This window comes from Triticum aestivum, chromosome 7D, assembly GCF_018294505.1.
Source record: "Triticum aestivum cultivar Chinese Spring chromosome 7D, IWGSC CS RefSeq v2.1, whole genome shotgun sequence".
In the NCBI taxonomy this organism is placed as follows: domain Eukaryota; kingdom Viridiplantae; phylum Streptophyta; class Magnoliopsida; order Poales; family Poaceae; genus Triticum; species Triticum aestivum.
In genome coordinates this window covers 339,834,079-339,906,167 of record NC_057814.1, presented here as the reverse complement: position 1 = coordinate 339,906,167, position 72,089 = coordinate 339,834,079, and positions in this window count along the sequence as shown.

Genomic DNA, 72,089 nt, shown 5'->3' with positions numbered 1-72,089 from the left:
AAGCATATAGCTCTTTGTCATAGATGGGATAATTTAGTTGCGCTCCGGAAAGTTTCTCACTAAAATAAGCAATTGGGCGCTTCTCTTGTGTTAACACACCTCCTATGCCATTACCACTAGCATCGCAATGAATTTCGAAAGGTTTGTCAAAGTTGGGTAATGCAAGCATGGGAGCATGAGTAAGCAAATTCTTAAGCTCATTGAAAGTGATATCTTGGGATGTTCCCCAAACAAACAGTGCATTTTTTCTTACTCAAAGCATGCAAAGGTGAGGCAATGGTGCTAAAATCCTTCACAAATCTACGGTAGAAACCGGCTAAACCAAGAAAACTACGCACTTGTTGCAAATTGGTTGGTTGGGGCCAAGTTTTAATAGCATTGATCTTGGATTCATCAAGATGAACACCCTTAGAAGATACTATGAAACCCAAGAAAACAAGCTTATCAACACCAAATAGGCATTTTTCCATATTAGCATAAAGTTGCTCTTTTCGAAGAGTTTGTAGCACGGTGCGAAGGTGGGTGACATGTTCTTTGAGAGATTTGCTAAACACAAGGATATCATCAAAGTAGACAACAACGAATTCAGCAATGTAAGGGCGAAACACGTAATGCATAAGACGCATGAAAGTACCGGGTGCTTCCGATAAACCCATAGGCATGACTAACCACTCATATAGACCAAACTTTGTTTTGAAAGCGGTTTTCCATTCATCACCCTCTTGTATGCGGATTTGATAGTAACCACTTTTAAGATCAATTTTGGAAAAGATAGTGGCACCGCAAAGTTCATCAAGCATATCATCAAGGCGTGGAATGGGGTACCTATAACGAACGGTGATAGCATTGATAGGTCTAAAATCGGAACACATGCGAAAGCTACCGTCTCGTTTTGGCACAAGAATGACCGGTACGGCACAAGGACTCAAACTTTCACGCACATGACCATGGTCTATGAGATGCTTTACTTGCCTTTGTATTTCTTTGGTTTCTTCGGGGTTGACGCGGTAGGGAGCTTTGTTTGGAAGCGGCGCTCCGGGGATGAGATCGACTCGGTGCTCAATGCCTCGTAGTGGAGGTAGACCCGGAGGTAGCTCATCGGGGAAAACATCTTGGAATTCCTGCAATAAAGAAGATAACACCAAAGGTAGATCGTGAGAGTTGTTAGTTTTTGGTGCCTCGTCCTTGCACAATAGGGCATAGTGTAGGACACTTGATGGGTTCTCACACACTTCTCTCATCTCACGTTTGGTGGCAAATAGGACTAAGTTTTTCTTGTCGCTCATCGTGGAGGCACTCAATTTGGGCTTGTGGCGCTCGCTCTCTTTTTGGTGGTTCGCTCTCTCACTATTCTCTCCACGATGGGTGTTTTGCTTGTCGGCGAGCACTTGGCTTGGAGAAATAGGACGTAGCACAAACTCTTTCCCTTTCATCTTGAATCTATAGTGATTTGTACGCCCATTGTGAATGACACCTCGGTCAAATTGCCTTGGCCGTCCAAGAAGGAGGTGGCAAACGGTCATCGGAAGGACATCATACTCCAAAGTGTCTTCATAGGCGCCGATATTGAAAGAGACTTGTACTCTATGCTCGACTTGTATGGTGCCGGTGTCGCTTAGCCATTGAACCTTGTAGGGGTGCGGGTGCTTCATCTTGACCAATTGGAGTTGGAGCATAGTTCTTCACTTGCCAAGTTATGGCAACTCCCTCCATCGATGATGACCTTGATGGACCGTCCATTGGTGCCGGCCTTTGTGTGGAAGATATGGCATCTTTGATCTTCGTCTTGTTGATGTTGAAGAGTCAAGACCTTGGAGATAACAAGGGTGGGACTTGAATCTTCGTCACAAAAGATGTGATCATCTTCTTCTTCATTGTTCACTTGTCGGTGCATGGCCACTTGCTCAAGGGCTTCCATTTCTCCTTCACTCATTGAGTCATATGTTCAGTCGTCGTTGAGGATCATGGTGCGCTTGTTTGTGCACTCGAAGGACTTGTGGCCTCGGCCTCCGCATGTGAAACATTTGATGGAACTTGTCTTGATGGTCTCATCGGTTGGAGTAGATGATGATGAAGCTTTCTTGAAGTTGCTTGTAGTAGGAGGACGACTTGAGCTTGTCGAAGCTTTCTTGTAACTTGACTTGTCACCGTTGCTTGTAGATGGCTTGGTTGAGGTAGGAGGAGTCGTCGAAGCTTGATTGTTGGAGAGGCCATAGGACTTGGATGAGAACTTGGCATACTTGAAGTCGTCTTGTACTTGCCATTCCGCTTTGGTAGCTTGATGCACTAGCTCGATGAGGTTCGAGTGTGGTTGGAAGTCGGCAATCTTCTTGATAGGGTGATTGAGTCCATTCAAGAAACGTGCCATAGTTTGCTCATCATCTTCTTTGACATTGGCTCGTATCATGGCAATCTCCATTTCCTTGTAGTACTCTTCAACTCTCTTGGTTCCTTGCTTGAGTTGTTGGAGTTTCTTGAAGAGGTCACGGTTGTAGTAGTTTGGCACGAATCGTGCTCTCATGACATCCTTCATTTGTGCCCAATTGGTGATGGGTGGTTCACCTCTTGCCGCTCGGCGCTCAATGACTTGTTCCCACCAAATAAGGACGTAGTCTTGGAATTCGAGGGATGCCATTGCGATCTTCTTCTCTTCTTCGTAGTTGTGCAAGCGGAAGATTTTTTCAACCTTCAATGCCCATGATATGTACTCTTCGGGGTCATTGCTTCCGGTAAACTTGGGCATGGTGAACTTTAGCTTGCCATATCGTTGCTGATAGGGCGAGGTTGTCCCGATCTTTCGATGAGATGATAACTATCGATTTGGTGGAGTCGACTTTGATGATCCGACTACAAACGTTCACGACGTTGCGCCTTAGCAATCGCTAAACCAATCTCCTGAGGTTACTGACGATACCGGAAGCACGATCAGCCTGACCACGAAGGTCTATTCCTGCAAGCAATCGAAAAACGAGCAAGAATATGATAAAGCAATCTGAATATTGCGAATATATATAAAGTATTGATAATGCTGGGGATCCGTAAGCGGTCTTGGTCTGGTCGTTGGACACAAACGAAGTACACGAAGTTGCAATGGCTAACTTTTAACTAAACAAATCCCAAGGAAAAAGCTACTAGATGGATCTACTTATATAGGAGCAAGGGGTGGCGGCCAAGGAGGTGGGAGGACGTCCCAAGGCAGCCTAAAACCAACCCTAGGTCGTACAAGGCTCGTGGGCCCAAGTGGAGGTGATGCAACACCTTTGGACTTGTAGTTTGACTCGGATTCTGGTGCAACGTCAGATTGTTTCGACCATAACTCAATGCTCCGGACAAAGGTGAATCCAATTGGGTTGGAAAGAGCACGAAATCTAGTTTCCAACAAAAAAAGAATCACCCAATTCGGAGTCCGTATGAAAAAGTTGTTGACGTTTTGAGTCAGGTATGTCTGTGCAGTCCAAATCTGAATCCAGAACGTGAGAGACTTGGACTCTATCTTCTCTTGGCCCAAAAGTGACGTGAGAGGACTTTTTGAACAGAACCTAAACTTCTCCTTTTGCCTTATCTTCATATGTGGATTGTACAAATGTCCCATACACCTGCAATTAGACAAAACACAAAAGTGTGTGAAGTATTTTTGTTCTGGATAACATAAATAGATTATTGAATAGTTTGCACTAGAAATCACCTGACAAATATGCATGTATGCAATATTTTTGGTCGTATCCAAGGTAGTCATGTCCTCATCATCCTCCCCTTCTTGAAAACAAAGCCGTCCTCGGCGTTGCTTAATCTGAAATGTGGCTAACAAAAGAGACAAGGTGTACATGTTGTATATGTATATGTCATCCATTTTTACTTCCCGTGGATTTTGCACATATGACACATGTATACATGAGTAACTTTCATAGTTAATAAAATATAAAGCCAAAATATTATCACAAGAAGTAGAAGGCATGAAAGTATTGCAACTCAGTTTGCACATATAAGTGAAGCTCTTATTCATATGAAAAGATTGACAATATTCATCATTAAACCATCCCAACATTGATGAACCATCACCAAGATTAGAGGTCATATCAAAATGATTAAACATTGGCACAATTATTTTCAAACATATTTGATCCAAATCTGATTTATTCCCTGATTCACTTGATTCTTTTGCATCGATAGCTAATTCAATGGGCTCACTCAAAATTGTTTGATCACATGGCAAAGTCAAATCATCAACATAGTCCTCTAAGGTAGCTGGTGTGATCAAAGTAGTGGGTAGCTCACCGCATGGTGCACTTAAATTGACAAGACATTCATCATACTCATGTGGAAGTGGAAGATTAGTACCTTTGTCATTACCTCTTATGATCAACTCAGATGAGGTAGGCACTCTCGGTGATGATGTGTCACATGGTGGAGGTGATGTAGTCCTCACAACAACGGATGTGGTTGTCATAGTATGCTTAGTAGTTGAAGGGACAACCGTATCAACTCTTGGAATGTGCATCTCGCGCTTGTTCTCCTTGTGCGCAACACGTCGTTTTATTTCCTGTTCAGCTTTGCAAGCAAGATGAAACAAATGGTCCATAGGATAACACTCTTCATGTATTAGTATCTCCTGAATGTCACGATTTAATCCTCCCCAAAATCTATCCATAAAATCTTCTTCACTTTCTTCTAAAGAGGAATGCAGCAAGGTAGTTTGTAAAGTATCATAATATTTCGTTACGGTGTCACTACCTTGTTTTAAATGTTGCAACTTTGTAATCATGTCACGAGTATAATAAGCGGGAACGAATGTATGTCGCATGGCAAGTTTCAAATCATCCCAAGTAGTAGGTATATCATTAGGGTGTAACCGACAATATTCACTCCACCAAACTACAGCATAACCAGTGAAAGAACCAACCGCAACCTTAACTTTTTTACGTACATCAAAATTATTGGAAGCAAATATATTATTTAGGTCAAACTCCCATTCAATATATAAAGCATGTCTAAAACGGCCATTAAATGGTGGTATAGAAACATTAACCTGATCATGTGCATTTGGATGTTTGTGCACCTCTCGTGACGGTTGTGGTATTTGCATAGGTGATGGCACATCTCCCACGATCGACAAACCCCATGAATTGACTCTAGATCCTGTCATGATTAGTAGAAACAAGAAACAAAATTCAAGAATAATGTTCCTATGAACTACTAGGATGTGGTGGTAAAGCGCTCACAGTAAAGCAAATATCAATATCTTACAAGTTCTTACCAAGCACCAGGTGGTGACAGGCAACCAGCGGTGTCAAATAACTCCAAAGATTGAGTAAAGCGATTGCCAGGGGAACGTACGTATACACGGTGTAGAAATATGTGGAGCTGGGTTGGCTATATATGGTAGCAAAATATTAGCAATAATCAATTCAGAGATGCAATGTTGAATAAACGCTCAACGACGGTACTGTGCTGGTCCTAGGCTAGACCGGACTAGAGACGCGAGCCTAGAACACTAATGAGGTCACGGCGTAGCACAACTAGCATCAATGAAGGATACTAAGTAGCTCTGGACAGCAAGATATAAGTGAAGATCACAACGGCAGTAAAGATAATGATGAAAAACAACTGCCAAGCAGGATATACAACAACTCTCTCCAACTTTCCTCTTGAAAAGTTTGTGCCAATTTTCTGATAATTTTTTTCAAAGAATGCTACTAACTCAAGCTTTCCAATGCAAAAAGACTCACTCAATTCCGAGTTGATATGAGGAGTGAAAGAATTCTGAAACTGGCTTGAAAAACTGGAATAAGATGTGTCCGCGAACTTCGGAGGGCAAAAAGACCTATTTAGAAGACGATTTTGAGGTGTCAAATATTTAACTAGTCTCTGCAACTATTTAGATGCGGCTCGTCGCTAGCTTTCATTTGAGTACTCGCGGAGTCAAAACGGACTTCGTATGAGGAAGGTATGCCTGTTTTACTGAACAGTGCACAAAACAGATTCCAATCCGAATTCAACTACGAGATTGAGTCTAGATAGATCCGAATTTTGTTTTTTTTCTTCTCTCTTTTTTTTTCCTCACACTTTTTTTTCTTTCTCTTTTTTTTCTGACTTCTTTTTCTTTTTTTCTCTCTTTTTTTTCTCTGTCTTTTTTTTTCTCTCCCTCTTTCCAAGACAAACTAGATAAGATGCAGATTGGATCAAGCGAAGATGTGAACGACCTCAACTATGATTGTGACAATGAACTATGGGTAGCACATGGTGGAATTTGATGGATGGTGTGGTGGACAGCAGAAGGGATAACGATGCAGCGGCGACGTGACTAATGTGAACAGAACTCGAAACTCTAAACGAACTAGACCCTAAGACCAGCAACTCGACACGACGATGCAACCGATAATTCAATAATGCAAACAATGAATAGAAAATTGCAAAGGCTCAGACTGGCTTGGACAAAAGGATGAATAGATCTAACTTTTTTGTGGCTTTTTCTTGGACAATAGGTAAGAAAATAAATCTAATCTAGGGGAAACTGGAAATTCTCACCGAGCAACCTGAAAACTGATACCACTTGATAGGGCGAGGGTGTCCCAAGGAAGTTGCAATGGCTAACTTTTAACTAAACAAATCCCAAGGAAAAAGCTACTAGATGGATCTACTTATATAGGAGCAAGGGGTGGCGGCCAAGGAGGTGGGAGGACGTCCCAAGGCAGCCTAAAACCAACCCTAGGTCGTACAAGGCTCATGGGCCCAAGTGGAGGTGATGCAACACCTTTGGACTTGTAGTTTGACTCGGATTCTGGTGCAACGTCAGATTGTTTCGACCATAACTCAATGCTCCGGACGAATTTAAGGGTGAATCCAATTGGGTTGGAAAGAGCACGAAATCTAGTTTCCAACAAAAAAAGAATCACCCAATTCGGAGTCCGTATGAAAAAGTTGTTGGCGTTTTGAGTCAGGTATGTTTGTGCAGTCCGAATCTGAATCCAGAACGTGAGATACTTGGACTCTATCTTCTCTTGGCCCAAAAGTGACGTGAGAGGACTTTTTGAACAGAACCTAAACTTCTCCTTTTGCCTTATCTTCATATGTGGACTGTACAAATGTCCCATACACCTGCAATTAGACAAAACACAAAAGTGTGTGAAGTATTTTTGTTCTCGATAACATAAATAGATTATTGAATAGTTTGCACTAGAAATCACCTGACAAATATGCATGTATGCAATATTTTCGGTCGTATCCAAGGTAGTCATGTCCTCATCACTACCACAAATCGTCCAATGAAAGCAGGTAAAACTTCGTTCATTAGTCTCATGAAAGTACTAGGTGCATTAGTTAACCCAAAAGGCATGACGAACCACTCATATAAACCAAACTTAGTTTTAAATGCAGTTTTCCATTCATCTCCCAATTTCATACGAATTTGATGGTATCCACTACGCAAATCAACTTTGGAGAATATTGTAGAGCCACTCAATTCATCAAGCATATCATCTAGCCTAGGAATAGGATGACGATAACGAATAGTAATATTATTAATGCCTCTACAATCAACACACATACGCGACGTACCATCCTTTTTAGGCACGAGTATAATAGGAACAGCACAAGGACTAAGAGATTCGCGTATATAACCTTTGTCGAGCAGCTCCTGTACTTGACGCATAATCTCCTTCGTCTCCTCTGGATTGGTACGGTATGGTGCACGGTTGGGTAGCGATGCACCGGGAATTAAGTCAATTTGATGCTCAATCCCTCGAATAGGTGGTAATCCCGGTGGCACGTCTTGTGGGAAGACGTCAGCGAACTCCTGCAAAATGTTAGTGATAGCAGGGGGCAAAGAGGAAGGCACGTCCTCGAATGAAAATAATGCCTCTTTGCACACAAAAGCATAGCAAACAGATTTGCTGAAATCTAGTTCATCAATATCAGATTTTGTGGCAAGTAAACATGCACTTTTCAATTTAATTTCAGAAACAACACTAGATGGTTTATTATTAGGTTTCATTTGTTGCTCAAATTCCTTTGCCACAATCTGATTTTCACTCTTATTTTTCTCCCGTTTTGCTTTATTAGCTCTATTAATGTCATCTTTTAAAATGGAATCAGGAGTCATAGGAAGCAAAGTAATATTTTTATCCTTATGAACAAGAGTATACTGATTGTTTCTACCATGGTGTACATAATTTTTATCAAATTGCCATGGTCTACCTAGTAATAAGGAACATGCTTGCATGGGTACCACATCACAATCAACATAATCAGCATATGTAGAGATACTAAAATGCACACGAACAGTACGTGTTACCTTAACCTTGCCGCTGTTGTTGAACCATTGGATGTAGTAAGGATGTGGATGTGGTCTTGTGGTGAGAGATAGCTTCTCCACCATCTCCATGCTAGCCAAGTTGTTACAGCTCCCTCCATCTATGATGACGCGAACAGAACGTTCCTTCACAACTCCCTTTGTATGGAAAAAATTATGCCTCTGATTTTGCTCTGCCTGTGTGACCTGCACACTCAAAACACGTTGAGCAACTAAACATTCATACCTGTTAGCGTCTTCAGGAGCCATGTATTGCGTCTCATTTTCAGAATCATCTCCACCATGTTCTTCACGTGTAATAAGAGCCAAAGTCTCCTCATCATAGTCACTAGCGGACTCATACCCACCATCCTCAGTAGCAATCATGACACGCTGAGATTTGCATTCTCTCGCAAAATGTCCTCTTCCCTTACAACGACGACAAATAATATCACTTGTGTGCCCTGTCGATGCCATGGAAGAAGAAGAGCTCTGCGCAGGCCCGGCAGGTGTGCTCTTGGCAGAGAGTGGTGGTTGTGCCTGCTTTCTTGTATCACGGCTGGAGGTGGCACCTGATGGAGGTGATGGTGAAGTGGAAATAGAAGATGCACGCGGTGTCCATGATGAAGGTCGACCTGCAGAAAAGTTAGTTCGCGCCAATGGCTGTCGATCCTGCACTTCACGTTCAGCTTTACAAGCAAGATGGAATAAACGAGTGATATTATTATAATAATTATACTCTAGAATGGTCTGAATCTCTTTATTTAATCCACCCATAAAACGTGCAAGCATAGCTTCATTCTCCTCAACAATACCACATCTAATCATGCCAGTTTGTAATTCCTGATAATATTCTTCTACAGAATTTTTCCCTTGTCTTAAATGCTGCAATTTTTGAAGTAATTCACGTTGATAATATGGTGGAACCCAACGAGTACGCATAGCAGTTTTCAAAGCAGCCCAAGTAGCTGGAACAGGATATAATCTACAATCTTCAGACCACCAAACACATGCAAAGCTAGTGAAAGCACAAACAGCAGCAGGAACACGTCTCTCCTCAGGATATTGTAAACATGTAAATCGTTGTTCAGTTTCTAACTCCCAAGTAAGATATATATCAGGAACATATCTACCCTCAAATGGTGGAATATTCAATTTTAGTTTAGGGAGATGGTCATGATCTCGTACCTGAGGTGGTGGTGCCGGCCTACCGTTGCGAATATATACCTGAGGTCGACCTGCTGGTGGTGGTGCTGGTGGCTGCACGTAGTTCTGATTTTGATCAACCTCACCCTCATAATCGCCCGCATAATCGTCATCCTCCTCAGCCGCCGCAGGAGCAGGAGCCAAAGAAGCATCAACAGTAGGTGCAGCAGCACCCGAATTTTGACCAATCTCAATTGGAACGCGCTGTGCCCGTCCCACTTGATTTGGAAGGCGGCGTTGGAGATGTGGTTGTTGTTGTTGTAGAGGTGCGACATGTGCAGCCGGTGGTGGTTGGGGAAGACGCTTGAGTAATTCAGTAAACTTGTTATCCAGCTTTGTCTCAAACAACTTCTCCACGGCATCTATCTTCTCCATAGCCTCTTCAAATCTGTTTAGCACATCTCCCACCTGGCCACTCATCATTTGCTGAAATTTATCATGCAACTCCTTGTTCGTCATGTTCTCCCAATCAGTCTCATCGGCTTGTGAACCTGCCATGGTTAGCAGCAATAGAAACACAAAAGAATATGATCCTGCAGACTACTAGAAGTGGTGGTGATGGTGGTGTGTCACAAAACCTTCAAGCGAATCTCAAATTCTTACCAGTTCTTACCCAGCAGCAGGTGGTGATCGGCAACCGTTGTAGTCAAAAACTCTCAAAGCTTGGATATAGCGATTACAAGGGAGAGTCAAACGCACGATGTAGACTTATGTGGAGCTGGGAAGGCTTATAATATGGTAGCAAAATGGTAAGCAATAATCAATTCAGAGATGCAAAGTTGAATAAACGCTCAACGACGGTACTGTGCTGGTCCTAGGCTAGACCGTGCTAGAGACGCGAGCCTAGAACACTAACAAAATCACGGCGCTGCACGTAAACAAGGGAAAAGCACACTCTAGAATTTTTTTTGCTCTTTTTTTTCGCTCCTTTTTTTTGCGAAAAATCACTATAATGGCAAGTGTCTCAAAACTCTTCCCAGGTCAAACTGACAGGATAGGCACAAAATGTTTTGACTATTTTTTTTTGGAAATCAGGGCAGCGACGACGAAAAAGTGCGACAAAAAATCACTATGATGGCGAGTGTCTCAAAACACTACCCGGGGCCTAAAAATAGGATAGGGAAAAAATATTTTTGGTTGCCGAAATTTTGGCCTAAAAACTGCCCGGGGGTCTCCAGACTCTTTTTTTTTCCGAGACCTACTCAGGCAAGGAAACACGAAACGGAAAATATATGGATCTCTAAAACCAACCGAATATGAAAAGAACTCGGATTGGTGGTGGATATATGGCGGTAGGATATGGCAGCGGTGGTGGTATATGGTAGAGGTAGTGGTATATGGATACGGATCGGTGGTGGTATATGGATACGGATTGGTGGTGGTATATGGATACGGATTCAAAGCGGTGGCGGATAAGCAATGGTGGTAGATGGCAAGGCGATGATGATGGTGCAGCGGCGGCGTGACAACTTATGACCAGAACTCGAAACTCTAAAAGACTAGACTCTAAGACCAGCAACTTGACACGACGATGCAACCGCAAATTCAACAAAGCAAAAACCCTAAAAAGATTATGCAAAGGCTCAGATTGGTTCGGATATGATGAACTAACCCTAATTTTTTTTGTGGCTTTTTCGTGGACTGTAGGTATGAAGAACAGACTCGATCTAAACTACGAAAAACTGTAAAATCTCACCGAGCAACCTGGAAATCTGATACCACTTGATAGAGGCAAAGGTGTCCCGTCTTTCGATGAGATGATGGATATCGCTTTGGTGGAAGTCGACTTTGACGATCCGACTACGAACGTGCGAGGACGTCGCGCCTTAGCAATCGCTAAACCAACTCCGAGAGGTTATCGACCATGCCGGAGCACGATCAACCTGACCACGAGGGTCTGTTTCCTGCGAGCAAACGAAGAACAAGCAAGAAACTGAGATTGCAATCTGGATATTGCGAATATAAGATGAAAGCTTTATTGATCAAGGTGGAGTTCTGTGACGCCTTTGTCTGGTCGCTGAACACAAACGAAGTACGCGAAGTTGCAGCTATGGCGAACTTTTAATCTAAACAAAACCCAAAGTCTAAACGACGCCCTAAGGGCTGTATATATGGAGGAAGAGGGGGGAATTTCGTGGCCCTTGAGGAAGGGGTCCGAAACCAACCCTATCTCTTGTTTCCCCACACATACGGACTCTAAAAACAGCCTATACTTATGTATTTCGAAATTACATGGGCCTGGCCCAATAATAAGGTGACGCAGCACCTAGAATAGCCTCTGGACGAAAGTTATGAAGTAGCATCTTGTATATTTCGTCCAAGGCTTCATGCACGCATTATGGTGGCTTCAACATCTTGAAATCATCACTTGTAACTCCGTTCTTGTTCCCCATGCGCATGCCATCATCTCCATGCTTGTTCTTGCTCCAATGTTCATCCTTCTCAAAGCTAGGCCCTTCATTTGTAAGCAAAACAAATGTATCCAATTTAGGCATCATCGTATTCTCATGAACATTAGAATCATTACCAAGAAACGAAAGTACCTGGTAATTTAATTGGCGTGCGCGAGCTCTAGTAATTGGTCCAGTATGTATAGCAGCAGGGGCTGTGGGTGTAACAATGGTATTGATGTCCTCATCACACTGCGATGATGCAACTCACCATTGGCAATTGTCATTGACTTAGACCGTCGGGTTATCTGTCTAGCCAAGGTTTCATCCTCAGGCAACTCGCCCCGGGTCATATAAGCCAAATATGGCACTGTCCAATCTGGGATGACGTGAAGAGCCGCCACCAATTGTGCTTCCGGGTTTGGAACAGCCAAGTCTTCCTCTGTAGGCAACTTGACAGAAGGGTATGCAGAATATCTAAGAAAGTGTTAGGTGGCACCGGCTTACACTGAGACCCCAACCGGCTTAAAGCATCAGCCGCTTCATTCTTTCTGCGATCAATGTGCTCCACTTGGTAACCCTTGAAGTGTCCAGCAATGGCATCAACCTCACGGCGATAAGCCGCCATGAGAGGATCCTTGGAATCCCACTTGCCTGATACTTGTTGAGCCACGAAATCTGAGTCGCCAAAGCACCTTACCCGGCCTAAACTCATCTCCTTAGCCATTCGAAGACCATGGAGCAAGGCCTCGTACTCAGCTGCATTGTTAGTACAGGGAAACATCAACCGTAGCACATAACAAAAAATTTCACCTCAAGGGGAAGCTAAAACAACTCCAGCCCCCGAGCCCTCCAACTGCCTGGACCCATCAAAATGAATAGTCCAATATGTGTTGTCCGGCTTCTCTTCAGGCATCTGCAGCTCTGTCCAATCATTGATGAAGTCCACCAATGCTTGAGACTTGATAGCAGTGCGTGGCACATACTTTAAACCATGAGGCCCAAGTTCAATGGCCCACTTGGCGACTCGTCCTATGGCCTCTCTATTTTGAATGATATCTCCTAAAGGAGCAGAACTAACCACAGTGATGGGATGACCCTGAAAATATTGCTTAAGCTTCCGGCTTGCCATGAACACCCCATAAACGAGCTTCTGCCAGTGTGGATATCTTTGCTTGGACTCAATAAGCACCTCACTGACGTAGTAAACCGGCCGTTGAACCGGATATTCTTTGCCAGCCTCCTTGCGCTCTACGACGATGGCTACACTGACAGCACGTGTGTTAGAAGCCACATACAACAATAATGGCTCCTTATCAATAGCAGCAGCAAGGATCGGCGGCTCAGCGAGTTGTCTCTTCAAATCTTCAAAGGCAGCGTTAGCAGCATCACTCGAGACAAAGTCATCTATCTTCTTCATCATTTGATACAGTGGTATGGCCTTCTCACCTAACCGGCTTAAAGCAGCTATACGACCCGCCAAACGCTGAACATCATTGATACACGCCGGTTTAGCCAAAGAAGTGATTGCCTTGATCTTCTCTGGGTTAGCCTCAATGCCTCTGTTAGAAACCAGAAAACCCAAAAGCTTGCCTGCTGGTACTCCAAAAACACACTTGGCCGGGTTAAGCATCATCTTGTAAACCCGGAGGTTATCAAAGGTTTCCTTCAGATCATCTATCAAGGTTTCCTTCTCTCTGGACTTCACCACAATGTCGTCCACATAAGCATGAACATTGCGCCCAATCTGACTGTGAAGACAGTTCTGCTGTGACGCCTTGGTCTGGTCGTTGAACACAAACGAACTACGCAAAGTTGCAGCTATGGAGAACTTTTAATCTAAACAAAACCCCAAAGTCTAAACGGTGCCCTAAGGGCTGTATATATAGAGGAAGAGGGGGGAATTTCGTGGCCCTTGGGGAAGGGGTCCGAAACCAACCCTATCTCTTGTTTCCCCACACATACGGACTCTAAAAACAGCCTATACTTATGTATTTCGAAATTACATGGGCCTGGCCCAATAATAAGGTGACGCAGCACCTAGAATAGCCTCTCAACGAAGTTTATGAAGTGGCATCTTGTATATTTCGTCCAAGGCTTCATGCACTCATTATGGTGGCTTCAAAGTCCTGAAATCATCACTTGTTACTCCGTTCTTGTTCCCCTTGCGCATGCCATCAACTCCATGCTTTGTTCTTGCTCCAATGTTCATCCTTCTCCAAGCTAGGCCCTTCATTTGTAAGCAGAACAAATGTATCCAATTTAGGCAGCATCATATTCTCATGAACATTAGAATCATTACCAAGAAACGAAAGTACCTGGTAATTTAATTAGCGTGCGCGAGCTCTAGTAATCGGTCCAGTATGTATAGTAGCAGGGGTTGCGATGCCGAGCATCCTACGATCATCCCCATGGACCTACCATCGTCTCACCAAGAGCCAAGAGGACCCGTGACACGAGCACAAGCTAGAGCTCTCGAGAACGAGGTGACTTCCTTCCTTAGTGATATCACGTATGATCCACTCGAGACATGGCTACTACCTAAGTCCGATATGCTATGCATGATCAGGTGTAAAGAGGACCCTCCCGAAGATGCTCGTGAAGACGGACAAGCCGCCAAGTCCATGGATGAAGAGAACCAACGGAAACGGGCAAGTTCACCTTCCAGGCCCCGGACATCCGGCCAAGGCCCCGGACATCCGGCCCCTGGAGCGACAACACCAGCCGAAGCCCTGCCGCCCACGTCTACAGGCCCCGGACATCCGGCCCGAGCCCGGAAATCCGGCCAGAAGCCCGGAAATCCGGCGCCATGCACCAGAACCTACAGAAGCTATCGCAGCCAGCCCGGACATCCGGCTCCTCCTGAAGGCCCGGACATCCGGCCCGACACCCGAACATCCGGCTCCGCCTGTCTGCGTACAGCAAAGGGCCGAGGCCCATGTACCTCTTCGCCCCCCTAGACTATATATACTCCATCCCCTTCCTCTTTCTAGGGTTAGCATTGGTTTAGCTCATATGTGAGATAGAGCATTGCTCATCCATTACGGATCTACTCCACGAGAGAGACCGCGACCCCTCTACGGAGAAGATCACCTTGGATTCAAGACCCCCTCTTGGGCGGCCCCCCATCAAGACCTCCTCACGGAGAAGAACCGGTTACCTTTGTATCGTCCTTTGTTGGATTTGGATCTTGTATCTCACCTTTGTGTTCATCGATCTAGCGCATGTGTGATCTATTCTTGTTGGTTGAGTGATTTCTTTCATGTTCTCCTCGTGTTTCCCTCGTGTTTCCCCTCGTGTTCATCGCGTTCTTCGTAGGGATCCGCTCATTTCGTGAAAGATCAGCCATCTAGGGTTTCACCCTACATCATCTTGGTATCATGAGCCATGTTGATCACGATTTCGGAGCCCCCTCTCTTTGTTTTCTAGCTTGATTTTGTTGTTTTTTGTCCTAATCCGAAAATTGCCCCACAAAAATAGCCCCAGAATTTTTTGTGATTTGTTGGTGTGATGAAGTTTTGTTGGATTTGATCCGCGGATTTCGTGTGTTGCAGGTAGATCTAGCTTTCCCCCACCTTTTCCCCATTTTCCATCCACAAAATCTTCCGAATTTTGCCCCGGATTGGACCTCTCCACACGATGTTCTTCTAGTTCGTCCACGGATCCCGAGCCCGGACATCCGGCCCGACAGCCCGGACATCCAGCCCGCCCCGGACATCCGGCCATCAGCCCGGACATCCGGCCCTTGACAGCATCACTTCCATCCTCCACTCCGTTTTGCGCCTAACCCTCGCCAAATTTCGTCCCGGTGCCCACATACACTTCCGCATAGCACCACCACTTCCGCATAGCACCACCATAGCCCTTCCCGCTACCAACTCCGACAATTTTGACCCATTTTACTTTGAGACTTTGAGTTGTGGTTTCCGTGTCCTATTGTGTTTCGGCTATCTAGGTACGGTTCGGCATCAACATCACCACCGCTCATCTTCGCCAAGGACTACTACGAACGGCTACATCACAATTGTGGTATCAACCTCACCTTGGTATCACTTTGGTATCGTGATATCATCATACTCTCTTGCATTTGCATTGATAACCCCATGGCCTTACTTTTGAGTAGCTTACCCATCGAGACTAGCCTTTGAGTATTGCCGGCAACGTGACTTGTGCACATTAGTGTTCATACTTCCCATAGCATACATACCATCATCGTGTTGCATATCTTGGTATCATCTCTTGTGTCACAAAGTTGTTTGCGCATACACAATTGCTATCTTGGTTCGTGAAGCATTGCATGAGAAAAGAACTCAAACAACAAAGAGCCAAACAAGCTTTTAAGCAAAAGAAGAAAGATAAGCAAAGAGCTTATAAGCAAGAACCATAGCATCATACAAGATTAAGATTGTCATACTCTATCATCTTGGATCAAAAGCATAGAAACATCATACATATAGCATACTTGGGATAGAAGTCGTTGCATTTTTGCTTAGTAGGTTGTGCACAAGTTCGTATCCGCCTATTGTGCAATCGTGCTAGCGTCTCTCTAGTGTTGTGCAACAAGAGCATCTTGGTGGATTCCACATTTTGGCTCATCCTTGGTTGCCCAACCCCACTTATCTATTTGCGTGTGTGTTTCCGTGTACCATATCTTGCTATTGGTCTACTTGTTGCATTTACAAGTCGCGAATCTTTTCCAACATTATTGAGTCTCACTTACAATTGCATCAAATTTTTGTGCCACCATCCTAACCAAGCTCCACCATAAGCTTTTACTTGTGTAGGTGTGAGAACCGACAAGAATTGGTACCAATTGTGCTATTTCCTTGCTACACATTGGAGTGATCTTTGATCCATTTTCAACATCGTTCAAGGTACATTTGGTATTGGTTCTTCTCTTTCTCCCACTCACATATCTTTGTTTGGAATGATGGATAGGCCAAGTACTTCTACCAACCCACTCTTCTTGGAGCAAGATGACGACATGTCATCCTACATCACCAAGACTCAACTATTTGGTGCACATCGGGCTTTGCATCAAGAACAACTTGCTTTGGGCGACCGCATCGACAATCTCGCCACCGATCTACGACAATCCAAGCAACGTACAAGAGACTACTTAGACACATCCATGAGTTCTCTCAAAGAAGATATCCGAACCATGATGGTCTGCTCTTCTACCACTTCGTCCTCGTCAAGACGGAGCCGCTCAAGTCGACACTCCGACGACACTATCTCCGGTTCAAGTACACCGACATCGAACACTCTTCGTCGTGCCGCGCGTCAAGACCGTCAAGCTAACCACAATCCTCTACATGACACCGACTCTCAAGAGCATCGACATCATCAAAACCAAGCTGCTTTCGCACAAGCACAAGAACGGCAACGCCAACAACAACAAGAACAAGAGGAGCGAGCGCGACAACATCAAGATGCACAAGACGCCGAGGCGCAACGTCAAGAACAACAACTACGTGAAGCTCAAGCACTTGAGGCGCAACGTGCCCTTCAAGATTCAAGTCGTGCCGTAGCCAATCGAGGCCGACAAGCTCGACTACATCAAGAAGCACTTCGCGACGAAGCTCAAGAAAGGATTTACAAAGCACGTGTGCATCGACAAGCTCCTCGGCAAGATTGACAAGTTCCTCGTCAAGATCGACAAGCTCCTCCTCAAGCGAGACAAGAACGTCAAGTCCATCGAGAGCAAGAAGACAATGGACCCCATCCTCGCCAAGAGCAACATGAGGTCGACAACCCTCCTCGCCAAGAGCAACATGAGATTGCCAATCCTCACCGACATGGGCGTCATCATCCCCGACCCCAACACAATGAAGAGCAACGATATGGCAAGCTAAAGTTCACCATGCCCAAGTTTACCGGAAGCAATGACCCCGAAGAGTACATATCATGGGCATTGAAGTTTGACAAAATCTTCCGCTTGCACAACTACGAAGAGAAGAAGATCGCAATGGCATCCCTTGAATTCCAAGACTACGTCCTCATTTGGTGGGAACAAGTCATTGAGCACCGAGCGGTGATAGAGGCAAAGGTGTCCCGTCTTTCGATGAGATGGTGGCTATCGTTTTGGAGGAAGTCGACTTTGACGATCCGACTACGAACGTGCGAGGACGTCGCGCCTTAGCAATCGCTAAACCAACTCCGAGAGGTTATTGACCACGCCGAAGCACGATCAACCTGACCACGAAGGTCTGTTTCCTGCAGGCAAACGAAGAACAAGCAAGAAACTAAGATTGCAATCTGGATATTGCGAATATAAGAGGAAAGATTTATTGATCAAGGTGGGGTTCTGTGACGTCTTTGTCTGGTCGTTGAACACAAACTAAGTACGCGAAGTTGCAGCTATGGCGAACTTTTAATCTAAACAAAACCCAAAGTCTAAACGATGCCCTAGGGGCTGTATATATGGAGGAAGAGGGGGGAATTTCGTGGCCCTTGGAGGAGGGGTCCGAAACCCACCCTAACTCTTGTTTCCCCACACGTACGGACTCTAAAAACAGCATATATTGAAGTATTTCGAAATTACATGGGCTTGGCCCAAAAATAAGGTGACGCAACACCTAGAATAGCCTCTAGACGAAAATTATGAAGTGGCATCTTGTATATTTCGTCATAGGCTTCATGCACTCATTATGGTGGCTTCAAAGTCCTGAAATCATCACTTGAAACTCTGTTCTTGTCTCCCTTGTGCATGCCATCAACTTCATGCTTGTTCTTGCTCCAATGTTCATCCTTCTCCAAGCTAGGCCCTTCATTTGTAAGCAAAACGAATGTATCCAATTTAGGCAGCATCATATTCTCATGAACATTAGAATCATTACTAAGAAACGAAAGTACCTGGTAATTTAATTGGCGTGCGCGAGCTCTAGTAATCGGTCCAGTATGTATAGTAGCAGGGGTTGTGGGTGTAACAATGGTATTGATGTCCTCATCATCCTCCCCTTCTTGAAATGAAGTCGTCCTCAACGGAAGCTCATCTTCCTCACCCAAATAAGGCTTCAAATCTGCAATGTTAAAAGTGGTACTTACCCCAAAATCTGCAGGCAGCTCAAGTTTATATGCATTATCATTTATTTTCTGTAACACCTTAAAAGGACCATCAGCACGTGGCATTAGCTTTGATTTGCGCAAATTAGGAAACCTATCCTTATGCAAATGTAACTAAACAAGATCTCCAGGTGCAAAGACAACAGGTTTTCTACCCTTATCTCCAGCAAGTTTATATTTAGCATTCATACGCTCAATGTTTTCCTAGTTAACTCATGCATTTTTAAGATCAATTCAGCACGTTGTTTAGCATCAAAATTAGCCTTCTCCGAAGATGGAAGAGGCAACAAATCAATGGGTGCACGAGGTAGGAAACCATACACAATTTCAAAAGGGCACATCTTAGTAGTAGAATGCAATGAACGATTATAAGCAAACTCAATATGAGGCAAGCATTCTTCCCACATTTTCTTATTATTCTTCAAAACAGCCCTAAGCATTGTAGACAATGTTCTATTGACTACTTCAGTTTGTCCATCAGTTTGGGGGTGACAAGTAGTACTAAAAAGCAGTTTAGTCCCCAACTTAGCCCATAAACATCTCCAAAAGTGGCTAAGAAATTTAGTATCACGATCTGAAACAATAGTATTTGGCACACCATGCAAACGAATAATTTCACGGAAGAACAAATCAGCAACATTAACAGCATCATCGCTTTTATGACATGGTATAAAGTGTGCCATTTTTGAGAATCTATCCACGACAACAAATATGCTATCCCTCCCCTTCTTTGTTCGAGGTAAACCTAAAACAAAGTCCATAGATATATCCTCCCAAGGAACACTAGGTACAGGCAAAGGCATATATAAACCATGAGGATTGAGTCGTGACTTAGCTTTTTGACATGTAGTGCAGCGAGCAACAAAACGCTCAACATCCCGTCTCATCTTTGGCCAAAAGAAATGTGTAGCAAGTACGTCCTCCGTCTTCTTCACGCCAAAGTGTCCCATTAGTCCTCCTCCATGCGCCTCCTGCAACAACAAAATACGAAGAGAGCTAGCTGGAATGCATAGCTTGTTAGCACGGAACACAAATCCTTCATTAACGACAAACTTGTTCCAGGTTCTTCCTTCTTTACAATTCTGCAAAACATCTTTAAAATCAGCATCATGCACATATTGATCTTTGATGGTCTCCAAACCAAATATTTTGAAGTCAAGTTGTGACAGCATAGTATAGCGACGAGACAATGCATCAGCAATAACATTTTCTTTACCCTTCTTGTGTTTAATGACATAAGGGAAAGTTTCAAGAATTCAACCCATTTAGCATGTCTACGATTTAGTTTAGCTTGACTTTTGATATGTTTCAAAGATTCATGATCAGAATGTATAACAAATTCTTTGGGCCATAAATAATGTTGCCATGTTTCTAAAGTCCGAACAAGAGCATATAGTTCTTTATCATAAGTAAATAATTCAGACTAGGCCCACTCAATTTTTCAGAAAAGTATGCAACTGGTTTACCATCTTGTAATAACACACCTCCTAATCCAATTCCACTAGCATCACATTCAAGCTCAAAAGTCTTATTAAAATCAGGAAGTTGGAGTAAAGGAGCATGTGTCAACTTATCTTTCAATACCGTGAAGGCTTCTTCCTGTGCGGTACCCCAAACAAAAGGCACATCCTTCTTTGTAAGCTCGTTGAGAGGTGCACCAATGGTGCTGAAATCTCTCACAAAACGCCTATAGAAACCAGCGAGGCCAAGGAAACTCCTCACTTGTGTGACCGTTTTGGGCTGCGGCCAACTCTCAATAGCTTCAATCTTGGCTTTGTCAACTTCAATTCCCTCTGGAGTAACAACATAGCCAAGAAAAGATACTCGGTCGGTGCAAAAGGTGCACTTCCCAAGGTTACCAAACAAACGTGCATCACGTAGAACAATAAAAACAGCACGTAAATGTTCCAAATGTTCTTCCAAAGATTTGCTATAAATCAGTATATCATCAAAATAGACTACCACAAATTGTCCAATAAAAGCACGTAAAACTTCGTTCATTAGTCTCATGAAAGTACTAGGTGCATTAGTTAACCCAAAAGGCATGACTAACTACCCATATAAACCAAACTTAGTTTTAAATGGTGTTTTCCATTCATCTCCCAGTTTCATACGAATTTGATGGTATCCACTACGCAAATCAACTTTGGAAAATATTATAGAGCCACTCAATTCATCAAGCATATCATCTAGCCTAGGAATAGGATGACGATAACGAATAGTAATGTTATTAATGTCTCTACAATCAACACACATACGCGATGTACCATCCTTTTTAGGCACAAGTATAATAGGAACAGCACAAGGACTAAGAGATTCGCGTATATAACCTTTGTCGAGCAGCTCCTGTACTTGACGCATAATCTCCTTCGTCTCCTCTGGATTGGTACGGTATGGTGCACGGTTGGGTAGCGATGCACCGGGAATTAAGTCAATTTGATGCTCAATCCCTCGAATAGGTGGTAATCCTGGTGGCACGTCTTGTGGAAAGACGTCAGCGAACTCCTTCAAAATGTTAGTGACAGCAGGGGGCAAAGAGGAAGGCACGTCCTCGAATGAAAATAATGCCTCTTTGCACACAAAAGCATAGCAAACAGATTTGCTGAAATCTAGCTCATCAATATCAGATTTTGTGGCAAGTAAACATGCACTTTTCAATTTAATTTCAGAAACAACACTTGATGGTTTATTATTAGGTTTCATTTGTTGCTCAAATTCTTTTGCCACAATCTGATTTTCACTCTTATTTTTCTCCTGTTTTGCTTTATTAGCTCTATTAATGTCATCTTTCAAAATAGAGTCAGGAGTCATAGGAAGCAAAGTAATATTTTTGTCCTTATGAACAAGAGTATACTGATTGTTTCTACCATGGTGTACAGAATTTTTATCAAATTGCCATGGTCTACCAAGTAATAAGGAACATGCTTGCATGGGTACCACATCACAATCAACATAATCAGCATATGTAGAGATACTAAAATGCACACAAACAGTACGTGTTACCTTAACCTTGCCGCTGTTGTTGAACCATTGGATGTAGTAAGGATGTGGATGTGGTCTTGTGGTGAGAGATAGTTTCTCCACCATCTCCATGCTAGCCCAGTTGTTACAGCTCCCTCCATCTATGATGACGCGAACAGAACGTTCCTTCACAACTCCCTTTGTATGGAACCAATTATGCCTCTGATTTTGCTCTGCTTGTGTGACCTGCACACTCAAAACATGTTGAGCAACTAAACATTCATACGTGTCAGCGTCTTCAGGAGCCATGTATTGCGTCTCATTTTCAGAACCATCTCCACCATGTTCTTCACGTGTAATAAGAGCCAAAGTCTCCTCATCATAGTCACTAGCGGACTCATACCCACCATCCTCAGTAGCAATCATCACACGCTGAGATTTGCATTCTCTCGCATAATGTCCTCTTCCCTTACAACGACGACAAATAATATCACTTGTGTGCCCTGTTGACGCCATGGAAGAAGAAGAGCTCTGCGCAGGCCCGGCAGGTGTGCTCTTGGCAGAGAGTGGTGGTTGTGCCTGCTTTCTTGTATCACGGCTGGAGGTGGCACCTGATGGAGGTGATGGTGAAGTGGAAGTAGAAGATGCACGTGGTGTCCATGATGAAGGTCGACCTGCAGAAAAGTTAGTTCGCGCCAATGCCTGTCGATCCTGCACTTCACGTTCAGCTTTACACGCAAGATGGAATAAACGAGTGATATTATTATAATCCTTATACTCTAGAATGGTCTGAATCTCTTTATTTAATCCACCCATAAAACGTGCATGCATAGCTTCATTCTCCTCAACAATACCACATATAATCATGCCAGTTTGTAATTCCTGATAATATTTTTCTACAGAATTTTTCCCTTGTCTTAAGTGCTGCAATTTTTGAAGTAATTCATGTTGATAATATGGTGGAACCCAACGAGTACGCATAGCAGTTTTCAAAGCAGCCCAAGTAGCTGGAACAGGATATAATCTACAATGTTCAGACTACCAAACACATGCAAAGCTAGTGAAAGCACAAACAGCAGCAGGAACACGTCTCTCCTCAGGATATTGTAAACATGTAAAACGTTGTTCAGTTTCTAACTCCCAAGTAAGATATATATCAGGAACATATCTACCCTCAAATGGTGGAATATTCAATTTCAGTTTAGGGAGATGGTCATGATCTCGTACCTGAGGTGGTGGTGCCGGCCTACCGTTGCGAATATATACCTGAGGTCGACCTGCTGGTGGTGGTGCTGGTGGCTGCACGTAGTTCTGATTTTTGTCAACCTCATCCTCATAATCGCCCGCATAATCGTCATCCTCCTCAGCCGCCGCAGTAGCAGGAGCCAAAGAAGCATCAACAGTAGGTGCAGCGGCACCCGAATTTTGACCAGTCTCAATTGGAACGCGCTGTGCTCGTCCACTTGATCTGGAAGGCGGCGTTGGAGATGTGGTTGTTGTTGTTGTAGAGGTGCGACATATGCAGCCGGTGGTGGTTGGGGAAGACGCTTGAGTAATTCAGTAAACTTGTTATCCAGCTTTGTCTCGAACGACTTCTCCACGGCATCTATCTTCTCCATAGCCTCTTCAAATCTGTTTAGCACATCTCCCACCTGGCCACTCATCATTTGCTGAAATTTATCATGCAACTCCTTGTTTGTCATGTTCTCCCAATCAGTCTCATCGGCTTGTGATCCTGCCATGGTTAGCAGCAATAGAAACACAAAAGAATATGATCCTACAGACTACTAGGAAGTGGTGGTGATGGTGGTGTGTCACAAATCCTTCAAGCGAATCTCAAATTCTTACCAGTTCTTACCCAACAGTAGGTGGTGATCGGCAACCGTTGTAGTCAAAACTCTCAAAGCTTGGATAGAGCGATTACCAGGGAGAGTCAAACGCACGATGTGGAGGTATGTGGAGCTGGGAAGGCTTATAATATGGTAGCAAAAATGGTCAGCAATAATCAATTCAGAGATGCAAAGTTGAATAAACGCTCAACGACGGTACTGTGCTGGTCCTAGGCTAGACCGTGCTAGAGACGCGAGCCTAGAACACTAACAAACTCACGGCGCTGCACGTAAACAATGGAAAAGCACACTATGGAATTTTTTTTGCTCTTTTTTTGCTCCTTTTTTTTGCGAAAAATCACTATAATGGCGAGTGTCTCAAAACTCTTCCCAGGTCAAACTGACAGGATAGGCACAAAATGTTTTGACTATTTTTTTTTGGAAATCAAGGCAGCGACGACGAAAAAGTGCGACAAAAAATCACTATGATGGCGAGTGTCTCAAAACACTCCCCGGGACCTAAAAATGGGATAGGGAAAAAATATTTTTGCTCGCCGATTTTTTTTCCGAGACCTACTCAGGCAAGGAAACACGAAACGGAAAATAGATGGATCTCTAAAACAAACCGAATATGAAAAGAACTCGGATCGGTTGTGGATATATGGTGGTAGGATATGGCAGCGGTGGTGGTATATTGTAGCGGTGGTGGTATATGGATACGGATCGGTGGTGGTATATGGATACGGATTGGTGGTGGTATATGGATACGGATTCAAAGAGGTGGCGGATAAGCAATGGTGGTAGATGGCAAGGCAATGATGATGGTGCGGCGGCGGCGTGACAACTTATGACCAGAACTCGAAACTCTAAAAGACTAGACTCTAAGACCAGCAACTTGACACGATGATGCAACCGCAAATTCAACAAAGCAAAAACCCTAAAAAGATTATGCAAAGGCTCAGATTGGTTCGGATATGATGAACTAACCCTAATTTTTTTGTGGCTTTTTCGTGGACTGTAGGTATGAAGAACAGACTCGATCTAAGCTACGAAAAACTGTAAAATCTCACCGAGCAACCTGGAAATCTGATAACACTTGATAGAGGCAAAGGTGTCCCGTCTTTCGATGAGATGATGGATGTCGCTTTGGTGGAAGTCGACTTTGACGATCCGATTACGAACGTGCGATGACGTCGCGCCTTAGCAATCGCTAAACCAACTTCGAGAGGTTATTGACCACGCCGGAGCACCATCAACCTGACCACGAGGGTCTGTTTCCTGCGAGCAAACGAAGAACAAGCAAGAAACTGAGATTGCAATCTGGATATTGCGAATATAAGATGAAAGCTTTATTGATCAAGGTGGGGTTCTGTGACGCCTTTGTCTGGTCGTTGAACACAAAGGAAGTACACGAAGTTGCAGCTATGGCGAACTTTTAATCTAAACAAAACCCAAAGTCTAAACGATGCCCTAAGGGCTGTATATATGGAGGAAGAGGGGGGGGGGGAATTTCGTGGCCCTTGGGGAAGGGGTCCGAAACCAACCCTATCTCTTGTTTCCCCACACATACGGACTCTAAAAATAGCCTATACTCAAGTATTTCGAAATTACATGGGCCTGGCCCAATAATAAGGTGACGCAGCACCTAGAATAGCCTCTGGACGAAAGTTATGAAGTAGCATCTTGCATATTTCGTCCAAGGCTTCATGCACGCATTATGGTGGCTTCAATGTCCTGAAATCATCACTTGTAACTCCGTTCTTGTCCCCCATGCGAATGCCATCATCTCCATGCTTGTTCTTGCTCCAATGTTCATCCTTCTCAAAGCTAGGCCCTTCATTTGTAAGCAAAACAAATGTATCCAATTTAGGCAGCATCATATTCTCATGAACATTAGAATCATTACCAAGAAACGAAAGTACCTGGTAATTTAATTGGCGTGCGCGAGCTCTAGTAATTGGTCCGGTATGTATAGCAGCAGGGGCTGTGGGTGTAACAATGGTATTGATGTCCTCATCAGACTCGGATTGGCGGTGAATATGTGGTGGTGGTATATGGCAGCGGCGATGAAGTTGGTGCGGTGGTGGTATATGGCAGCAGTGATGATGATGATGCGGTGGTGATATATGGCAGCGACGACGTGACATCCTGTGAACAGAACTAGAAACTCTAAAGGACTAGACGCTAAGACCAGCAACTTGACACGACGATGCAACCGCAAATTCAACAAAGCAAACACAGAAAAGATTATGCAAAGGCTCAGATTGGTTCGGATAGGATGAACTAACCCTAAATTATTATTTTTGGCTTTTTCGTGGACTATAGGTATGAAGAACAAACTCGATCTAAACTACGAAAAACTGTAAAATCTAACCGAGCAACCTGGAAATCTGATACCACTTGATAGAGGCAAAGGTGTCCCGTCTTTCGATGAGATGATGGATATCGCTTTGGTGGAAGTCGACTTTGACGATCCGACTACGAACGTGCGATGACGTCGCGCCTTAGCAATCACTAAACCAACTCCGAGAGGTTATTGACCACGCCGGAGCACGATCATCCTGACCACGAGGGTCTGTTTCCTGCGAGCAAACAAAGAACAAGCAAGAAACTGAGATTGCAATCTGGATATTGCGAATTTAAGATGAAAGCTTTATTGATCAAGGTGGGGTTCTGTGAAGCCTTTGTCTGGTCGTTGAACACAAACGAAGTACGCGAAGTTGCAGCTATGGCGAACTTTTAATCTAAACAAAACCCAAAGTCTAAACGACGCCCTAAGGGCTGTATATATGGAGGAAGAGGGGAATTTCGTGGCCCTTGGGGAAGGCGTCCGAAACCAACCCTATCTCTTGTTTCCCCACACATACGGACTCTAAAAACAGCCTATACTCAGGTATTTCGAAATTACATGGGCCTGGCCCAATAATAAGGTGACGCAGCACCTAGAATAGCCTGGACACAAGTCATGAAGTAGCATCTTGTATATTTCGTCCAAGGCTTCATGCACGCATTATGGTGGCTTCAACGTCCTGAAATCATCACTTGTAACTCCGTTCTTATTCCCCATGCGCATGCCATCATCTCCATGCTTGTTCTTCCTCCAATGTTCATCCTTCTCAAAGTTAGGCCCTTCATTTGTAAGCAAAACAAATGTATCCAATTTAGGCAGCATCATATTCTCATGAACATTAGAATCATTACCAAGAAACGAAAGTACCTGGTAATTTAATTGGCGTGCGCGAGCTCTAGTAATTGGTCCAGTATGTATAGCAGCAGGGGCTGTGGGTGTAACAATGGTATTGATGTCCTCATCATCTTGTGTTTAATGACATAAGGGAAAGTCTCAATGAATTCAACCCATTTAGCATGTCTACGGTTCAGTTTAGCTTGACTTTTATTGTGTTTCAAAGATTCATGATCGGAATGTATAACAAATTCTTTGGGCCACAAATAATGTTGCCACGTTTCTATGGTCCGAACAAGAGCATATAATTCTTTACCATAAGTAGAATAGTTCAGACTAGGCCCACTCAATTTTTCCGAAAAGTATGCAACAGGTTTGCCATCTTGTAATAACACACCTCCTAATCCAATTCCACTAGCATCACATTCAAGCTCAAAAATCTTATTAAAATCAGGAAGTTGGAGTAAAGGAGCACGTGTCAACTTATCTTTCAATATCATGAAGGCTTCTTCCTGTGCGGTACCCCAAACAAAAGACACATCCTTCTTTGTACGCTCATTGAGACGTGCAGCTATGGTGCTAAAATCTCGCACAAAACGCCTATAGAAACCAGCGAGTCCAAGAAAACTCTTCACTTATGTGACCGTTTTGGGCTGCGGCCAACTCTCAATAGCTTCAATCTTGGCTTTATCAACTTCAATTCCCTGTGGAGTAACAACATAGCCAAGAAAAGATACTCGGTCGGTGCAAAAGCTGCACTTCCCAAGGTTACCAAACAAACGTGCATCACGTAGAGCAATAAAAATAGCACGTAAATGTACCAAATGTTCTTCCAAAGATTTGCTATAAATGAGTATATCATCAAAATAGACTACCACAAATCGTCCAATGAAAGCACGTAAAACTTCGTTCATTAGTCTCATGAAAGTACTAGGTGCATTAGTTAACCCAAAAGGCATGGCTAACCACTCATATAAACCAAACTTAGTTTTAAAAGCTGTTTTCCATTCATCTCCCAATTTCATACGAATTTGATGGTATCCACTACGCAAATCAACTTTGGACAATATTGTAGAGCCACTCAATTCATCAAGCTTATCATCTAGCCTAGGAATAGGATCACGGTAACGAATAGTAATATTATTAATGCCTCTACAATCAACACACATACACGGCGTACCATCCTTTTTAGGCACTAGTATAATAGGAACAGCACAAGGACTAAGAGATTCGCGTATATAACCTTTGTCGAGCAGCTCCTGTACTTGACGCATAATCTCCTTCGTCTCCTCTGGATTGGTACGGTATGGTGCACGGTTGGGTAGCGATGCACCGGGAATTAAGTCAATTTGATGCTCAATCCCTCGAATAGGTGGTAATCCCGGTGGCACGTCTTGTGGGAAGACGTCAGCGAACTCCTGCAAAATTTTAGTGACTGCAGGGGGCAAAGAGGAAGGCACGTCCTCGAATGAAAATAATGCCTCTTTGCACACAAAAGCATAGCAAATAGATTTGCTAAAATCTAGCTCATCAATATCAGATTTGGTGGCAAGTAAACATGCACTTTTCAATTTAATTTCAGAAGCAACACTAGATGGTTTATTATTAGGCTTCATTTGTTGCTCAAATTCTTTTGCCACAATCTGATTTTTACTCTTACTTTTCTCATGTTTTGCTTTATTAGCTCTATTAATATCATCTTTCAAAATGGAATCAGGAGTCATAGGAAGCAAAGTAATATATTTATCCTTATGAACAAGAGTATACTGATTGTTTCTACCATGGTGTACACAATTTTTATCAAATTGCCATGGTCTACCAAGTAATAAGGAACATGCTTGCAAAGGTACCACATCACAATCAACAAAATCAGCATATGTAGAGATACTAAAATGCACACGAACAGTACGTGTTACCTTAACCTTGCCGCTGTTGTTGGACCATTGGATGTAGTAAGGATGTGGATGTCGTCTTGTGGTGAGAGATAGCTTCTCCACCATCTCCAAGCTAGCCAAGTTGTTGCAACTCCCTCCATCTATGATGACGCGAATAGAACGTTCCTTGACAACTCCTTTTGTATGGAACAAATTATGCCTCTGATTTTGCTCAGCTTGTGTAACCATCACACTCAAACACGTTGAGCATCTAAACATTCATACCTGTCAGCATCTGCAGCAGCCATGTATTGTGTCTCATGATCAGAATCATCTCCACCGTGTTCTTCATGTGCAATAAGAGCCAAAGTCTCCTCATCATAGTCACTAGCGGACTCATACCCACCATCCTCAGTAGCAATCATCACACGCTGAGATTTGCATTCTCTCGCAAAATGCCCTCTTCCCTTACAACGATGACAAATAATATCACTTGTGTGCCCTGTTGACGCCATGGAAGAAGAAGAGCTCTGTGCAGGCTCGCAAGGTGTGCTCTTGGCAGATAGTGGTGGTTGTGCCTGCTTTCTTGTATCACGGTTGGAGGTGGTACCTGAAGGAGGTGATGGTGCAGTGGAAGTAGATGATGCACGTGGTGTCCATAATGAAGGTCGACCTGCAGAAAAGTTAGTTCGCGCCAATGCCTGTCGATCCTGCACTTCACGTTCAGCTTTACAAGCAAGATGGAATAAACGAGTGATATTATTATAATCCTTATACTCTAGAATGGTATGAATCTTTCTATTTAATCCACCCATAAAACGTGCAAGCATAGCTTCATTCTCCTCAACAATACCACATCTAATCAAGCCAGTTTGTAATTCCTGATAATATTCTTCTACAGAATTTTTTCCTTGTCTTAAGCACTGCAATTTTTGAAGTAATTCACGTTGATAATATGGTGGAACCCAACGAGTACGCATAGCAGTTTTCAAAGCAGCCCAAGTAGCTGGAACAGGATATAATCTACAATATTCAGACCACCAAACACATGCAAAGCTAGTGAAAGCACAAACAGCAGCAGGAACACGTCTCTCCTCAGGATATTGTAAACATGTAAATCGTTGTTCAGTTTCTAACTCCCAAGTAAGATATATATATCAGGAACATATCTACCCTCAAATGGTGGAATATTCAATTTCAGTTTAGGGAGATGGTCATGATCTCGTACCTGAGGGTGAGCCCTAACATTGCCATTATTTGCATGTGGACGACCTGGTGGTTGTGGTGCTGGTGGTTGCACGTAGTTCTGATTTTGATCAAACTCATCCTCGTAATCTCCCGCATAATCATCCTCCTCCCCATGAGCAGCAGGAGCCACAAAATTATCAACAGCAGCACCAACAGTATGGCCAGGCTAAAGAGGAACACGGCTCGCTCGGCGGAGGGCTATTTCGCGACGTGGAGGTAGTCGTTGTTGTTGTTGTTGTTGCAGAGGTGCGGCAGGTGCAGCCAGTGGTGGAAGACGCGCAAGCAGTTCATTGAATCTGTTATCGAGCTTTGTTTCGAACGTCTTCTCAAGGCCAGTGATCTTCTCCATGGCCTCTTCAAAATTGTTCAGCACATCTTGCACCTGCTCAGTCATCATTTGCTGAAACTTATCATGAAGCTCCTTGTTCGTTAAGTTCTCCCAGTCAATCTCGTTGGCTTGTGATCCTAGCATGGTTAGCAGCAATAGAAACACACAAGAATATGATCCTACAGACTACTAACAAGTGGTGGTGGTGGTGGGTGTCACAAATCCGTCAAGCAAATCTCAAATTCTTACCAGTTCTTAACCAGCAGCAGGCGGTGATCGGCAACCGATGTAGTCAAAACTCTCAAAGCATGGATAAAGCGATTACCAGGGAGAGTCAAACGCACGATGTAGATGTATGTGGAGCTGGGAAGGCTTATAATATGGTAGCAAAAAGGGTCAGCAATAATCAATTCAGATATGCAAAGTTGAATAAACGCTCAACGACGGTATTGTGCTGGTCCTAGGCTAGACCGTACTAGAGACGCGAGCCTAGAACACTAACAAAATCACGGCGCTGCACGTAAACAAGGGAGGAGCACACTCTGATTTTTTTTTCTTTTTTCACTTTTTTTTGCATTTTTTTGTTTTTTGCTCCACAACATTTTTTTTAAAAAGTCTACAAATGTCCTAAAAACTGCCTAGCCAGAATTTTCTTCTGCGGATGGCTCGAAAGTTGGGGAGTCCTACTCTGTCATGACTCGGAGTATGGCGTGATCTGGAAATCCAAAACAGAGTAACAAAATACTAGACTTGGAATAGGACTGGTGGCGGAGATGAATCTCGTGGAACTCGGATTGGTGGCGGAGATGAATCTAGTGGAACTCGGACTGGTGGCGGAGATGAATCTGGCGGAACTCGGACTGGCGTGATGGCGGCGGATATGTGGTGGCGTATATGGACTCGGATTGGCGGTGAAGATGTGGTATATGGTAGCGGCGATGACGATGGTGGTATATGGCAGCGGTGATGACGATGGTGGTATATGGCAGCGGTGATGATGATGGTGGTATATGGCAACGGTGATGACAATGGTGGTATATGGCAGCGGTGATGACGATGGTGCGGCGGCGGCGTGACAACTTGTGAACAGAACTCGAAACTCTAAAGTACTAGACGCTAGGACCAGCAACTTGACACGACGATGCAACCGCAAATTCAACAAAGCAAATACAGAAAAGATTATGCAAAGGCTCAGATTGGTTCGGATAAGATGAACTAACCCTAATATTTTTTTTGGCTTTTTCGTGGACTATAGGTATGAAGAACAGACTCGATCTAAACTACCTATAGTCCATGAAAAAGCCAAAAAAAATTAGGGTTAGCTCATCTTATCCGAACCAATCTGAGCCTTTGCATAATCTTTTCTGTATTTGCTTTGTTGAATTTGCGGTTGCATCGTCGTGTCAAGTTGCTGGTCCTAGCGTCTAGTACTTTAGAGTTTCGAGTTCTGTTCACAAGTTGTCACGCCGCCGCCGCACCATCGTCATCACCGCTGCCATATACCACCATTGTCATCACCGTTGCCATATACCACCATCATCATCACCGCTGCCATATACCATCATCGTCATCACCGCTGCCATATACCACCATCGTCATCGCCGCTACCATATACCACATATCCACCGCCATCACGCTAATCCGAGTCCACCTCCATCACAGATTCGCCACCAGTCCGTGTTCCATTACCCTGCAAATATCCGCCACCAGTCCGAGTTTCCACCAGATTCATCTCCGCCACCAGTCCTAGTCTGAGTCCAGTAATTATTGCTTTGTTCTCGATTTCCAGATCACGCGATACTCCGAGTCGTGACAGAATAGGACTCCCCAACTTCCGAGCCATCCGCAGAAGAAAAATAGTTCCAGTTTCAAAAAAACTAAGTCCAGAAAATTCTGGCTAGGTAGTTTTTGGGACATTTGTAGACTTTTTCTATAAAAAAATTGTTGCGGGGCAAAAAAAAAGAGGAAATAAAAAGTGCAAAAAAAGTGAAAAAAGAAAAAAATTCAGAGTGTGCTCCTCCCTTGTTTACGTGCAGCGCCGTGATTTTGTTAGTGTTCTAGGCTCGCGTCTCTAGTACGGTCTAGCCTAGGACCAGCACAGTACCATTGTTGAGTGTTTATTCAACTTTGCATCTCTGAATTGATTATTGCTGACCCTTTTTGCTACCATATTATAAGCCTTCCCAGCTCCACATACATCTACATCGTGCGTTTGACTCTCCCTCGTAATCGCTCTATCCAAGCTTTGAGAGTTTTGACTACATCGGTTGCCGATCACCGCCTGCTGCTGGGTAAGAACTGGTAAGAATTTGAGATTTGCTTGACGGATTTGTGACACCCACCAGCACCACTTTTTAGTAGTCTATAGGATCATATTCTTGTGTGTTTCTATTGCTGCTAACCATGCCAGGATCACAAGCCAACGAGATTGACTGGGAGAACTTAACGAACACGGAGCTTCATGATAAGTTTCAGCAAATGATGACTGAACAGGTGCAAGATGTGATGAACAATTTTGAAGAGGCCATGGTGAAGATCACTGGCCTTGGGAAGACGTTCGAAACAAAGCTCGATAACAGATTCAATGAACTGCTTGCGCGTCTTCCACCACCGGCTGCACCTGCCGCACCTCTGCAACAACAACAACAACGACGACGACGACTACCTCCACGTCGGGAAATAGCACTCCGCCGAGCGAGCCGTGTCCCTCTTCAGCCTGGCCAAACTGCTGGTGCTGCTGTTGATACTTCTGTGGCTCCTGCTGCTGATGTGGAGGAGGATGATTATGCGGGAGATTACGAGGATGAGGTTGATCAAAATCAGAACTACGTGCAACCACCAGCACCACAACCACCAGGTCGTCCACATGCAAATAATGGCAATGTTAGGGCTCCCCCTCAGGTACGAGATCATGACCATCTCCCTAAACTGAAATTGAATATTCCACCATTTGAGGGTAGATATGTTCCTGATATATATCTTACTTGGGAGTTAGAAACTGAACAACGATTTACATGTTTACAATATCCTGAGGAGAGACGTGTTCCTGCTGTTGTTAGTGCTTTCACTAGCTTTGCATGTGTTTGGTGGTCTGAACATTGTAGATTATATCCTGTTCCAGCTACTTGAGCTACTTTGAAAACTTCTATGCGTACTCGTTGGGTTCCACCATATTATCAACGTGAATTACTTCAAAAATTGCAGTGCTTAAAACAAGGAAAAAATTCTGTAGAAGAATATTATCAGGAATTACAAACTGGCTTGATTAGATGTGGTATTGTTGAGGAGAATGAAGCTATGCTTGCACGTTTTATGTGTGGATTAAATAGAGAGATTCACACCATTCTAGAGTATAAGGATTATAATAATATCACTCTTTTTTTCCATCTTGCTTGTAAAGCTGAACGTGAAGTGCAGGATCGACAGGCATTGGCGTGAACTAACTTTTCTGCAGGTCGACCTTCATCATGGACACCACGTGCATCATCTACTTCCACTGCACCATCACCTCCTTCAGGTGCCACCTCCAACCGTGATACAAGAAAGTAGGCACAACCACCACTATCTGCCAAGAGCACACCTGCCGGGCCTGCACAGAGCTCTTCTTCTTCCATGGTGTCAACAGGGCACAGAAGTGATATTATTTGTCGTCGTTGTAAGGGAAGAGGACATTTTGCGAGAGAATGCAAATCTCAGCGTGTGATGATTGCTACTGAGGATGGTTGGTATGAGTCCGCTAGTGACTATGATGAGGAGACTTTGGCTCTTATTACACATGAAGAACACGGTGGAGATGATTCTGGTCATGAGACGCAATACATGGTTGCTGAAGATGCTGACAGGTATGAATGTTTAGTTGCTCAACGTGTTTTGAGTGTGCAGGTTACACAAGCTAAGCAAAATCAGAGGCATAATTTGTTCCATACAAAGGGAGTTGTGAAGGAACGTTCTATTAGCGTCATCATAGATGGAGGGAGCTGCAACAACTTGGCTAGCATGGAGATGGTGGAGAAGCTATCTCTCACCACAAGACCACATCCACATCCTTACTACATCCAATGGTTCAACAACAGCGGCAAGGTTAAGGTAACACGTACTGTTCGGGTGCATTTTAGTATCTCTACATATGCTGATTATGTTGATTGTGATGTGGTACCTATGCAAGCATGTTCCTTATTACTTGGTAGACCATGGCAATTTGATAAAAATTCTGTACACCATGGTAGAAACAATCAGTATACTCTTTGATGCAGAGCATCCTACGATCATCCCCATGTACACTCGAGCCTACGCCATTGGACCTAACGTGAACCCGCTCCTAAATGCTTCTCCTTTCCATTCATGTGAGACATGGTTGCTACCTAATGCAAGGACACTACACATGCCTAGGTACCAAGGAGACCCTCTCGGAGATGCTCGGAATGATGGACAAGTCCCCAAGTACAAGGATGAAGGAGCACGACGAGAGGAACCGGAGAAAGGCTACAGGACCCGGACGTCCGGCCCCGGCTCGGACATCCGGCTCCTCCCGCAAGCCCGGACATCCGGCACCAGCCCGGAAATCCGGCGCCCATCACAGAAGACACCCGAAGCTGAACCAAGTCAGCCCGGACATCCAGCCCCCAGGCCCGGACATCCGGCCCGTCGTGAGCCGCCAGACATCCGGCCCAGCTCCCGGAAATCCGGCGCCCCATCACAGAAGCTGGACCCTGCCAGCCCGGACATCCGGCCCCAGCGCCCGGACATCCGGCGTCTCGGGAAGGCCTGGACATCCGGCCCGTCGCCCGGACATCCGGCCCCCTCTGCCTGTGTGCAGCGCATCTAGGCCGAGGCCCATGTACCCCTTCGTCCCTTAGACTATATATACTCCCCCACCTCCTCCTAGTTAGGGTTAGCATTGGTTTAGCTCATTTAGAGATAGAGCTTTGCTCATCCATATCGGATCTACTCCACGAAAGAGGCCGCGGCCCCTCTACGGAGATGATCCACCTTGGATTCAAGACCTCCTCACGGAGAAGACCCCCATCAAGACCTCCTCACGGAGAAGAACCGGTTACCCTTTGTATCGTCCTTTGTTGGACTTGGATCTTGTATCTTACCTTTGTGTTCATCGATCTAGCGCATGTGTGATCTATTCTCGTTGGTCGAGTGATTTCTCTCGTGTTCCCCTCGTGTTTCCCTCGTGTTTCCCCTCGTGTTCATCACGTTCTTCGTTGGGATCCGCTCCTTTCGTGAAAGATCGGCCATCTAGGGTTCCGCCCTACATCATCTTGGTATCATGAGCCACGTTTATCACGAATTTGGAGCCTCCCCGTTGTGTTTTCTAGCCTAGTTTTGTTGATTTCTTCCCCAATTTCGAAAATCCCCACCAAAAATAGCCCCAATTTTTTTTTGTGATTTGTTGGTTTGATGATGTTTTGTTGATTTTGATCCATGAATTTGCTTTGTTACTAGTGGATCTAGCTTTTCCCCAATTTTCCTCACTTTTCATCCACGAAATCTCTCCAATTTTGCCCTTGAAATCATCAATTTCCACCCCCAAAATCGAGTTCCTCGAGTTCATCCTCGGATTTGGAGCCCGGACATCCGGCCCATAGCCCCAGACATCTGCCCCCCCAGACATCCGGCCCGTGCCCCAGACATCCGGCTCCTGGAGCGCATTTTCGTGCGCGGTTCTGGACATCAGGTCCCGGAAATCCGGCCAAACCCCCGGATGTCCGACCCCTGTACATTTCGGCCACTAGCGTTTCACCGTTTTGACCGTAACTTTCACATCCGGAGTCCGATTTTCGCGTTCTTTAGCTCGTTGAGTAGCTATTGACATCCTCTATCCCTCTAGATAGGTCCCATCACCATTTGACTCCATCAAATTTTTGACACTTTGGCATCTTTGCCTAGGGCTTCCACCATAACTTCCGCATAGCCACCACCGACTTCCGCAACCTAACCAATTTTGTTCCCCTTTGCATTTGAGGTTGTTTGAGTTGTGATTCAAATCTCCTAAGGTGTTTCGGCTACTTAGGGACGGTTTCTTCTTCATCAACCACCACCATAACTTCCGCATAGGCTTACTCACAATACACTTCCGCCAACCCAACTTAACCCAATTTTGTTTGTGTTGTGAGTTGTGTCTCCTAAGGTGTTTCGGCTACTTAGGGACCGTGCTTCCAACTCCGACACTGTGTATAGTCCACCACCTTACCCTCCACTTCCGCATTGCATACTCCAAACCCCATCATTGCATTTTCGCAATCCCATTCAGTCTCCGCAAAACCACCACCGCTTTCCACTACCACCGTTTGACTTTTGTCCTTGAGATTTTGAGTTGTGGTTTTTCCGTTTCCTAAGGTGTTTCGGCTAATTAGGAACGGGTTGACATCGACAACACCGCCTCTCATCATCGCAACAGATGGTAACCTCGACGACACCATTGTATATTCCCCTTGCAATTGCATTGATAACCCCTAGCCCATTTTGCGTCACTTGCCTATCGAGACTAGCCATTTGAGTAATGCCGGCAACGTTACTTGTGCACATTAGTGATCTACACCTTCCATTTAATACATACCATATCATATTGGTATCATCATATCATCTCTTGTGTCACAAGATTGTTCCCGCATATACACAATTGCTATCTTGGTTTGTGCATTTCGCAAAGTGGCCATACATACAAAAAAAGAATAAGCTTTTAAGCAAAAGAGAAAGAGCAAAGAGCTTGTAAGCAAGTGCCATTGCATCATACCACACTGCACATAAGATTGTCATATCCGATCATCTTGGATCATCTTGAGAGAAACACCGGGAACCATACATATATAGCATACTTGGGATAGAAAGTTTATCCATTTTGCATCTTATAGGTTGTGCACAAGTGTCGTATCCGCCTATTGAGCAATCGTGCTAGCGTCTCTCTTGAGTTGTGCAACATGAGCGTTTTCCGTGGACTCCACATTTTGTGCTCATTCCTTGGTTGCACGACCCCATTTATCTATCCGTGTGTGTGTTTCCGTGTGCCATTCTGATAGAGGCAAAGGTGTCCCGTCTTTCGATGAGATGATAAATATCGCTTTGATGGAAGTCGACTTTGACGATCCGACTACGAACGTGCGAGGACGTCGCGCCTTAGCAATCGCTAAACCAACTCCGAGAGGTTATCGACCACGCCGGAGCATGATCAACCTGACCACGAGGGTCTGTTTCCTGCGAGCAAACGAAGAACAAGCAAGAAACTGAGATTGCAATCTGGATATTGCGAATATAAGATGAAAGCTTTATTGATCAAGGTGGAGTTCTATGACGCCTTTGTCTGGTCGCTGAACACAAACGAAGTACGCGAAGTTGCAGCTATGGCGAACTTTTAATCTAAACAAAACCCAAAGTCTAAACGACGCCCTAAGGGCTGTATATATGGAGGAAGAGGGGGGAATTTCGTGGCCCTTGAGGAAGGGGTCCGAAACCAACCCTATCTCTTGTTTCCCCACACATACGGACTCTAAAAACAGCCTATACTTATGTATTTCGAAATTACATGGGCCTGGCCCAATAATAAGGTGACGCAGCACCTAGAATAGCCTCTGGACGAAAGTTATGAAGTAGCATCTTGTATATTTCGTCCAAGGCTTCATGCACGCATTATGGTGGCTTCAACGTCCTGAAATCATCACTTGTAACTCCGTTCTTGTTCCCCATGCGCATGCCATCATCTCCATGCTTGTTCTTGCTCCAATGTTCATCCTTCTCCAAGCTAGGCCCTTCATTTGTAAGCAAAACAAATGTATCCAATTTAGGCAGCATCATATTCTCATGAACATTAGAATCATTACCAAGAAACGAAAGTACCTGGTAATTTAATTGGCGTGCGCGAGCTCTAGTAATTGGTCCAGTATGTATAGCAGCAGGGCCTGTGGGTGTAACAATGGTATTGATGTCCTCATCATCCTCCCCTTCTTGAAATGAAGTCGTCCTCGACGGAAGCTCATCTTCCTCACCCAAATAATGCTTCAAATCTGCAATGTTAAAAGTGGGACTAACCCCAAAATCTGCAGGCAGCTCAAGTTTATATGCATTATCATTTATTTTCTCTAACACCTTAAAAGGACCATCAGCACGTGGCATTAGCTTTGATTTGCACAAATCAGGAAATCTATCCTTACGCAAATGTAACCAAACAAGATCTCCAGGTGCAAACACAACATGTTTTCTACCCTTATCTCCAGCAAGTTTATATTTAGCATTCATACGCTCAATGTTTTCCTTAGTTAACTCATGCATTTTTAAGATCAATTCAGCACGTTGTTTAGCATCAAAATTAACCTTCTCCGAAGATGGAAGAGGCAACAAATCAATAGGTGCACGAGGTAGGAAACCATACACAATTTCAAAAGGGCACATCTTAGTAGTAGAATGCAATGAACGATTATAAGCAAACTCAATATGAGGCAAGCATTCTTCCCACATTTTCTTATTATTCTTCAAAACAGCCCTAAGCATAGTAGACAATGTTCTATTGACTACTTCAGTTTGTCCATCAGTTTGGGGGTGACAAGTAGTACTAAAAAGCAGTTTAGTCCCCAACTTAGCCCATAAACATCTCCAAAAGTGGCTAAGAAATTTAGTATCACGATCTGAAACAATAGTATTTGGCACACCATGCAAGCGAATAATTTCACGAAAGAACAAATCAGCAACATTAACAGCATCATCGCTTTTATGACATGGTATAAAGTGTGCCATTTTCGAGAATCTATCCACGACAACAAATATGCTAGCCCTCCCCTTCTTTGTTCGAGGTAAACCTAAAACAAAGTCCATAGATATATCCTCCCAAGGAACACTAGGTACAGGCAAAGGCATATATAAACCATGAGGATTGAGTCGTGACTTAGCTTTTTGACATGTAGTGCAGCGAGCAACAAAACGCTCAACATCCCGTCTCATCTTTGGCCAAAAGAAATGTGTAGCAAGTACGTCCTCCGTCTTCTTCACGCCAAAGTGTCCCATTAATCCTCCTCCATGCGCCTCCTGCAACAACAAAAGACGAAGAGAGCTAGCTGGAATGCATAGCTTGTTAGCACGGAACACAAATCCATCATTAACGACAAACTTGTTCCAGGTTCTTCCTTCTTTACAAAGCTGCAACTTCGCGTACTTCGTTTGTGTTCAGCGACCAGACAAAGGCGTCACAGAACCCCACCTTGATCAATAAAGCTTTCATCTTATATTCGCAATATCCGGATTGCAATCTCAGTTTCTTGCTTGTTCTTCGTTTGCTCGCAGGAAACAGACCCTCGTGGTCAGGTTGATCGTGCTCCGGCGTGGTCGATAACCTCTCGGAGTTGGTTTAGCGATTGCTAAGGCGCGACGTCCTCGCACGTTCGTAGTCGGATCGTCAAAGTCGACTTCCACCAAAGCGATATCCATCATCTCATCGAAAGACGGGACACCTTTGCCTCTATCAAGTGGTATCAGATTTCCAGGTTGCTCGGTGAGATTTTACAGTTTTTCGTAGTTTAGATCGAGTCTGTTCTTCATACCTACAGTCCACGAAAAAGCCACAAAAAAAAATTAGGGTTAGTTCATCATATCCGAACCAATCTGAGCCTTTGCATAATCTTTTTAGGGTTTTTGCTTTGTTGAATTTGCGGTTGCATCGTCGTGTCAAGTTGCTGGTCTTAGAGTCTAGTCTTTTAGAGTTTCGAGTTCTGGTCATAAGTTGTCACGCCGCCGCCGCACCATCATCATCGCCTTGCCATCTACCACCATTGCTTATCCGCCACCGCTTTGAATCCGTATCCATATACCACCACCGCTGCCATATACTACCGCCATATATCCACCACCAATCCGAGTTCTTTTCATAGTCGGTTTGTTTTAGAGATCCATATATTTTCCGTTTCGTGTTTCCTTGCCTGAGTAGGTCTCGAAAAAATGTATAACAAATTCTTTGGGCCATAAATAATGTTGCCATGTTTCTAAAGTCCGAACAAGAGCATATAGTTCTTTATCATAAGTAGAATAATTCAGACTAGGCCCACTCAATTTTTCAGAAAAGTATGCAATAGGTTTGCCATCTTGTAATAACACACCTCCTAATCCAATTCCACTAGCATCACATTCAAGCTCAAAAGTCTTATTAAAATCAGGAAGTTGGAGTAAAGGAGCATGTGTCAACTTATCTTTCAATACCGTGAAGGCTTCTTCCTGTGCGGTACCCCAAACAAAAGGCACATCCTTCTTTGTAAGCTCGTTGAGAGGTGCAGCAATGGTGCTAAAATCTCTCACAAAACGCCTATAGAAACCAGCGAGTCCAAGAAAACTCCGCACTTGTGTGACTGTTTTGGGCTGCGGCCAACTCTCAATAGCTTCAATCTTGGCTTTATCAACTTCCATTCCCTGTGGAGTAACAACATAGCCAAGAAAAGATACTCGGTCAGTGCAAAAGGTGCACTTCCCAAGGTTACCAAACAAACGTGCATCACGTAGAGCAATAAAAACAGCACGTAAATGTTCCAAATGTTCTTCCAAAGATTTGCTATAAATCAGTATATCATCAAAATAGACTACCACAAATCGTCCAATGAAAGCACGTAAAACTTCGTTCATTAGTCTCATGAAAGTACTAGGTGCATTAGTTAACCCAAAAGGCATGACTAACCACTCATATAAACCAAACTTAGTTTTAAATGCAGTTTTCCATTCATCTCCCAATTTCATACGAATTTGGTGGTATCCACTACGCAAATCAACTTTGGAGAATATTGTAGAGCCACTCAATTCATCAAGCATATCATCTAGCCGAGGAATAGGATGACGATAACGAATAGTAATTGATGAGGACATCAATACAATTATTACACCCACAGTCCCTGCTGCTATACATACTGGACCAATTACTAGAGCTCGCGCACGCCAATTAAATTACCAGGTACTTTCGTTTCTTGCTAATGATTCTAATGTTCATGAGAATATGATGCTGCCTAAATTGGATACATTTGTTTTGCTTACAAATGAAGGGCCTAGCTTTGAGAAGGATGAACATTGGAGCAAGAACAAGCATGGAGATGATGGCATGCGCATGGGGAACAAGAACGGAGTTACAAGTGATGATTTCAGGACGTTGAAGCCACCATAATGCGTGCATGAAGCCTTGGACGAAATATACAAGATGCTACTTCATAACTTTCGTCCAGAGGCTATTCTAGGTGCTGCGTCACCTTATTATTGGGCCAGGCCCATGTAATTTCGAAATACATAAGTATAGGCTGTTTTTAGAGTCCGTATGTGTGGGGAAACAAGAGATAGGGTTGGTTTCGGACCCCTTCCTCAAGGGCCACGAAATTCCCCCCCTCTTCCTCCATATATACAGCCCTTAGGGCGTCGTTTAGACTTTGGGTTTTGTTTAGATTAAAAGTTCGCCATAGCTGCAACTTCGCGTACTTCGTTTGTGTTCAGCGACCAGACAAAGGCGTCACAGAACCCCACCTTGATCAATAAAGCTTTCATCTTATATTCGCAATATCCGGATTGCAATCTCAGTTTCTTGCTTGTTCTTCGTTTGCTCGCAGGAAACAGACCCTCGTGGTCAGGTTGATCGTGCTCCGGCGTGGTCGATAACCTCTCGGAGTTGGTTTAGCGATTGCTAAGGCGCGACGTCCTCGCACGTTCGTAGTCGGATCGTCAAAGTCGACTTCCACCAAAGCGATATCCATCATCTCATCGAAAGACGGGACACCTTTGCCTCTATCAAGTGGTATCAGATTTCCAGGTTGCTCGGTGAGATTTTACAGTTTTTCGTAGTTTAGATCGAGTCTGTTCTTCATACCTACAGTCCACGAAAAAGCCACAAAAAAAAATTAGGGTTAGTTCATCATATCCGAACCAATCTGAGCCTTTGCATAATCTTTTTAGGGTTTTTGCTTTGTTGAATTTGCGGTTGCATCGTCGTGTCAAGTTGCTGGTCTTAGAGTCTAGTCTTTTAGAGTTTCGAGTTCTGGTCATAAGTTGTCACGCCGCCGCCGCACCATCATCATCGCCTTGCCATCTACCACCATTGCTTATCCGCCACCGCTTTGAATCCGTATCCATATGCCACCACCGCTGCCATATACTACCGCCATATATCCACCACCAATCCGAGTTCTTTTCATAGTCGGTTTGTTTTAGAGATCCATATATTTTCCGTTTCGTGTTTCCTTGCCTGAGTAGGTCTCGAAAAAATGTATAACAAATTCTTTGGGCCATAAATAATGTTGCCATGTTTCTAAAGTCCGAACAAGAGCATATAGTTCTTTATCATAAGTAGAATAATTCAGACTAGGCCCACTCAATTTTTCAGAAAAGTATGCAATAGGTTTGCCATCTTGTAATAACACACCTCCTAATCCAATTCCACTAGCATCACATTCAAGCTCAAAAGTCTTATTAAAATCAGGAAGTTGGAGTAAAGGAGCATGTGTCAACTTATCTTTCAATACCGTGAAGGCTTCTTCCTGTGCGGTACCCCAAACAAAAGGCACATCCTTCTTTGTAAGCTCGTTGAGAGGTGCAGCAATGGTGCTAAAATCTCTCACAAAACGCCTATAGAAACCAGCGAGTCCAAGAAAACTCCGCACTTGTGTGACTGTTTTGGGCTGCGGCCAACTCTCAATAGCTTCAATCTTGGCTTTATCAACTTCCATTCCCTGTGGAGTAACAACATAGCCAAGAAAAGATACTCGGTCAGTGCAAAAGGTGCACTTCCCAAGGTTACCAAACAAACGTGCATCACGTAGAGCAATAAAAACAGCACGTAAATGTTCCAAATGTTCTTCCAAAGATTTGCTATAAATCAGTATATCATCAAAATAGACTACCACAAATCGTCCAATGAAAGCACGTAAAACTTCGTTCATTAGTCTCATGAAAGTACTAGGTGCATTAGTTAACCCAAAAGGCATGACTAACCACTCATATAAACCAAACTTAGTTTTAAATGCAGTTTTCCATTCATCTCCCAATTTCATACGAATTTGATGGTATCCACTACGCAAATCAACTTTGAAGAATATTGTAGAGCCACTCAATTCATCAAGCATATCATCTAGCCGAGGAATAGGATGACGATAACGAATAGTAATTGATGAGGACATCAATACAATTATTACACCCACAGTCCCTGCTGCTATACATACTGGACCAATTACTAGAGCTCGCGCACGCCAATTAAATTACCAGGTACTTTCGTTTCTTGCTAATGATTCTAATGTTCATGAGAATATGATGCTGCCTAAATTGGATACATTTGTTTTGCTTACAAATGAAGGGCCTAGCTTTGAGAAGGATGAACATTGGAGCAAGAACAAGCATGGAGATGATGGCATGCGCATGGGGAACAAGAACGGAGTTACAAGTGATGATTTCAGGACGTTGAAGCCACCATAATGCGTGCATGAAGCCTTGGACGAAATATACAAGATGCTACTTCATAACTTTCGTCCAGAGGCTATTCTAGGTGCTGCGTCACCTTATTATTGGGCCAGGCCCATGTAATTTCGAAATACATAAGTATAGGCTGTTTTTAGAGTCCGTATGTGTGGGGAAACAAGAGATAGGGTTGGTTTCGGACCCCTTCCTCAAGGGCCACGAAATTCCCCCCCTCTTCCTCCATATATACAGCCCTTAGGGCGTCGTTTAGACTTTGGGTTTTGTTTAGATTAAAAGTTCGCCATAGCTGCAACTTCGCGTACTTCGTTTGTGTTCAGCGACCAGACAAAGGCGTCACAGAACCCCACCTTGATCAATAAAGCTTTCATCTTATATTCGCAATATCCGGATTGCAATCTCAGTTTCTTGCTTGTTCTTCGTTTGCTCGCAGGAAACAGACCCTCGTGGTCAGGTTGATCGTGCTCCGGCGTGGTCGATAACCTCTCGGAGTTGGTTTTAGCGATTGCTAAGGCGCGACGTCCTCGCACGTTCGTAGTCGGATCGTCAAAGTCGACTTCCACCAAAGCGATATCCATCATCTCATCGAAAGACGGGACACCTTTGCCTCTATCAAGTGGTATCAGATTTCCAGGTTGCTCGGTGAGATTTTACAGTTTTTCGTAGTTTAGATCGAGTCTGTTCTTCATACCTACAGTCCACGAAAAAGCCACAAAAAAAAATTAGGGTTAGTTCATCATATCCGAACCAATCTGAGCCTTTGCATAATCTTTTTAGGGTTTTTGCTTTGTTGAATTTGCGGTTGCATCGTCGTGTCAAGTTGCTGGTCTTAGAGTCTAGTCTTTTAGAGTTTCGAGTTCTGGTCATAAGTTGTCACGCCGCCGCCGCACCATCATCATCGCCTTGCCATCTACCACCATTGCTTATCCGCCACCGCTTTGAATCCGTATCCATATACCACCACCGCTGCCATATACTACCGCCATATATCCACCACCAATCCGAGTTCTTTTCATAGTCGGTTTGTTTTAGAGATCCATATATTTTCCGTTTCGTGTTTCCTTGCCTGAGTAGGTCTCGAAAAAATGTATAACAAATTCTTTGGGCCATAAATAATGTTGCCATGTTTCTAAAGTCCGAACAAGAGCATATAGTTCTTTATCATAAGTAGAATAATTCAGACTAGGCCCACTCAATTTTTCAGAAAAGTATGCAATAGGTTTGCCATCTTGTAATAACACACCTCCTAATCCAATTCCACTAGCATCACATTCAAGCTCAAAAGTCTTATTAAAATCAGGAAGTTGGAGTAAAGGAGCATGTGTCAACTTATCTTTCAATACCGTGAAGGCTTCTTCCTGTGCGGTACCCCAAACAAAAGGCACATCCTTCTTTGTAAGCTCGTTGAGAGGTGCAGCAATGGTGCTAAAATCTCTCACAAAACGCCTATAGAAACCAGCGAGTCCAAGAAAACTCCGCACTTGTGTGACTGTTTTGGGCTGCGGCCAACTCTCAATAGCTTCAATCTTGGCTTTATCAACTTCCATTCCCTGTGGAGTAACAACATAGCCAAGAAAAGATACTCGGTCAGTGCAAAAGGTGCACTTCCCAAGGTTACCAAACAAACGTGCATCACGTAGAGCAATAAAAACAGCACGTAAATGTTCCAAATGTTCTTCCAAAGATTTGCTATAAATCAGTATATCATCAAAATAGACTACCACAAATCGTCCAATGAAAGCACGTAAAACTTCGTTCATTAGTCTCATGAAAGTACTAGGTGCATTAGTTAACCCAAAAGGCATGACTAACCACTCATATAAACCAAACTTAGTTTTAAATGCAGTTTTCCATTCATCTCCCAATTTCATACGAATTTGGTGGTATCCACTACGCAAATCAACTTTGGAGAATATTGTAGAGCCACTCAATTCATCAAGCATATCATCTAGCCGAGGAATAGGATGACGATAACGAATAGTAATTGATGAGGACATCAATACAATTATTACACCCACAGTCCCTGCTGCTATACATACTGGACCAATTACTAGAGCTCGCGCACGCCAATTAAATTACCAGGTACTTTCGTTTCTTGCTAATGATTCTAATGTTCATGAGAATATGATGCTGCCTAAATTGGATACATTTGTTTTGCTTACAAATGAAGGGCCTAGCTTTGAGAAGGATGAACATTGGAGCAAGAACAAGCATGGAGATGATGGCATGCGCATGGGGAACAAGAACGGAGTTACAAGTGATGATTTCAGGACGTTGAAGCCACCATAATGCGTGCATGAAGCCTTGGACGAAATATACAAGATGCTACTTCATAACTTTCGTCCAGAGGCTATTCTAGGTGCTGCGTCACCTTATTATTGGGCCAGGCCCATGTAATTTCGAAATACATAAGTATAGGCTGTTTTTAGAGTCCGTATGTGTGGGGAAACAAGAGATAGGGTTGGTTTCGGACCCCTTCCTCAAGGGCCACGAAATTCCCCCCCTCTTCCTCCATATATACAGCCCTTAGGGCGTCGTTTAGACTTTGGGTTTTGTTTAGATTAAAAGTTCGCCATAGCTGCAACTTCGCGTACTTCGTTTGTGTTCAGCGACCAGACAAAGGCGTCACAGAACCCCACCTTGATCAATAAAGCTTTCATCTTATATTCGCAATATCCAGATTGCAATCTCAGTTTCTTGCCTGTTCTTCGTTTGCTCGCAGGAAACAGACCCTCGTGGTCAGGTTGATCGTGCTCCGGCGTGGTCGATAACCTCTCGGAGTTGGTTTAGCGATTGCTAAGGCGCGACGTCCTCGCACGTTCGTAGTCGGATCGTCAAAGTCGACTTCCATCAAAGCGATATTCATCATCTCATCGAAAGACGGGACACCTTTGCCTCTATCAAGTGGTATCAGATTTCCAGGTTGCTCGGTGAGATTTTACAGTTTTTCGTAGTTTAGATCGAGTCTGTTCTTCATACCTACAGTCCACGAAAAAGCCACAAAAAAAATTAGGGTTAGTTCATCATATCCGAACCAATCTGAGCCTTTGCATAATCTTTTTAGGGTTTTTGCTTTGTTGAATTTGCGGTTGCATCGTCGTGTCAAGTTGCTGGTCTTAGAGTCTAGTCTTTTAGAGTTTCGAGTTCTGGTCATAAGTTGTCACGCCGCCGCCGCACCATCATCATCGCCTTGCCATCTACCACCATTGCTTATCCGCCACCGCTTTGAATCCGTATCCATATACCACCACCGCTGCCATATACTACCGCCATATATCCACCACCAATCCGAGTTCTTTTCATAGTCGGTTTGTTTTAGAGATCCATATATTTTCCGTTTCGTGTTTCCTTGCCTGAGTAGGTCTCGGAAAAAAAAAAAGTCTGGAGACCCCCGGGCAGTTTTTAGGCCAAAATTTCGGCAACCAAAAATATTTTTTCCCTATCCTATTTTTAGGCCCCGGGTAGTGTTTTGAGACACTCGCCATCATAGTGATTTTTTGTCGCACTTTTTCGTCGTCGCTGCCCTGATTTCCGAAAAAAAAAATAGTCAAAAAATTTTGTGCCCATCCTGTCAGTTTGACCTGGGAAGAGTTTTGAGACACTCGCCATTATAGTGATTTTTTCGCAAAAAAAAAAAAAAAAGGAGGAGCGCAAAAAAAAAAGAGCGCAAAAAAAAAAAGAGCGAAAAAAAAATTCCTGAGTGTGCTTTTCCCTTGTTTACGTGCAGCGCCGTGATTTTGTTAGTGTTCTAGGCTCGCGTCTCTAGCACGGTCTAGCCTAGGACCAGCACAGTACCGTCGTTGAGCGTTTATTCAACTTTGCATCTCTGAATTGATTATTGCTTACCATTTTGCTACCATATTATAAGCCTTCCCAGCTCCACATAAGTCTACATCGTGCGTTTGACTCTCCCTGGTAATCGCTATATCCAAGCTTTGAGAGTTTTTGACTACAACGGTTGCCGATCACCACCTGCTGCTGGGTAAGAACTGGTAAGAATTTGAGATTCGCTTGAAGGTTTTGTGACACACCACCATCCCACCACTTCTAGTAGTCTGCAGGATCATATTCTTTTGTGTTTCTATTGCTGCTAACCATGGCAGGTTCACAAGCCGATGAGACTGATTGGGCGAACATGACGAACAAGGAGTTGCATGATAAATTTCAGCAAATGATGAGTGGCCAGGTGGGAGATGTGCTAAACAGATTTGAAGAGGCTATGGAGAAGATAGATGCCGTGGAGAAGTCGTTTGAGACAAAGCTGGATAACAAGTTTACTGAATTACTCAAGCGTCTTCCCCAACCACCACCGGCTGCACATGTCGCACCTCTACAACAACAACAACCACATCTCCAACGCCGCCTTCCAAATCAAGTGGGACGGGCACAGCGCGTTCCAATTGAGATTGGTCAAAATTCGGGTGCTGCTGTCCCTACTGTTGATGCTTCTTTGGCTCCTGCTCCTGCGGCGGCTGAGGAGGATGACGATTATGCGGGCGATTATGAGGATGAGGTTGATCAAAATCAGAACTACGTGCAGCCACCAGCACCACCACCAGCAGGTCGACCTCAGGTATATATTCGCAACGGTAGGCCGGCACCACCACCTCAGGTACGAGATCATGACCATCTCCCTAAACTGAAATTGAATATTCCACCATTTGAGGGTAGATATGTTCCTGATATATATCTTACTTGGGAGTTAGAAACTGAACAACGATTTACATGTTTACAATATCCTGAGGAGAGACGTGTTCCTGCTGCTGTTTGTGCTTTCACTAGCTTTGCATGTGTTTGGTGGTCTGAACATTGTAGATTATATCCTGTTCCAGCTACTTGGGCTGCTTTGAAAACTGCTATGCGTACTCGTTGGGTTCCACCATATTATCAACGTGAATTACTTCAAAAATTGCAGCGTTTAAGACAAGGAAAAAATTCTGTAGAAGAATATTATCAGGAATTACAAACTGGCATGATTAGATGTGGTATTGTTGAGGAGAATGAAGCTATGCTTGCACGTTTTATGGGTGGATTAAATAAAGAGATTCAGACCATTCTAGAGTATAAGGATTATAATAATATCACTCGTTTATTCCATCTTGCTTGTAAAGCTGAACGTGAAGTGCAGGATCGACAGCCATTGGCGCGAACTAACTTTTCTGCAGGTCGACCTTCATCATGGACACCGCGTGCATCTTCTACTTCCACTTCACCATCACCTCCATCAGGTGCCACCTCCAGCCGTGATACAAGAAAGCAGGCACAACCACCACTCTCTGCCAAGAGCACACCTGCCGGGCCTGTGCAGAGCTCTTCTTCTTCCATGGCATCGACAGGGCACACAAGTGATATTATTTGTCGTCGTTGTAAGGGAAGAGGACATTTTGCGAGAGAATGCAAATCTCAGCGTGTCATGATTGCTACTGAGGATGGTGGGTATGAGTCCGCTAGTGACTATGATGAGGAGACTTTGGCTCTTATTACACGTGAAGAACATGGTGGAGATGATTCTGAAAATGAGACGCAATACATGGCTCCTGAAGACGCTGACAGGTATGAATGTTTAGTTGCTCAACGTGTTTTGAGTGTGCAGGTCACACAAGCAGAGCAAAATCAGAGGCATAATTTGTTCCATACAAAGGGAGTTGTGAAGGAACGTTCTGTTCGCGTCATCATAGATGGAGGGAGCTGTAACAACTTGGCTAGCATGGAGATGGTGGAGAAGCTATCTCTCACCACAAGACCACATCCACATCCTTACTACATCCAATGGTTCAACAACAGCGGCAAGGTTAAGGTAACACGTACTGTTCGTGTGCATTTTAGTATCTCTACATATGCTGATTATGTTGATTGTGATGTGGTACCCATGCAAGCATGTTCCTTATTACTAGGTAGACCATGGCAATTTGATAAAAATTCTGTACACCATGGTAGAAACAATCAGTATACTCTTGTTCATAAGGATAAAAATATTACTTTGCTTCCTATGACTCCTGATTCCATTTTGAAAGATGACATTAATAGAGCTAATAAAGCAAAACAGGAGAAAAATAAGAGTGAAAATCAGATTGTGGCAAAGGAATTTGAGCAACAAATGAAACCTAATAATAAACCATCTAGTGTTGTTTCTGAAATTAAATTGAAAAGTGCATGTTTACTTGCCACAAAATCTGATATTGATGAACTAGATTTCAGCAAATCTGTTTGCTATGCTTTTGTGTGCAAAGAGGCATTATTTTCATTCGAGGACGTGCCTTCCTCTTTGCCCCCTGCTGTCACTCACATTTTGCAGGAGTTCGCTGACGTCTTCCCACAAGACGTGCCACCGGGATTACCACCTATTCGAGGGATTGAGCATCAAATTGACTTAATTCCCGGTGCATCGCTACCCAACCGTGCACCATACCGTACCAATCCAGAGGAGACGAAGGAGATTATGCGTCAAGTACAGGAGCTGCTCGACAAAGGTTATATACGCGAATCTCTTAGTCCTTGTGCTGTTCCTATTATACTCGTGCCTAAAAAGGATGGTACGTCGCGTATGTGTGTTGATTGTAGAGGCATTAATAATATTACTATTCGTTATCGTCATCCTATTCCTAGGCTCGATGATATGCTTGATGAATTGAGTGGCTCTACAATATTCTCCAAAGTTGATTTGCGTAGTGGATACCATCAAATTCGTATGAAATTGGGAGATGAATGGAAAACTGCATTTAAAACTAAGTTTGGTTTATATGAGTGGTTAGTCATGCCTTTTGGGTTAACTAATGCACCTAGTACTTTCATGAGACTAATGAACGAAGTTTTACGTGCTTTCATTGGACGATTTGTGGTGGTCTATTTTGATGATATACTGATTTATAGCAAATCTTTGGAAGAACATTTGGAACATTTACGTGCTGTTTTTATTGCTCTACGTGATGCACGTTTGTTTGGTAACCTTGGGAAGTGCACCTTTTGCACCGACCGAGTATCTTTTCTTGGCTATGTTGTTACTCCACAGGGAATTGAAGTTGATAAAGCCAAGATTGAAGCTATTGAGAGTTGGCCGCAGCCCAAAACGGTCACACAAGTGCGGAGTTTTCTTGGACTCGCTGGTTTCTATAGGCGTTTTGTGAGAGATTTTAGCACCATTGCTGCACCTCTCAACGAGCTTACAAAGAAGGATGTGCCTTTTGTTTGGGGTACCGCACAGGAAGAAGCCTTCACGGTATTGAAAGATAAGTTGACACATGCTCCTTTACTCCAACTTCCTGATTTTAATAAGACTTTTGAGCTTGAATGTGATGCTAGTGGCATTGGATTAGGAGGTGTGTTATTACAAGATGGCAAACCTGTTGCATACTTTTCTGAAAAATTGAGTGGGCCTAGTCTGAATTATTCTACTTATGATAAAGAACTATATGCTCTTGTTCGGACTTTAGAAACATGGCAACATTATTTATGGCCCAAAGAATTTGTTATACATTCTGATCATGAATCTTTGAAACATATTAAAAGTCAAGCTAAACTGAATCGTAGACATGCTAAATGGGTTGAATTCATTGAAACTTTCCCTTATGTCATTAAACACAAGAAGGGTAAAGAAAATGTTATTGCTGATGCATTGTCTCGTCGCTATACTATGCTTTCACAACTTGACTTCAAAATATTTGGTTTGGAGACCATCAAAGATCAATATGTGCATGATGCTGATTTTAAAGATGTATTGCAGAATTGTAAAGAAGGAAGAACCTGGAACAAGTTTGTCGTTAATGATGGATTTGTGTTCCGTGCTAACAAGCTATGCATTCCAGCTAGCTCTCTTCGTCTTTTGTTGTTGCAGGAGGCGCATGGAGGAGGATTAATGGGACACTTTGGCGTGAAGAAGACGGAGGACGTACTTGCTACACATTTCTTTTGGCCAAAGATGAGACGGGATGTTGAGCGTTTTGTTGCTCGCTGCACTACATGTCAAAAAGCTAAGTCACGACTCAATCCTCATGGTTTATATATGCCTTTGCCTGTACCTAGTGTTCCTTGGGAGGATATATCTATGGACTTTGTTTTAGGTTTACCTCGAACAAAGAAGGGGAGGGATAGCATATTTGTTGTCGTGGATAGATTCTCGAAAATGGCGCACTTTATACCATGTCATAAAAGCGATGATGCTGTTAATGTTGCTGATTTGTTCTTTCGTGAAATTATTCGCTTGCATGGTGTGCCAAATACTATTGTTTCAGATCGTGATACTAAATTTCTTAGCCACTTTTGGAGATGTTTATGGGCTAAGTTGGGGACTAAACTGCTTTTTAGTACTACTTGTCACCCCCAAACTGATGGACAAACTGAAGTAGTCAATAGAACATTGTCTACTATGCTTAGGGCTGTTTTGAAGAATAATAAGAAAATGTGGGAAGACTGCTTGCCTCATATTGAGTTTGCTTATAATCGTTCATTGCATTCTACTACTAAGATGTGCCCTTTTGAAATTGTGTATGGTTTCCTACCTCGTGCACCTATTGATTTGTTGCCTCTTCCATCTTCGGAGAAGGTTAATTTTGATGCTAAACAACGTGCTGAATTGATCTTAAAAATGCATGAGTTAACTAAGGAAAACATTGAGCGTATGAATGCTAAATATAAACTTGCTGGAGATAAGGGTAGAAAACATGTTGTGTTTGCACCTGGAGATCTTGTTTGGTTACATTTGCGTAAGGATAGATTTCCTGATTTGCGCAAATCAAAGCTAATGCCACGTGCTGATGGTCCTTTTAAGGTGTTAGAGAAAATAAATGATAATGCATATAAACTTGAGCTGCCTGCAGATTTTGGGGTTAGTCCCACTTTTAATATTGCAGATTTGAAGCCTTATTTGGGTGAGGAAGATGAGCTTCCGTCGAGGACGACTTCATTTCAAGAAGGGGAGGATGATGAGGACATCAATACAATTATTACACCCACAGTCCCTGCTGCTATACATACTGGACCAATTACTAGAGCTCGCGCACGCCAATTAAATTACCAGGTACTTTCGTTTCTTGCTAATGATTCTAATGTTCATGAGAATATGATGCTGCCTAAATTGGATACATTTGTTTTGCTTACAAATGAAGGGCCTAGCTTTGAGAAGGATGAACATTGGAGCAAGAACAAGCATGGAGATGATGGCATGCGCATGGGGAACAAGAACGGAGTTACAAGTGATGATTTCAGGACGTTGAAGCCACCATAATGCGTGCATGAAGCCTTGGACGAAATATACAAGATGCTACTTCATAACTTTCGTCCAGAGGCTATTCTAGGTGCTGCGTCACCTTATTATTGGGCCAGGCCCATGTAATTTCGAAATACATAAGTATAGGCTGTTTTTAGAGTCCGTATGTGTGGGGAAACAAGAGATAGGGTTGGTTTCGGACCCCTTCCTCAAGGGCCACGAAATTCCCCCCCTCTTCCTCCATATATACAGCCCTTAGGGCGTCGTTTAGACTTTGGGTTTTGTTTAGATTAAAAGTTCGCCATAGCTGCAACTTCGCGTACTTCGTTTGTGTTCAGCGATCAGACAAAGGCGTCACAGAACCCCACCTTGATCAATAAAGCTTTCATCTTATATTCGCAATATCCGGATTGCAATCTCAGTTTCTTGCTTGTTCTTCGTTTGCTCGCAGGAAACAGACCCTCGTGGTCAGGTTGATCGTGCTCCGGCGTGGTCGATAACCTCTCGGAGTTGGTTTAGCGATTGCTAAGGCGCGACGTCCTCGCACGTTCGTAGTCGGATCGTCAAAGTCGACTTCCACCAAAGCGATATCCATCATCTCATCGAAAGACGGGACACCTTTGCCTCTATCAGTAATATTATTAATGCCTCTACAATCAACACACATACGCGATGTACCATCCTTTTTAGGCACTAGTATAATAGGAACAGCACAAGGACTAAGAGATTCGCGTATATAACCATTGTCGAGCAGCTCCTGTACTTGACGCATAATCTCCTTCGTCTCCTCTGGATTGGTACGGTATGGTGCACGGTTGGGTAGCGATGCACCGGGAATTAAGTCAATTTGATGCTCAATCCCTCGAATAGGTGGTAATCCCGGTGGCACGTCTTGTGGAAAGACGTCAGCGAACTCCTGCAAAATGTTAGTGACAGCAGGGGGCAAAGAGGAAGGCACGTCCTCGAATGAAAATAATGCCTCTTTGCACACAAAAGCATAGCAAACAGATTTGCTGAAATCTAGCTCATCAATATCAGATTTTGTGGCAAGTAAACATGCACTTTTCAATTTAATTTCAGAAACAACACTAGATGGTTTATTATTAGGTTTCATTTGTTGCTCAAATTCCTTTGCCACAATCTGATTTTCACTCTTATTTTTCTCCTGTTTTGCTTTATTAGCTCTATTAATGTCATCTTTCAAAATGGAATCAGGAGTCATAGGAAGCAAAGTAATATTTTTATCCTTATGAACAAGAGTATACTGATTGTTTCTACCATGGTGTACAGAATTTTTATCAAATTGCCATGGTCTACCTAGTAATAAGGAACATGCTTGCATGGGTACCACATCACAATCAACATAATCAGCATATGTAGAGATACTAAAATGCACACGAACAGTACGTGTTACCTTAACCTTGCCGCTGTTGTTGAACCATTGGATGTAGTAAGGATGTGGATGTGGTCTTGTGGTGAGAGATAGCTTCTCCACCATCTCCATGCTAGCCAAGTTGTTACAGCTCCCTCCATCTATGATGACGCGAACAGAACGTTCCTTCACAACTCCCTTTGTATGGAACAAATTATGCCTCTGATTTTGCTCTGCTTGTGTGACCTGCACACTCAAAACACGTTGAGCAACTAAACATTCATACCTGTCAGCGTCTTCAGGAGCCATGTATTGCGTCTCATTTTCAGAATCATCTCCACCATGTTCTTCACGTGTAATAAGAGCCAAAGTCTCCTCATCATAGTCACTAGCGGACTCATACCCACCATCCTCAGTAGCAATCATTACACGCTGAGATTTGCATTCTCTCGCAAAATGTCCTCTTCCCTTACAACGACGACAAATAATATCACTTGTGTGCCCTGTCGATGCCATGGAAGAAGAAGAGCTCTGCGCAGGCCCGGCAGGTGTGCTCTTGGCAGAGAGTGGTGGTTGTGCCTGCTTTCTTGTATCACGGCTGGAGGTGGCACCTGATGGAGGTGATGGTGAAGTGGAAGTAGAAGATGCACGCGGTGTCCATGATGAAGGTCGACCTGCAGAAAAGTTAGTTCGCGCCAATGGCTGTCGATCCTGCACTTCACGTTCAGCTTTACAAGCAAGATGGAATAAACGAGTGATATTATTATAATCCTTATACTCTAGAATGGTCTGAATCTCTTTATTTAATCCACCCATAAAACGTGCAAGCATAGCTTCATTCTCCTCAACAATACCACATCTAATCATGCCAGTTTGTAATTCCTGATAATATTCTTCTACAGAATTTTTCCCTTGTCTTAAACGCTGCAATTTTTGAAGTAATTCACGTTGATAATATGGTGGAACCCAACGAGTACGCATAGCAGTTTTCAAAGCAGCCCAAGTAGCTGGAACAGGATATAATCTACAATGTTCAGACCACCAAACACATGCAAAGCTAGTGAAAGCACAAACAGCAGCAGGAACACGTCTCTCCTCAGGATATTGTAAACATGTAAATCGTTGTTCAGTTTCTAACTCCCAAGTAAGATATATATCAGGAACATATCTACCCTCAAATGGTGGAATATTCAATTTCAGTTTAGGGAGATGGTCATGATCTCGTACCTGAGGTGGTGGTGCCGGCCTACCGTTGCGAATATATACCTGAGGTCGACCTGCTGGTGGTGGTGCTGGTGGCTGCACGTAGTTCTGATTTTGATCAACCTCATCCTCATAATCGCCCGCATAATCGTCATCCTCCTCAGCCGCCGCAGTAGCAGGAGCCAAAGAAGCATCAACAGTAGGTGCAGCGGCACCCGAATTTTGACCAGTCTCAATTGGAACGCGCTGTGCTCGTCCCACTTGATTTGGAAGGCGGCGTTGGAGATGTGGTTGTTGTTGTTGTAGAGGTGCGACATGTGCAGCCGGTGGTGGTTGGGGAAGACGCTTGAGTAATTCAGTAAACTTGTTATCCAGCTTTGTCTCGAACGACTTCTCCACGGCATCTATCTTCTCCATAGCCTCTTCAAATCTGTTTAGCACATCTCCCACCTGGCCACTCATCATTTGCTGAAATTTATCATGCAACTCCTTGTTCGTCATGTTCTCCCAATCAGTCTCATCGGCTTGTGAACCTGCCATGGTTAGCAGCAATAGAAACACAAAAGAATATGATCCTGCAGACTACTAGGAAGTGGTGGTGATGGTGGTGTGTCACAAAACCTTCAAGCGAATCTCAAATTCTTACCAGTTCTTACCCAGCAGCAGGTGGTGATCGGCAACCGTTGTAGTCAAAACTCTCAAAGCTTGGATATAGCGATTACCAGGAGAGTCAAACGCACGATGTAGACTTATGTGGAGCTGGGAAGGCTTATAATATGGTAGCAAAATGGTCAGCAATAATCAATTCAGAGATGCAAAGTTGAATAAACGCTCAACGACGGTACTGTGCTGGTCCTAGGCTAGACCGTGCTAGAGACGCGAGCCTAGAACACTAACAAAATCACGGCGCTGCACGTAAACAAGGGAAAAGCACACTCTGGAAAAAATTCGCTCTTTTTTTTTGCGCTCTTTTTTTTTGCGCTCCTCTTTTTTTTGCGAAAAATCACTATAATGGCGAGTGTCTCAAAACTCTTCCCAGGTCAAACTGACAGGATGGGCACAAAATTTTTTGACTATTTTTTTTCGGAAATCAGGGCAGCGACGACGAAAAAGTGCGACAAAAAAATCACTATGATGGCGAGTGTCTCAAAACACTACCCGGGGCCTAAAAATAGGATAGGGAAAAAATATTTTTGGTTGCCGAAATTTTGGCCTAAAAAATATTTTTTTTTCCGAGACCTACTCAGGCAAGGAAACACGAAACGGAAAATATATGGATCTCTAAAACCAACCGAATATGAAAAGAACTCGGATTGGTCGTGGATATATGGCGGTAGGATATGGCAGCGGTGGTGGTATATGGTAGCGGTAGTGGTAGATGGATACGGATCGGTGGTGGTATATGGATACGGATTGGTGGTGGTATATGGATACGGATTCAGAGCGGTGGCGGATAAGCAATGGTGGTAGATGGCAAGGCGATGATGATGGTGCGGCGGCGGCGTGACAACTTATGACCAGAACTCGAAACTCTAAAAGACTAGACTCTAAGACCAGCAACTTGACACGACGATGCAACCGCAAATTCAACAAAGCAAAAACCCTAAAAAGATTATGCAAAGGCTCAGATTGGTTCGGATATGATGAACTAACCCTAAATTTTTTTGTGGCTTTTTCGTGGACTGTAGGTATGAAGAACAGACTCGATCTAAACTACGAAAAACTGTAAAATCTCACCGAGCAACCTGGAAATCTGATACCACTTGATAGAGGCAAAGGTGTCCCGTCTTTCGATGAGATGATGGATATCGCTTTGGTGGAAGTCGACTTTGACGATCCGACTACGAACGTGCGAGGACGTCGCGCCTTAGCAATCGCTAAACCAACTCCGAGAGGTTATCGACCACGCCGGAGCACGATCAACCTGACCACGAGGGTCTGTTTCCTGCGAGCAAACGAAGAACAAGCAAGAAACTGAGATTGCAATCTGGATATTGCGAATATAAGATGAAAGCTTTATTGATCAAGGTGGGGTTCTGTGACGCCTTTGTCTGGTCGCTGAACACAAACGAAGTACGCGAAGTTGCAGCTATGGCGAACTTTTAATCTAAACAAAACCCAAAGTCTAAACGACGCCCTAAGGGCTGTATATATGGAGGAAGAGGGGGGAATTTCGTGGCCCTTGAGGAAAGGGTCCGAAACCAACCCTATCTCTTGTTTCCCCACACATACGGACTCTAAAAACAGCCTATACTTATGTATTTCGAAATTACATGGGCCTGGCCCAATAATAAGGTGACGCAGCACCTAGAATAGCCTCTGGACGAAAGTTATGAAGTAGCATCTTGTATATTTCGTCCAAGGCTTCATGCACGCATTATGGTGGCTTCAACGTCCTGAAATCATCATTTGTAACTCCGTTCTTGTTCCCCATGCGCATGCCATCATCTCCATGCTTGTTCTTGCTCCAATGTTCATCCTTCTCAAAGCCAGGCCCTTCATTTGTAAGCAAAACAAATGTATCCAATTTAGGCAGCATCATATTCTCATGAACATTAGAATCATTACCAAGAAACGAAAGTACCTGGTAGTTTAATTGGCGTGCGCGAGCTCTAGTAATTGGTCCAGTATGTATAGCAGCAGGGCCTGTGGGTGTAACAATGGTATTGATGTCCTCATCACATTCTTTGCTATTGGTCTACTTGTTTCACTTGCGAATTTGTGAATCTTTTTCAACATTATTGACTCTTGCTAACATTTTGCATCAAATTTTTTGTGCCACTATCCTCACCGAGCTCCACCATAAGCCTTATTTGTGTAGGTGTGAGAAACCGACAAGAATTGGTACCAATTGTGCTATTTCCTTGTTACACATTGAGTGATCATTGATCCATCTTCAACATTGGTCAAGGTACATTTGGTATCGTTCTTCTCTTTCTCCCACTCATATTTGCTCGAGTCCTGTGATGGATAGGCAAGGCATTTCATCTCCGGTCTTCGAGAACAACGACGGCGCGAACAACTACATCACCAAAGCGTCCATCTTCGATCTACAACGACAAATGCAAGGAACACAATCTACCTTGCGAGAGCGCCTCGACAACCTCGCCATCGACATACACCACTCCAAAGCAAGGAAAAGGGAGTACATCGACACCAAGTTGGGCGAGCTAAAGGATCAACTACGCGACATGGTGGCCGACTACAAGTCTTCTTCCCCTTCATCATCCTCAAGGCGGCGGCGAGCAAGTCGATCATCTTCAGAGCGCAAACAAGATGCAAGCGCAAGTCGTCCACGTCCACATCTCCATGGCGACCATCGCCAACATCGTCATGAAGGGCGAGACACCTCCAAGCATCATGTGCACGACGACGACGAACGACATCTACTACGAGCTCAAGTACGACAACGACATCATCAACATGAAGATGCTCAACAAGCGCAAATGCACAAGTCCAAACGAGCTCTACTTCACGCCAAGTCCAAGCTTCATGAGCACAAGAGAAGACCGCGAGACGAGCACCACCAAAACGGACCTACGGCTACACCAACCACTTCGGCATCTTCGCCAAGTGTTCTCAAGGCATCTTCGCCTTTGGACGTACGGCATCTTTGCCTACTTCCCATGAGTTCGCCTACATCAACATCTTCAACAACAAGGCGACCACCTACGAGCGAGGGCGACACTTCCATCTTTGGAAGTCCCTCAAAGAAGATGGCCGAGCATGGGAAATTCCCTTCGGTCATGGAGACGAGCTACGAGGTGCCACATCATATGGGCCTCCAACAACAAGACGACGACAAGAAGGTTGAGCATGGGACTATCCCTTCAACCAAGGCGGCGATAGGAGTTGAGCATGGAGACATTTGCACCAACATCTCTCCGACACCCACATATCATGAGATGACCCAATTGCCATGTGAGGAGAGCCACCCAGCCATGAGTGACATGAGTGACTCCACCATATATGACATTGAGTGCATTTCCTATGAGAGGATGAGTGTGACCACCACTAGCCCCACACATGAGAGCATGCCACACATCCTATGTGAGGTTGAGTGCCATTTGAGTGACTCCACCAACCATATGAGTGAGAGCATCTTACCGGGAGTGAGTGAGCCACAACACTTAGTGAGTGAGGTAGTTGACACAGCACGTGAGACCACTATGATTTCTAACGACTTAGCCTCTACTCCGAGTGTGTTTTCTTTGGTGCTAGGTCTCCGACATGACGACATGCCTATCCTCGACGAGTCCATACCTCCAATGGAGACGACGATGGCCATGGTGGACAATGATGAACCCCCCACATGGTACCATCAAGTTGCAACCTCACCTACAACACATGAGCTACGCTCCAAAGGTAACATAGGTGATGGTGCTTCTCTTGTCCCACTAGTGGACTATCTCACCAATGATTGTTTGCATGATGATGACACACCTATTACCATGCTTCATGCTAGTGCGACTTCTTCATGTCATGACTTACCCATTTATGATGAATATGATGATGAGCATGTTGAGTTGCCTAGTTGTGATGCTATGCTCCATAGGATATCATGTGAAAATTCTATTGGTCACTTCATGTTTGACAATCCTTTGAACTTGTCATATGCTATGAGTGAGATCTCCCATATTGTTTCATTTCAATCTCAACATAGTGACTATGCATGCCCCATTAAAATACATCCCATTTGCACTTATGGCATAGATGACGAGATGATGGTCATTGGCTTTTGTTTTTCATGTGATGATATTGCTATGCTTCCTTTACATGATTTGCGCAATTCATCTACTATACCATGCCATGATCACATTGTTCCAAATATGAATTGTTTTGGATGTTATCAATATTCTCCATGTGATGTTTCTACAAATGCTCATGAGGAGACCCCCATAGTTTCCTCATACATATTAGGAGATCTTGATGCATTCCATACTTTGCATGATTCCCATAATTGTTTGCACCATATGCATTCCATTCATAACAATGCTCTAGATATCACTAGTGATGCATTACACAATTTGAGTCTCCATTATGCTATACATAATAACAAACCTCTCATGATGGATGACATGTTTCTATATCACGCATCTCATTTATTTGAGCATTGGATATTTTGTGCTAACCGACACAAGCACGTATGCATCATGATGGATGATGTGTACATCTACCACGCACACACAATTTTCCCTTTGTCTTTGTTTTGTGTAGGTACTTATGAACACTCGTCAACCTCACAATCCCATGAGTTGACGAAACGAGCTCTTGAGAGCAAAGATGACTTGGGATCCCGTGGATTGTCCTTCCCACCATTCCCTTCGCGCAACGACTTCGCGCATTCCTTTTACTTGGCTCTCACACGGCTTTGGGCTATATATCACTTGTTACGTTATGTCCATTTTCCCGTGTTCACTTTGCATGCTATGCCTCTTTCTATGATTTTGCCATGCAATTGTGACCCTTGCTTGCATCTACCCATGATTCACCATTATGCTACTCCTATGTGTATTTGCATGTTTGGTGGAGATCCTTGTTGCTATTGCCATGTTTATCATGTGCCTCATGCTATTGTCAATTCTTGTGTTGGGAGAGTCATGATGTTCCATTGCTATTTACATAGGACTTCTTGCCAATACATTGATGATATATTGCTCATATCTTGCTTTCATGCTTGTGATATGTCTTGTGAATTATTTATGCCCACTATTTGCACACATGACATGCTTGCCATGATTCCTTCTAGTATGTTGCATCTTCGCACTACTAGCTTGTTTGACTTGATCAATATGATTGCTTGCTTTGTTGCATCACCCATGTTCCATTCTTACTCGCTTTCTTGGGTTGATGACATATATATTCATGCCTCTCACTTGATTTGTCTTGATCATTGTCTCTTGTCTCCATTAGTTGCATCTCTCATATCACCTTGTATTGAGTGCCAACTTGCTATGCTTATTGATCGTGGAGACTTGGACATGTTACTTGTGCAGCATGCTTGTTTCATTGAGCCTATTGTATTTGGTTGTTCTCGCATCATACGCCTCCATACCATGAACTACACCGTTGTACTTTCTTATGTTGAGCATGATGCATACACTTGTTGGGTATCTTACCACACGAATGCTAGGTTTTGCATTTACGCTAACCTCATTTGTTTTTCCGAGTGTTTGTCATGTTCTTTCGTTTTGAAGGATTCACAAGGCGGTACGATCATGAAACATTTTGGTTATGAGAAGGCATACATGATGCGCAACTCCATCACCCTTGAGAAACTACTAAAGGTGAACTCCTTCCCTTTGAGCCATTCTCAAATACGCATGTTGGATGGGTCATTCTTTCATTGTTGTTTCCTTCTTGTTTTCTACATGATACATCTCGTGAACGGAGGACCGACATTGGAGATGGACCCTATGGACCTTCAAGTTGAGGAGTGCTCGGACTTAGTGGATGCACCACCGGACCAACACTTCTACCACGACATCGAGCTATGGTACAACACCACCCATGACAAATTTGCATCTTATGCATGGATTGACACACATTATGCTTGTCTTGTTGCACCTATTCCCATGTCATCCATGATATATGAGCTTGTGCATTTTCTTGGCAAATTTGTTGTGATCCTTCTTGATGGCATATTCATACATCATGATCATATTGCCTACCATCAATTGCATGATAACATAATCATATTGAGCATCCATTGCCATATTCATGCTATTGATCAACCGTCTCACTATGACATCATTTTGCACCGTGGTTGCATTGATCATATTCACAACACATTTGTGTGCACAATGAATGCTTTGCTCCCATGAATGCTTTACATCTCATTCCATATCATCTTGCTAAGCTTCATGTGCTTTGTCATGAACAACCTTGCCTCGCGGACTCATTCTTACATGATGGACACCTTGTGTGCGCTAACCATTGTATTTCCGAGTGTCGCTTGTGTTTGCTCTCTTTGCATGTATACCACTCCGGAGACACCTTGGAGTACTTGGATTGCGCCATGACTTCCACTCCGTCCAATTACAAGTCCGTCCACGACAACCGCTTCCATGGTGATGAGCATTTCGATCTGAGGTCGGATCTTTCCCAAGGGAGGGGAGATGATGCGGAGCATCCTACGATCATCCCCATGTACACTCGAGCCTACGCCATTGGACCTAAGGTGAACCCGCTCCTAAATGCTTCTCCTTTCCATTCATGTGAGACATGCTTGCTACCTAATGCAAGGACACTACACATGCCTAGGTACCAAGGAGACCCTCTCGGAGATGCTCGGAATGATGGACAAGTCCCCAAGTACAATGATGAAGGAGCACGACGAGAGGAACCGGAGAAAGGCTACAGGACCAGGACATCCGGCCCCGGCCCGGACATCCGGCCCCTCCCGCAAGCCCGGACATCCGGCACCAGCCCGAAAATCCGGCACCCATCACAGAAGACACCCGAAGCTGAACCAAGTCAGCCCAGACATCCGGCCCCCAGGCCCGGACATCCGGCCCGTCGCGAGCCGCCAGACATCCGGCCCAGCTCCCGGAAATCCGGCGCCCCATCACAGAAGCTGGACCCTACCAGCCCGGATATCCGGCCCCAGCGCCCGGACATCCGGCGTCTCGGGAAGGCCCGGACATCCGGCCCCCTCTGCCTGTGTGCAGCGCATCTGGGCCGAGGCCCATGTACCCCTTCGTCCCTTAGACTATATATACTCCCGCACCTCCTCCTAGTTGGGGTTAGCATTGGTTTAGCTCATTTAGAGATAGAGCTTTGCTCATCCATATCGGATCTACTCCACGAGAGAGACCGCGGCCCCTCTACGGAGACGATCCACCTTGGATTCAAGACCTCCTCACGGAGAAGACCACCATCAAGACCTCCTCACGGAGAAGAACGGGTTACCCTTTGTATCGTCCTTTGTTGGACTTGGATCTTGTATCTTACCTTTGTGTTCATCGATCTAGCGCATGTGTGATCTATTCTCGTTGGTCGAGTGATTTCTCTCGTGTTCCCCTCGTGTTTCCCCTCGTGTTCATCACATTCTTCGTAGGGATTCGCTCCTTTCGTGAAAGATCGGCCATCTAGGGTTCCGCCCTACATCACTCTTGTTCATAAGGATACAAATATTACTTTGCTTCCTATGACTCCTGATTCCATTTTGAAAGATGATATTCATCGAGCTAATAAAGCAAAACAGGAGAAAAATAAGAGTGAAAATCAGATTGTGGCAAAAGAATTTGAGCAACAAATGAAGCCTAATAATAAACCATCTAGTGTTGCTTCTGAAATTAAATTGAAAAGTGCATGTTTACTTGCCACCAAATCTGATATTGATGAGCTAGTTTTTAGCAAATCTGTTTGCTATGCTTTTGTGTGCAAAGAGGCATTATTTTCATTCGGGGACATGCCTTCCTCTTTGCCCCCTGCAGTCACTAACATTTTGCAGGAGTTCACTGACGTCTTCCCACAAGACGTGCCACCGGGATTACCACCTATTCGAGGGATTGAGCATCAAATTGACTTAATTCCCGGTGCATCGCTACCCAACCGTGCACCATACCGTACCAATCCAGAGGAGACGAAGGAGATTATGCGTCAAGTACAGGAGCTGCTCGACAAAGGTTATATTCGTGAATCCCTTAGTCCTTGTGCTGTTCCTATTATTCTAGTGCCGAAAAAGGATGGTACGTCGTGTATGTGTGTTGATTGTAGAGGCATTAATAATATTACTATTCGTTATCGTCATCCTATTCCTAGGCTAGATGATATGCTTGATGAATTGAGTGGCTCTACAATATTCTCCAAAGTTGATTTGCGTAACCAAAAATATTTTTAGGTCCCGGGGAGTGTTTTGAGACACTCGCCATCATAGTGATTTTTTGTCGCACTTTTTCGTCGTCGCTGCCCTGATTTCCGAAAAAAATAGTCAAAAAAATTTTGTGCCCATCCTGTCAGTTTGACCTGGGAAGAGTTTTGAGACACTCGCCATTATAGTGATTTTTCGCAAAAAAAGAGCAATTTTTTTTCCAGAGTGTGCTTTTCCCTTGTTTACGTGCAGCGCCGTGATTTTGTTAGTGTTCTAGGCTCGCGTCTCTAGCACGATCTAGCCTAGGACCAGCACAGTACCGTCGTTGAGCGTTTATTCAACTTTGCATCTCTGAATTGATTATTGCTGACCATTTTTGCTACCATATTATAAGCCTTCCCAGCTCCACATACATCTACATCGTGCGTTTGACTCTCCCTGGTAATCGCTCTATCCAAGCTTTGAGAGTTTTGACTACAACAATTGCCGATCACCACCTGCTGCTGGGTAAGAACTGGTAAGAATTTGAGATTCGCTTGAAGGTTTTGTGACACACCACCATCACCACCACTTCCTAGTAGTCTGCAGGATCATATTCTTTTGTGTTTCTATTGCTGCTAACTATGGCTAGATCACAAGCCGATGAGACTGATTGGGAGAACATGACGAACAAGGAGTTGCATGATAAATTTCAGCAAATGCTGAGTGGCCAGGTGGGAGATGTGCTAAACAGATTTGAAGAGGCTATGGAGAAGATAGATGCCGTCGAGAAGTCGTTCGAGACAAAGCTGGATAACAAGTTTACTGAATTACTCAAGCGTCTTCCCCAACCACCACCGGCTGCACATGTCGCACTGCTACAACAACAACAACCACATCTCCAACGCCGCCTTCCAAATCAAGTGGGACGAGCACAGTGCGTTCCAATGGAAACTGGTCAAAATTCGGGTGCCGCTGCACCTACTGTTGATGCTTCTTTGGCTCCTGCTACTGCGGCGGCTGAGGAGGATGACGATTATGCGGGCGATTATGAGGATGAGGTTGATCAAAATCAGGACTACGTGCAGCCACTAGCACCACCACCAGCAGGTCGACCTCAGGTATATATTCGCAACGGTAGGCCGGCACCACCACCTCAGGTACGAGATCATGACCATCTCCCTAAACTGAAATTGAATATTCCACCATTTGAGGGTAGATATGTTCCTGATATATATCTTACTTGGGAGTTAGAAACTGAACAACGATTTACATGTTTACAATATCCTGAGGAGAGACGTGTTCCTGCTGCTGTTTGTGCTTTCACTAGCTTTGCATGTGTTTAGTGGTCTGAACATTGTAGATTATATCCTGTTCCAGCTACTTGGGCTGCTTTGAAAACTGCTATGCATACTCGTTGGGTTCCACCATATTATCAACGTGAATTACTTCAAAAATTGCAGCGCTTAAGACAAGGAAAAAATTCTGTAGAAGAATATTATCAGGAATTACAAACTGGCATGATTAGATGTGGTATTGTTGAGGAGAATGAAGCTATGCTTGCACGTTTTATGGGTGGATTAAATAAAGAGATTCAGACCATTCTAGAGTATAAGGATTATAATAATATCACTCGTTTATTCCATCTTGCTTGTAAAGCTGAACGTGAAGTGCAGGATCGACAGCCATTGGCGCGAACTAACTTTTCTGCAGGTCGACCTTCATCATGGACACCGCGTGCATCTTCTACTTCCACTTCACCATCACCTCCATCAGGTGCCACCTCCAGCCGTGATACAAGAAAGCAGGCACAACCACCACTCTCTGCCAACAGTGCACCTGCCGGGCCTGCACAGAGCTCTTCTTCTTCCATGGCATCGACAGGGCACACAAGTGATATTATTTGTCGTCGTTGTAAGGGAAGAGGACATTATGCGAGAGAATGCAAATCTCAGCGTGTAATGATTGCTACTGAGGATGGTGGGTATGAGTCCGCTAGTGGCTATGATGAGGAGACTTTGGCTCTTATTACACGTGAAGAACATGGTGGAGATGATTCTGAAAATGAGACGCAATACATGGCTCCTGAAGACGCTGACAGGTATGAATGTTTAGTTGCTCAACGTGTTTTGAGTGTGCAGGTCACACGAGCAGAGCAAAATCAGAGGCATAACTTGTTCCATACAAAGGGAGTTGTGAAGGAACGTTCTGTTCGCGTCATCATAGATGGAGGGAGCTGTAACAACTTGGCTAGCATGGATCTGCTGGAGAAGCTATCTCTCACCACAAGACCACATCCACATCCTTACTACATCCAATGGTTCAACAACAGCGGCAAGGTTAAGGTAACACGTACTGTTCGTGTGCATTTTAGTATCTCTACATATACTGATTATGTTGATTGTGATCTGGTACCCATGCAAGCGTGTTCCTTATTACTTGGTAGGCCATGGCAATTTGATAAAAATTATGTACACCATGGTAGAAACAATCAGTATACTCTTGTTCATAAGGATAAAAATATTACTTTGGTTCCTATGACTCCTGATTCCATTTTGAAAGATGACATTAATAGAGCTAAGAAAGCAAAACAGGAGAAAAATAAGAGTGAAAATCAGATTGTGGCAAAAGAATTTGAGCAACAATGAAACCTAATAATAAACCATCTAGTGTTGTTTCTGAAATTAAATTGAAAAGTGCATGTTTACTTGCCACAAAATCTGATATTAATGAGCTAGATTTCAGCAAATCTGTTTGCTATGCTTTTGTGTGCAAAGAGGCATTATTTTCATTCGAGGACGTGCCTTCCTCTTTGCCCCCTGCAGTCACTAAAATTTTGCAGGAGTTCGCTGACGTCTTCCCACAAGACGTGCCACCGGGATTACCACCTATTCGAGGGATTGAGCATCAAATTGACTTAATTCCCGGTGCATCGCTACCCAACCGTGCACCATACCGTACCAATCCAGAGGAGACGAAGGAGATTATGCGTCAAGTACAGGAGCTGCTCGACAAAGGTTATATACGCGAATCTCTTAGTCCTTGTGTTGTTCCTATTATACTAGTGCCTAAAAAGGATGGTACGCCGTGTATGTGTGTTGATTGTAGAGGCATTAATAATATTACTATTCGTTACCGTAATCCTATTCCTAGGCTAGATGATATGCTTGATGAATTGAGTGGCTCTACAATATTGTCCAAAGTTGATTTGCGTAGTGGATACCATCAAATTCATATGAAATTGGGAGATGAATGGAAAATAGCTTTTAGAACTAAGTTTGGTTTATATGAGTGGTTAGTCATGCCTTTTGGGTTAACTAATGCACCTAGTACTTTCATGAGACTAATGAATGAAGTTTTACGTGCTTTCATTGGACGATTTGTGGTAGTCTATTTTGATGATATACTGATTTATAGCAAATCTTTGGAAGAACATTTGGAACATTTACGTGTTGTTTTTATTGCTCTACGTGATGCACGTTTGTTTGGTAACCTTGGGAAGTGCACCTTTTGCACCGACCGAGTATCTTTTCTTGGCTATGTTGTTACTCCACAGGGAATTGAAGTTGATAAAGCCAAGATTGAAGCTATTGAGAGTTGGCCGCAGCCCAAAACGGTCACACAAGTGCGGAGTTTTCTTGGACTCGCTGGTTTCTATAGGCGTTTTGTGAGAGATTTTAGCACCATTGCTGCACCTCTCAACGAGCTTACAAAGAAGGATGTGCCTTTTGTTTGGGGTACCGCACAGGAAGAAGCCTTCACGGTATTGAAAGATAAGTTGACACATGCTCCTTTACTCCAACTTCCTGATTTTAATAAGACTTTTGAGCTTGAATGTGATGCTAGTGGAATTGGATTAGGAGGTGTGTTATTACAAGATGGCAAACCTGTCGCATACTTTTCTGAAAAATTGAGTGGGCCTAGTCTGAACTATTCTACTTATGATAAAGAATTATATGCTCTTGTTCGGACCTTAGAAACATGGCAACATTATTTGTGGCCCAAAGAATTTGTGATACATTCTGATCATGAATCTTTGAAACATATTAAAAGTCAAGCTAAACTGAATCGTAGACATGCTAAATGGGTTGAATTCATTGAAACTTTCCCTTATGTCATTAAACACAAGAAGGGTAAAGAAAATGTTATTGCTGATGCATTGTCTCGTCGCTATACTATGCTTTCACAACTTGACTTCAAAATATTTGGTTTGGAGACCATCAAAGATCAATATGTGCATGATGCTGAATTTAAAGATATATTGCAGAATTGTAAAGAAGGTAGAACATGGAACAAGTTCATCGTTAACGATGGATTTGTGTTTCGTGCTAACAAGCTATGCATTCCAGCTAGCTCCGTTCGTCTTTTGTTGTTGCAGGAGGCGCATGGAGGAGGGTTAATGGGACACTTTGGCGTGAAGAAGACGGAGGATATACATGCTACACATTTCTTTTGGCCAAAGATGAGACGGGATGTTGAGCGTTTTGTTGCTCGCTGCACTACATGTCAAAAAGCTAAGTCACGACTCAATCCTCATGGTTTATTTATGCCTTTGCCTGTACCTAGTGTTCCTTGGGAGGATATATCTATGGACTTTGTTTTAGGTTTACCTCGAACAAAGAAGGGGAGGGATAGCATATTTGTTGTCGTGGATAGGTTCTCGAAAATGGCACACATTATACCATCTCATAAAAGCGATGATGTTGTTAAATTTGCTGATTTGTTCTTTCGTCAAATTATTCGCTTGCATGGTGTGCCAAATACTATTGTTTCTGATCGTGATACTAAATTTCTTAGCCACTTTTGGAGATGTTTATGGGCTAAGTTGGGGACTAAACTGCTTTTTAGTACTACTTGTCACCCCCAAACTGATGGACAAACTGAAGTAGTCAACAGAACATTGTCTACTATGCTTAGGGCTGTTTTGAAGAATAATAAGAAAATGTGGGAAGAATGCTTGCCTCATATTGAATTTGCTTATAATCGTTCGTTGCATTCTACTACTAAGATGTGCCCTTTTGAAATTGTGTATGGTTTCCTACCTCGTGCACCCATTGATTTGTTGCCTCTTCCATCTTCGGAGAAGGTTAATTTTGATGCTAAACAACGTGCTGAATTGATCTTAAAAATGCATGAGTTAACTAAGGACAACATTGAGCGTATGAATGCTAAATATAAACTTGCTGGAGATAAGGGTTGAAAACATGTTGTGTTTGCACATGGAGATCTTGTTTGGTTACACTTGCGTAAGGATAGATTTCCTAATTTGCGCAAATCAAAGCTAATGCCACGTGCTGATGGTCCTTTTAAGGTGTTAGAGAAAATAAATGATAATGCATATAAACTTGAGCTGCCTGCAGATTTTGGGGTTAGTCCCACTTTTAGCATTGTAGATTTGAAGCCTTATTTGGGTGAGGAAGATGAGCTTCCGTCGAAGACGACTTCATTTCAAGAAGGGGAGGATGATGAGGACATCAATACCATTGTTACACCAACAGCCCCTGCTGCTATACATACTGGACCGATTACTAGAGCTCGCGCACGCCAATTAAATTACCAGGTACTTTCGTTTCTTGGTAATGATTCTAATGTTCATGAGAATATGATGCTGCCTAAATTGGATACATTTGTTTTGCTTACAAATGAAGGGCCTAGCTTTGAGAAGGATGAACATTGGAGCAAGAACAAGCATGGAGATGATGGCATGCGCATGGGGGACAAGAACGGAGTTACAAGTGATGATTTCAGGACGTTGAAGCCACCATAATGCGTGCATGAAGCCTTGGACGAAATATACAAGATGCTACTTCATAACTTTCGTCCAGAGGCTATTCTAGGTGTTGCGTCACCTTATTATTGGGCCAGGCCCATGTAATTTCGAAATACTTGAGTATAGGCTCTTTTTAGAGTCCGTATGTGCGGGAAAACAAGAGATAGGGTTGGTTTCGGACCCCTTCCCCAAGGGCCACGAAATTCCCCCCTCTTCTTCCATATATACAGCCCTTAGGGCGTCGTTTAGACTTTGGGTTTTGTTTAGATTAAAAGTTCGCCATAGCTGCAACTTCGCGTACTTCGTTTGTGTTCAACGACCAGACAAAGGCGTCACAGAACCCCACCTTGATCAATAAAGCTTTCATCTTATATTCGCAATATCCAGATTGCAATCTCAGTTTCTTGCTTGTTCTTCGTTTGCTTGCAGGAAACAGACCCTCGTGGTCAGGTTGATCGTGCTCCGGCGTGGTCAATAACCTCTCGGAGTTGGTTTCGCGATTGCTAAGGCGCGACGTCATCGCACGTTCGTAGTCGGATCGTCAAAGTCGACTTCCACCAAAGCGATATCCATCATCTCATCGAAAGACGGGACACCTTTGCCTCTATCATTGATCTCGCTCCGGCGTGGTCAACAACCTCTCGGAGTTGGTTTAGCGATTGCTAAGGCACGACGTCATCGCACGTTCGTAGTCGGATCGTCAAAGTCGACTTCCACCAAAGCGATATCCATCATCTCATCGAAAGACGGGACACCTTTGCCTCTATCAGAAGAGATGTTGTCAGCGGCCGGATGTCCGGGCTGTCAGGCCGGATGTCCGGGCTCTGGATCCGTGGACGAACTCGAAGAACACCGTGTGGAGAGGTCAAATCCGGGGCAAAATTCGGAAGATTTTGTGGATGATAATTGGGGAAAAGGTGGGGAAAAGCTAGATCTACCTGCAACACACGAAATCCGCGGATCAAATCCAACAAAACTTCATCACACAAACAAATCACAAAAAAAAATTGGGGGCTATTTTTGTGGGGCAATTTTCGAATTAGGGACAAAAACAACAAAATCAGGCTAGAAAACACAACGGGGAGGCTCCGAAATCGTGATCAACCTGGCTCATGATACCAAGATGATGTAGGGTGGAACCCTAAATGGCCGATCTTTCACGAAAGGAGCGGATCCCAACTAAGAATACGAAGAACACGAGGGGAAAGCGAGGGAAAACACAAGAGGAATCACTAAACCAACAAGATATGGTCACACATATGCTAGATCCTCAAAACACAAGGGGAGATACAAGATCCAAATCCAACAAAGGACGATACAAAGGGTAACCGGTTCTTCTCCATGAGGAGGTCTTGATGGGGCCACCCAACTGGGGGTCTTGAATCCAACGTGGATCGTCTCCGTAGAGGGGCTGCGGTCTCTCTCGTGGAGTAGATCCGTATGGATGAGCAATGCTCTATCTCACATATGAGCTAAACCAATGCTAACCCTAGAAAGAGGGAGATGGGAGAGTATATATAGTCTAGGGGGGCGGAAGGGTACATGGGCTTCGGCCCTTTACTGTGCGCAGACAGACGGAGCTGGATGTCCGGGCGACGGGCCGGATGTCCGGGCCTTCCCGAAGGGCCGGATGTCCGGGCTGGTGGAGTCAGCTTCTGTATGTTCTGATGCATGGCGCCGGATGTCCGGGCGTCTGGCCGGATTTTCGGGCTCAGGCCGGATGTCCGGGCTCGGGCCGGATGTCCGGGGCCTGTAGATGTTGGGCGGCTGGGATGCTGCTGTAGTGGACGTCTCCAGCGGCCGGATGTCCGGGCCCTGGAGCTGTCTTCTTCTCCTTCCGGCGGTTCTCTTCATCCGTGAACTTGGCGGCTTGTCCGTCTTCACGTGCATCCTCGGGAGGGTCGTCTTGACACCTAATCATGCATAGCATATCGGACTTAGGTAGTAGCCATGT